Raw genomic sequence first — 61,834 nt, 5'->3', positions numbered from 1 at the left:
CCTGGCTGTCCGGAACTGGCTCTGTAGCCACATTCAGAGATCCTCCTGCCTCTGCCTCCTGAGTGCTGGGATTAAAGGCAGGGGACACTACTGCCTGGCTAAGACAGTCTTTCAGCCATGTCCTGACTTCTTTCAGGCCTCTGTTCAAAGGGCATCACATCAGAGGACACTTTCTTAGCTGCCTTCCATGAAACAGCCCCCACTGGACTGCGCTAGTCTCAGTGCAATCACAGTTGGATATCTCTTATCATTCCTTCCTCCTCAGTACTAGTTTGAAGTTGCATATTCCTGTCTTTCAATAGTTATCTGAGTTACAGCATGCATTGAAAACTCTTATTAGGTTACTTACACACAAACACGCACACATATACACACACAAATATTGATGAGCCTTCAAAATTTTTTTTATACTTCCCAGGTATCTGCCAAAGTAATCCAAGTTATGTTTTATTTCTTTAAATTAAGGAAACATTGGTTTCTGGTGCCCCTCCTGGGACCTGGGAGGTTGAATTAAGAGCCTCAGGCAGGCTGAGTGAGTGACCTAATACCACATGGAACTACACCCACAGCTCGGTTATCTGTAAGTCTGCATTTGGCACTGTAACTGAAAACTTACGTTTAGGAAGCCAAGCACTTACAATTACAATGCTGGTATTTATTTTTTCTTGTAACATGACCATAGAGACAAAAAAAAAAAAAGGACCCAAAAATGGAATAAAGTGTTCACAATTTAACAATCAGACTCTGTGGGGAACCAAGAATGACTTGTGATGTCCTCTACAAGCATTTGGAGGCTACCTCTGAATGACACGTGGTGTCAGACCAGGAGGTAACTAGTGCTGTGAGGCAGACGACAGGACAGAAGCCAGCTGGTCCCTTGAGTATGGACATCACCCACACAAACTGGCCCAGGAGATAAAACTAAAACTAGTTTTACCGGCTTTTCAAAGGCCTCCCACCCGCTCTCAGCCATGCTATCCCTTCTCCAGGAGCGCCGTGTGCGGTTGTACAGCAGTGTGTTTAATAAACTCTCAACTGCCGGTTTCTCTTTTTTTGCAAATTCATTAACAGCCCAAGTGGCACTGTCGTCAACTCAATGGACAGTCAGAGATAACCTTGAACCTAGATCACAGCCCGAGATAGGCAAAGTTTTGCAGCTTGGAAATTACACCCACGTTGTTCCACTTCAAGCCCCCCTCCCCGCAAACATCCACCACCTCCTTAAGGGAAGAGCCAGCCCTTTGAGGTCCTAGACAGGGAAAGAGGACCTCCTAATGTCCATCCCAACTCGTTATCCTTTTCCTCCCTCTTCCCTGAGCGCAAAACCAAAGTTCTGTTTTCCAGCTAGCTGGGCAAAAGCCGCTTCCAACTTGGACTAACTTTCTGGATGCCGCCTTTCCAGTTTTTGCCCTGGTCAGTCTCTCCCATCTCACCATCTCTCAGGTTATCTTCGAATGGGTTCAGTTTTGTTTTCTATGTTGACTAACCTTACACAGATAAGTCAAAATGAGGCACTGAGGAAGGCTAATCCTGTCGGACTGGCGACTTTTAAGAGGAACGTGGGTCCTAGAGACACCAGGCGCTTCCCCCAGCGGCAGGCACACAGGAGACACCCCGTGAGAATATGGGAAGAAAGGGGCCCTAGCCTCCAAGACCGTGAGAAAACACATTCTATTGTTTAAGTCACCCGGTGTGCGGTGTTTTTTTAAGGCAGCCTTAGCAACCTGATGCATGCCTTTAGGGACATTAAAAATACATACCCCGGATTTTTTTTTTTTTAAGTTTATTGTTTTCTAGGCCCCTGTTGCCATTTGAGTTGTCGTCTATTTACTTTTCTACTTATCGATTTGACCAGAATGAGGTTAGGAGAAGGCAGGAACTGCTTGCTATTTAAGGCTGCATCCTGAAGCCCGAAGAAGAATGAAAGAATGACGGAGAAGCGGCTTCCCCAGGAAGACCAGCCGGGCTACCCGGGCCCCGGAGACCCTGAGCAGGCGCCGGTGGCTCCGCTGGGCACCGCCCCTGGCTCTAACAGTCACCGGCGGCTTCCGGCTTCCGGGATCTGCGTCGCGAGGCAGCCGGGAGGGCGGAGCCACGGGCAGGGCGCCGGCGCGGGCGGCGTGGGGTGGGCGGGTCCCGGGTGGAGGCGCCGGGCCCGCGCAGGGGCCTTAGGGGCGGGGTGAGACGGCTGCACTCCGGCATCTGGACCGCAGCGGCGCCGGGCGTCCCCGGCTGGAGCAGGAGATGCTCGGGTAGGACGGCCCTCCGCGCCGAGCCTCGCTCCCGGGTGCAGCGGGGGAGAAGCGGGAGAAGCCGGTGTCCAGTCCCGAGGCCGACGGTACCCTGCGTCCCCACGGATGCCTCGGTGCGCGCTGGGCGCCGCGGTGTGAGCGTGGAAGGCTGGCGGGAACGGATCCGCGCCGCCCGGGGCTGCTCCAGATCTCCTCCCGTGAGTAGGCAGCCCTGCTGCGGGACTGAGGGCTGGTCGGGGTGACTGGCTAGCTGCGAGGTTCCGAGGATGGGTTCCAGCAAGCTTCTGTGACTGTCAGCTGCTTCGGAAGGAACAGCTGAAAGTTTCTGCACTTAGTAACGAGACTTTTTACGCATTGGGGCTGTTTCTACCAGCTCCGGTCTCTTTGGACACTCAGTCATTCACCTTTCCCTCCCCTCCCCCAGACTTCAAAGAGCTGCCCAACCCCCGGGCGATGAGGAGAGCTGCTTTTGGGCTCTCAGATCCCCTGGACCGGGTCCCCAGTATCAGCAACTATTCGTCGCTGAATGGGCGATGCAGATGATGGGTTTGGGTTGTTTCCAAATTTGCTGCTACGGTCAGTTCTGCAGTGGTTCTGGTTGTACTTGACATACCGTATTTTTTTCCATTTGAGTTCCATGGGAGCACGTACCCCTCTGTCAGTTTTAATTATTTCTGAAAGGAGGATTCATTTCTCCGGCTGCTGGGCATCTTGGGTGCGTGATGATGTCGGTTGCTGTTTGCTCGTGCCAAAATGCAGCTGTGTGGGTTGTTTTATCAACTGAGATACTCAAGCTGAACTTTTTTTTTTTTTTTTTTTGGTTTTTCGAGACAGGGTTTCTCTGCGTAGTTTTAGTGCCTGTCCTGGATCTCGCTCTGTAGACCAAGCTAGCCTCGAACTCATAGAGATCCACCTGGCTCTACCTCCGGAGTGCTGGAATTAAAGGCGTGCGCCACCACTGCCCAGCCGAGATACTCAAGCTGAACTTTAAGTTCAGATTTCTAATTGTTTATTAAAAAATAACTTTAAAAGATGATGCCATGGGGCTGGCGAAGATGGCTCAGCCAGTAAGGGCTTTTGCAGCCAAGTCTAATGCCCTGAGTTCAATCCTGGTGGAAACAGAGAATCGACTCAAAAGTTGTTGTGTGGCCTCCCCACGCCCCCCCCCCATAAATAAGCACATGTAAATTTTTAAAAATTAAGATAATGCTATTGTACAGCTTTAAAATGAAAAGATTTTAATTATTAACAGCGTTTGCTGAAGACGTAACATTGTCTCAGCACTGCATTCCTGTGCAGTACAGTTACCATCCTCATTTTAGAGACCGGGAAACAGAAGCCCAGACTTGAAATGTTTAGAGCTTTATGTACAGGTCTCAGGGTTCTGACATCAAAGATTCTTTCTTGACTCCAAATATGTAAGCAGGCAGAAGGAGCATGCAACTTACCAGGTAGGAAGTCAGGTCAGAGTGTGTGGACATTTGTACATTTTGGGGTGCTTGTCTCTGTATCTGTGTGTTTGGAGTTGACGGGTACTTCTATATCCAGGACACTGTTATTTCAATATCGATGCCAAATCTTATAGGCCTTTTTGCAGTTATAAATACATTTCTGGACTTCTGGCTGTGTGATGGATGCTCTGGATCATGTCTTTCTTTTCTTTTTTTTTCTCTTTTTTTTTTTTGGTTTTTCGAGTCAGGATCCTGGAACTCACTCTGTAGACCAGGCTATCCTCGAACTCACAGAGTTCTGGGTTTAAAGACATGTGCCACCACCACCCGGCTGGATTGCTCCTTTCTTGTCTTTTGTTCCTCAAGTGTGGATTAGTGGGATGGCTCAGTAGGGAAGGGCGCCCTCCACACCTTACAACCTGAGTCCAAACCCTGTGCCCCACGTGGTGGAAGGAGAAAATGGACTCCCATAAGTTGTCCTGTGACCTCCACTGGGCACCACGGCACAAACACACAGACAGATAAATGAATAAATAAAGTTTTTAGCCGGGCAGTGATGGCGCACACCTTTAGTCCCAGCACTCAGGAGGGAGAGGCAGGTGGATCTCTGTGAGTTCGAGGACAGCCTGGCCTATAAAATGAGTTCTAGGACAGCCAGGGCCACACAAAGAAACCTTGTCTCCAAAAAAAGAAAAGAAGGGAGGGAGGGAGAGAGGGAGAGAGGGAGAGGGAGAGAGGGAGAGAGGGAGAGAGGGAGGGAGGGAGAGAGAGAGAGAGAGAGAGAGAGAGAGAGAGCAAAGGTCTCAAACCAGCTCACAGGACTGTCTCCCAAAGAAACATCGTCTGCTTCCAGAGTTCTTCGGGTCACACTGGTCTCTGATGTTTCAGGGTCTCAACAAACTTTGGTGGGTAGAAGCTTACGATCTGAGGAGGACCCTACACCTGGGAAGCCTGTCATCAAAAGTTCCAGCAGTTTCCCCACCAGAAGCTGCCACCCCCAGTTAGGTGGGCACCATCATGCCTCAGCAGCTCCTAATCACCCTATCCACTGAGGCCAGCACCTGGGTGAAGTTGAACCATCCTGGGAAGACCAAGGAGGGGCTGCCCCTGTGGGAAGATGTGACAAAAATGTTTGAAGGAGAAGGTGAGAACAGCCTGAAAGTGGGAGAAGCGGTGGTCTTTTGGGGATAAGTTAGGGATAAGAAGGTCTATGTGGGGTGCATGTTTGATTTGGGGGTCGGGATATTTGTGAAGGAAGTGCTGGGCTCCTGGTGACTTTTACTATGCACCACTTACATTTCCCATCCCCAGATGCGATATACAACAGGAAGATGGGCTGGCCACAGAATACCACCCCACTCCCACCACACCCCCTGCCTACCCCCCGCCACCAGGTTCCTGAGTATGGGAATCTGACTCAGAACCGGAGAATCAAAAACTCTGTCCCCTGAATCTCAGGTTTTCTGCAAAGCTCCTGGGCATCTAGACTCTAGTCACTGTCTTTGACAAGTATTAATTTTTTTGTCATTGTCTTCCTCTGAGTGGCAGAATCGAAATGTCTGAGTGTTTTCATTTCTCCTAAGTTGTCAATTCCTTTTTGTTGTTATTGTTTTTAAGATTTATTTATTATAGTGTTCTGTCTGCATATATACCTGTTGCCAGAAGAGGGCACCAGATCTCATTATAGATGGTTGTGAGCCACCATGTAGTTGCTGGGAATTGAACTCAGGACCTCTGGCAAAGCAGCCAGTGCTCTTTTAACTGCTGAGCCATCTCTCCAGCCCGACTGTCAATTCCTTTAAGACCTGCCCAAGTCTTAGTCTGTTCGAAAGTAGATAGCTGGGGAGAGGAGTAAGTGTTTCATGTGATCTCTTCATTCACATCCATAATGCTTTGTATTCAGCCAAGTGTTTTGTTTTGTTGTTGTTTTTTATGTTCTAGCTGAGGGGCTTTGACTAAGCATCTTAACAGATGGAAGAAAAAAGAATAATTACCTCTCTTTGTTGTTGGTAATGGTGTTTTGTCTGTGTCTCATGTGTAGCCCAGCCTGACCTCCAACTTGCTATGTAGCAGAGGCTGGCCTTGAACTCTTTACCCTCCTGCTTCCACCTCCTGATTGCAGGGATTAGAGGTGGGTGCCACCATGCCTGGCATGAATAATTATCTTGAATGCTTATTATTCATTGATGAGGTAGACACATAGAGATAAAAACAGTAGCAGATAGCCTTAAAAGAGTTCTTTGGCATACAATGGGCAGAAAGCCATCCTATGATTGCATGTACTAAGGCATTTCCCCAAGGCAAATACCACTGAATCAGGTCTAGAAGAGTGTCTTAGTTTTTTGTGTGCGTGCGTGTTTTTTTTTTTTAATTGGAGAAAGGATAGAAAAATTTGTACCTTAAGGAGTGGGTCACAGAGTGAACCGTAGAGTGGGGAATGCTCAGCCTAATCAAAGGTTAAGAATGTGGTGCCAAGCTGAGTGGGTGGCTGAGGCCAGCCTGAGTGACAGAGTGAGACCCTGTCTAAAAAGAAGAGCAAGCCCGGAGTGGTGTGGAAAGCTTAAGTCCCAGTGCTGAGGCTGAGGCAGGCAGGTCTCACAAGTTCCAGGCCAGCCAAGGCTCCATGTGCTTTGTGAGTGTATGGGGAAGGAGCCCCTGCCAGTGGGGCTGGGGGCAGTTTTTCTGTTTGGTGATCTGGGAAGGCACACACCTCGTGGTTTTTCTCCTTCTGCAGCTCCGATATCCCATGGTACTGATGATGGGAGCCAACGAGAATGTTTATCGGATGGCGTGAGCCCCAGCGTCCCTGCGGCGGAATCCCAGGTGTGGTGGAGTTTCCTGTCATTTTCCTCACATTCCTTCTTAGACTTTAGGGGTGTAAACTGTCTTTCTGAGAAGTGGAAGTAGGGTAAGACCAATAACTCAATCTGGGGAGTTCCATACAAGTTCCTTACATATAAATAATTAGAGTTCTGTGGTGGCAGCGTCCATTTTTATAGTGACTTCGTCAGAAATGAACATTGTCCTAATTTCAGGGTAGAAAGCAAAGAGAGCGATACTGTTCCACCCCAGCTCCAAACCGACAGAAACCGTCTAAGATAAACATCAGTGAAAGAACCAAAGTGCTGGAGAGAGGGCTCCATGGCTGGGAGTGCTTGCTGCACACTGGTGAAGACCTGAGTTCCGATCCCAGCCTCGGCATAACAGTCTGGGTGTGCTTGTAACCCCAGTGCTGAGGGCGATAGATAAGATAGAGATAAGAGGATCTCTGGGGCTTGCTGTTTGCCAGACTCACTGAAGAAACCAAGCCTCAGATTCAGAGAGAAACTCTGCCTCAGCGGAATAAGGCGGAGAGTGACATGATAGAGGATATGCAGTGCCCTCCTCATGTTCCACCTCTGCAGACACAGGTGTCTTGTATAATATTAGAGGGACCAGCCTTAATATTATACATCCCAGGGGCTCAGGAGAGAGAACTACTAATGGCGAGGACTATTTTCAGGAAATAGAATCTCAGCACACCGAGCTCTATAGTCCACTTGCTTTAATTCCTCTGGCATAACATCCTATATACACAGCTTCAGTTCTCTTCTCATGTCTAGCTCCTTTCTTGCCTGATTTCTCTCTATACTTATCTATTGCTCCCTCTAAGTTCTATCTTAATTCTCTCGTCTTAATTCTGCCTCAACTAGGTCCTTTTCAGCTTGTTCTTACCCAGCTAGTTCTTCCCCATCTGACTCTTCCTCATCTTCCATCTCGTTCCTCTAGTCCTCTCTTCTAGCCCTTCAATCTAGTTCTTCCCCATCTCAGTTTGTTCCTCTCAAGTTCTTACCCATCTAGTTCTTCCATTCTCTTTTCTCCGTCCTCGGGCCCTGGAAGTCCTGGTATATAAAGCCAGGCTTCCAGGGTCAAATGGAGGAGTGATAAGAATCACATTGAGGGGCAATAACCGTTAATTATCATTTGCAACCCCAAAGGGAAGTGACGAATGGGGAAATGAATTAACTAAGGGCAAAATTCGGGTAATATCTAAGAAGAGGGAATCTTATGTGCTCAACTATAGTCTTAAACGTGATTAGTAGAAAATGTTAAGAATCTATAACTTGCTAGGTCAATGGGAGAAAATAAAACTGTCTTCTTTTTTCCTGTGGCTCCTATCTTTCCAAGCTATCTGCCGTTTTTTCTGCAGGGTGGGGGAAAGTGTGCTCAGTTGCTAGGCAACCTGTGTACGGCTAGATGCCTCTGGTGATAGTTAAAGGGAGATCTGGAACTAGAGGTAAGGTTTGGGAAAGGAGGAAGTAAAGCTTAATTGGCACATCTGCCAAGCCTTCTCAAACAGGTAGCCTGGATGCTTAAGTCTGTTCTTAGAGAGTACAGAGGATTCTCTGATAAGGTACTTTCCTCTATCTGGGGATGGACGCGGCCGGATGCTGCCAATGATGATAATTACCAGGAGGCTTGAACTGGGGTTCTGGCTGAGCATAGCTGTCAGTGCAGAAGGTTATCCAAATATTCCTAGAAGTGGTTAGGTAAGGAGTTAGAGGTCTATAAAGTTAGTAAGGCTGTAAGAAAGGAGGGTCCGAACTAAATTGTGTAAAACTATTACTTAACGTCCACCTGACCTAAGCGTCCACCTGACCTAAGCGGTGTCTCTTTGTGGAATTTACCTTAAATCAGGAAACTTTCATGTAGACTGTTATTACTGCTAGTCCTTGAAAGTGGCCAAGGGAGATATCAGATTCCAGAGGAAGCCTTTCCTGAGGCTGTTCTCCAAATACCTGGAATGTGTATATCCAGAGAGTGATCAGTCCACACTGTTAGTCCTTCTTAGGGAAAAGTCAATTGGGAAAACTATGAAGGCACACATGATTTTCATAACAGAAGACAGCTGATGTATAACAAGACAAGTAACACCAAAAGCTCCTTGGAATTTGGCTTCCTCTGGAGGAAATCCTTGATCCCTCCAGGTAGTGACTTTGCCATAACCAGCTGAGTTCTTATGGTACATTCCTGCAGCCCACAGCACAGGTACACACACCTGCACATGTGTACATATGCTACACACACATACATGCACAACAGATTGGAAAAGCAGTTTCTAACATAAATCATAACCATCAAATGTGTAAGCGAGAAGTACATTACAAGGTTCCTAGTGATCTGTGTGCATGACTGTGACCATTGGTATAGTATTAAAAACAGCCACATGAGAGGTGAATAGAGAAAAAAGTGGCCAGGCCACATAGACCACACCTTTCTCAGGTGAATAGGAAACAAAAGAATCCAGAACCATTTGGGGAATTGTGTCAGAAGTAGGTCATCACTGCCTGATAGAAGTTTTGTTGGGACAGAAGGAAATTCTGGAATAGTCATAAAGAAATACTTACAGGGCCTGGAGAGGTGGCTCAGTGGTGAAGAGCACTTGCTGCTCTTACAGAGGACTCAGGTTGATTCCCAGCTCCAGTTGGATCCAACACCTCTGGCCTCATGGGCATCTGCATGTACATGGTGTACATACATACACTCAGGTACACACATACACATGCAGTAGAGAAATAAATCTTTAAAAAAAACAAACAAATATTTACTAGGAGATTTTTGGAGGCCTGGAGAGATGGCTCAGTGATTAAAAACATGCACTGCTCTTGCAGAGGACCTGAGTTTGATCCTAACATCCATGTTGGGTGCCTCAAAATTGCCTATAAGCTGGGCATGGTGGTACATGCCTTTAAGAGGCAGATGGATCTTTGACTTCAAGGCCAGCCTGGTCTACAGAGCAAGTTCCAGGACAGCCAGGGCTATACAGAGAAACCCTGTCTCAAACAACAACAACAAAAAAAATTTTTTAAAGAGATTTTTTTGGAAACAGAAGCATTTTCAGTGAAAATAATATGAGATGCAAAATTCAGTGGCTTGGGGCTTGTTTTTGTCTTGTGTGTGTGTTTTTTTCTTTTTGTCTGTCTTTAGTTCTGACAGTTTTATTATTAATTAGTAGTATTATTTAGAAGAAAATAGGTTCTATTGAAATTTGGGCTTGAGGAAAACCACTTATGCTTCCTTTGAAGTTTCTCCCGTCTGAAACAAACACTTTGGACTGTCTTTATCGTTGTTGTATTTTGAGACAGGGTCTGTCTATGTAGCACTGGCTGTCCTGGAACTCACTCTGTAGGCCAGGCTGGCCTCAAACTCACAGAAATCGCCTGCCTCTGCCTCCTGAGTGCTGGCATTAAAGGTGTGCACAACCCTGCCTGGCCTTGGGCTCTCTCCTTAAACAGACCTTCTTAGCATTACGCAATAGCCATCCAATTACAGCCATCCCACCCTGAACCTACTCAGTCTTATCTGAAGTGTGCTTCTTTTTAAAGCAGGGTTCTCAACCTTCCTAATGCTGTGACCCTTTAATATATTTCCTTATGTTGTGATGATCCCCAGCCATAAAATAATTTTTTGTTGCTACTTCACAACTGTGGTTTTGCTACTGTTATGAATCGTAATGTGAGTATCTGGTATGCGACCCACAGGTTGAGAGGCCCCTATTTTAAAGTCTAGCAGGGCGCCTTTGCCTGCAGCCCACTTTAACTTGGCTCTCAGTTTTTCCACTTTGTTTGCACAGAGCCCTTTCCTGCCTTCCCTTTGAGCCTGTCTCCAGTCTGACCTTACGTAGCCGGTGTGTGCTGGTTTAGTCCGCTCACACATGGGTGTTGATGTGGTGGCTTCTTTCTCTTCCTGTTTGTATTTGTTCCTTTGTTCATCGTCTACACCTTCTTTGGGATTGAATACTTTTCAGGGTTCCATTTTGGTTTTACAATGAGTTTTGGCTACTTTTTAAAAGTCCTGTGGTGGTGCAGTCCTGTGAATCCAGCTCCCCGACCTTGTCTCTGTCAGTTCAGTCTACCTTAAGTGACAGTGACATTTGCTGCTCTGGCAAAAGACCTGGGTTCAGTTCCCAGCACCCACACGTGGCTCCTAACCATCTGTATGTAACTCCAGTTCCTGGGATCCAGTGCCCTCTTCTAACCTAGTGCACCAGGCACACATGTGGTCCACATGCATGCATGTAGGAAAGACTCATACACATATATAAACCTTAAACAAAAACAAACCAACAGGCGACTTTGAGATTCCATCTCACTGAAGTCAGAATGGCTCTCATCAAGAAAAGAGGCAACAAATGCTGGTGAGGATGTAGGGAGAAGGAACCCTTATTCACTGCTTGTGAACACAGCCATTATGGAAGTCATTATGGAGTTTTCTCAAAAAAATTCAAATAAGTCTTCCATATGATTGCATTATACCACTCCTGGGCACATACCAGATGGCTCTGTATTCTACCACCAAGACACTCTGCACATCCATACTTACTGCTGTACTATTCACAGTAGCAAGAAAATGGAACCAGCCTCGCTGCCCATCAGCCTGTAGATTGCTGTGGGATGTCTCTCTGTACACTGTGAATATATGTTGCTCTGATTGGTCGATAAATAAAGCTGCATTGGCCTATGGCAGGGCAGGATGGAAGGTGGGAAAATCCTAGAGAGATAATGAAAGGAGAAAGGAGAGAAAGGAGACACCAAACCACCATCCAAGAAGCAACATGGAATGGGACGCAGGTAAAGCCACGGAACACGTGGTGATACATAGATGATACATAGAAGCGGGTTAATTTAAGATGAAAGAGCTAGCTAGCAAGATGCCTGCCTTAACCCACACAGTTGGTAATTAATTTAAGCCTCTGAGTAATTATTTTATAAGTGGCTGCAGGACCTCGCGGCCAGGTGGGACCGGAGAAACTTAATGCTGCATTTCATGGCAAATGCAGATGTGGTGTGCACACAATAGAACTTTATCAAGCTGTAAAGAAAAATGAAGTCGTGACATTTTCAGGACAGTGGATGGATCTGGGAATTGTATAAAGTCAGGGGAGCAGGCTCAGAAAGACAAATACCACATGGTCTCTCCTGGGTGGATCCTAACGAAGAATGTCTGCGTGTCTGTGTGTGGGTGGGGAAGTGTGGGAAGCCGTAGGAGATGAGAGGGACAAAGGTGTTGAAGTGGGAGGGGGCAGCGACGCTGGGTGGGAAGGAGGCTGTGGGTGGGCATGGAAGGGAGCAGGCGGGCTTCAGGGGCACCAGGCCGAAGAAGGTTGGGGAGCCAAGGAAAACAAATTTTGTTTTAAAATGCCACAAGGAAACCTAACACTGTGTATGCTAATTTAAACTTTTTTCAAGAAAAACGAACAAATGCGTAGGTGTTAGGGACACTGAGTGTGAAGGCACCTCCTTCCCCGCCCGCCCGCCCGCCCGCCCGCCTCCTGTTCTCCCCTGTCCCAAAGCTGCCTCCATCCATGCTGTTCTTGGTCCTCAGACAGATGTTCAGTCTGAGGCCTTTGGGACCATTCTAGAATCTTCTTCCCTCAGATTCTCACATGACCCTCCCCCACTGAATCTGCCTCCGGCCAAACAGTACCTTCACTACTTTCACAGCGCCCCAAAGAGACAGTCACCTCGACTCTCACTGGCTTTCTCACTTTTTCATGTTTTTTTTTTTTCTGTCCTGTATCCTTAGTCATTTATAGCAGTGGTCTCTAGACAGACCCAGCAGCTACTCTTGGCGAAACTGGTGTGGAACCCCTCTGAACTTAGAATACTGCCAGAGCTCCTGAGGCTGTCTGGGGTGGACTGGCTCACACTGACTGTTTGACATTCTAGGAAGCGTTGACTTTCAAGGACATAGCTGTGGACTTCTCCCAGGAGGAGTGGGGACAACTGGCTCCTGCCTGCCGGGATTTGTATCGGGAGGTGATGCTGGAGAACTACAGAAACCTGGTGTCAGTGGGTGAGGACCAACCAGCCGTTCTGATTTCGTCTCTGCTGCTGTGATTAAAAAAAGCAACTCCGGGAAGAGAAGGTTTATTCGTCTCATGATTTTAGTTCCAGTCCATTACTTTGGAGAAGTTGAGGCAAGAACTTAAGCATCACATCTACCGTAAAGAGCAAAGGCTGGAATACGTCTTTGCTTGCTTGCTGTCAGCCAGCTTTCTCTACTCTCGCGTAGTCCAAAGCCCCAGACTGGGGAATGGTGCCACCCACGGTGGACTGAGGTCTTCTCTCATTAATTATGACAGCTTTCCACACCAACTTGATCTAGACAGTTCTTCAATTAAGAATCTTCTCAGAAAATCCACAAAGAATCAATAAAAAAAGCTAAAAAATTATACATAATAAAAGAATCTTCTTAGGTGATTAAAGGTTGTGTCAAGTTGAAAATTAAAAATTAACCATCATGCCAGCTTTCCTCCACAAACCTGCCCGTTATGAGAGCCATTGTTGGTAAAACTGTTGATCTCAGGGGTTCACTGGGTTTTGACTGTGGGTTCTGTGTTAGAGATGTCTTGTTCCTTTGAAGACCACGTCAGGGCGTATCTGATGACTTCTTTAAGGGACAACTTTATTTGGTAGAGCTAGGAAAGAAAGATGTAGCCCTGTTGGTTATCAGAACCCTGAATAGCCAAAAGCTGGACCAAAACTCTGGGGCCAAAACTCTGGGGCGGTTCCTAAACAGCAGCATCAACATTCATAGTTCTTCTTTAACTCTCTGAGCAGGATATCGACTCTCCAAGCCTCGTGTGATTTCCCAGTTGGAGAAAGGAGAAGGACCATGGATGGCAGAGAGTCAAGGCCCAGAGGATCCCATTTTCGGTGAGACCAGGGTAGATGAGCCCTGTGGGGTAGGGATGCTAGAGTGCTGGGGTCGTCCTAAGCTGTGGGGAAGGCTCAGGGCGCTGGCAGGGCCTGCACTAGGTCTCACTCCATCCCTCTCCCATTGCTCCTTTCCTTCCCAAGCCTTGGCGAGTCTCCGCAATTAGAACGGAGAGAAGTCTTGTCCTCATTAGAGTTAAGTCGGATCCCCTCACAGGACCGGAAGGTTGGCTGACATGAAACATCTTATAGACGTTTGCTCTCTCTCTGAAACGGGTCTTTTTTCAGTGCCAATCACATTGCACAGATCCTTTTCTCTTTTGCTTTTATTTCTCCTTTTCCCACTATAATTTTATAGTTTTCATTCTCCTTTTAACTCGTATATAATTTTCCTCATAACAACTTCATAAAAAAGTCCTACAAGAGGGTTGGCAAGACAGCTCGACACATGGAGGTCCTTGCTGCCATGACTAAAGCCCTGAGTGTGACCCCTGGAGCCCACAATGTGACAGGAGAGAACTGACTTCCTCAAAGTTATCCTCTGACCTCTGTCCACGTGTGCTGGGATATGTGTGCACACACAGACATGTAATTTAAATAATTAAAAGCTTTTCTCTCACAAATAATCAGGAAAGTTAAAAGAAATGAGGCAGTAATGTTAAAGTGTTGGCAAAAATGCTGAGTTCTGAGAACGCTCAAGCTAACTGGACTGCAAACAGGGAAACTGACTGAAAGGAGGTTTGGTGTGCCTAGTCAGATGAAGGGGCGTCTGGCCCATGACCCAGCCACGCTGCGTCAACCTGCTGTTTTAGAGGTATCCCTTGCCTGTGTGCACAAACAGATATGGATATGTGCATGTCGATCACAGCGTTTGTGTAACCTCTAGTGTGGCATTTAGGAGGTAGTAAGTAGCAGAAGGGTCAGGAATTCAAAGCCAGCCTGGTTTACATGAGACTCTGCCTCAAAAAAGAAAAAGGCTCAGGATTTTCTCCATGAAGGTCTTACACGTATTACATATCCTGTGTCAGATTTGTCATGAAATCCTGCACTCGCTACTATAGAGGATAGATTTTTTAGAATTATATTTTGTTTATTGCCGCTAAGTAGTAACACTTTACTTTGAACATTTCTATTTTGACATATTTTTAAACTTTTATTCATTGTTTTCAGGCATTTTGATACAGTATATTATTACTATGTAGCCCAGGCTGGCCTCAAACTCAAGGTGATCCTCCTGCCTCAGCTTGCTGAACATTGAGATTACAGGCTAGAGCCATCACACCCTGCTTGTTTTACCCTGTTATAAATCATAATGGCTTGTACATCCTCCTGGGTTTTATCATCCATAACTGATCATGCTGAGACTAACACAGGCTATGGGGGCAGGAGACTGCCTGCCCACGCCAGGACCACTAAGCAAGCAACAAGAAGAAAAAGAGGAAGGCTGCTGTGGTTTTGGTTTTCAGCCTGTTTCTTGATGGACTCTTAAAAGTGACCTTGTAGAGCTCTGGCTTTGAAATGGGGAGCATTAGCCAGTAACTGTGGTACAGGAGGGCAGGCCCTAAAGTCACACTCCTCTGTGTAGGAGGAGTGAGGCCAGCCTGGGATACTTGAGACCCTGTCTTAAAAAAGCAAAACCTCAAATAAACAAGTATTTATTTAATTTTTAATTCAGTGCAATAGCAAAATTCCAAATCCAAAGTTCAGTCTTCCTTTCTCTCCCTCAGCTTTGGATGGGGTGCACAGATGGCTTCTTCCCATCATCCCCCTCCTATCCAGGACCAGAACCAAGGGCCTGCTAAACTCAAACTTCGTTATTGCCTCTGTGGTGGTGCACACCTTTAATCCCAGCATTTGGGGAGGCAGAGGCAGGTGGAACTCTGAGTTCGAGGCCAGCCTGGTCTACAGAGTGAGTTCCAGGATGTCCAGAGCTACACTGAGAAACTCTGTCTCGTAAAATCAAAAACCAAAACCAAAATAAAAATAAAAAAGAACTTACAGGAAATTATACCTTCCATGAATACAAACATGTCACCTGAAATATTAGTTAGTAATAGTGTAATGATTGCTAAGTAAGAAAACTAGCCAGAATTTAAAACTTTTTTATTGAGTTTGTTTTTTGACACTTTCATACATGTATTGTGTGCATTCTAATTATTATAATTAATCTCCCCATTGAGTCTCAAAAAATTAAATATAAAATTTAAAAACTAAAACAACTAGTCAGATTTTAAAGGTCATTTACCTCAGACATAGTAGCAGCAGCCATTCTGGGTTTCTTATAAGTTTCCTTTACATAAATGATATTTCACAGGTACATTAATAGCTGTAGGGGACAGAATATAGTCACTGCAGCTTTTAGTTAATGGTAGTGTAATGCTCTTGTGAGTGCCCTTATTTAAGATCCTAGGCTCTGAACTGGTGTCTGTGCTGCTGCTGGGGGTGTGTGGGACATCTTACTAATCCTTCTGAGACTGCTTGTGAAAAGCAGCTGTCAGTTTAAAGCCATCTCTATCCTAGAGGGCATAGTCCTTCGGTGTCATTCCTCAGTGTTACTAGAACACAGCTAAGCCACCCGTGTGATTTAGAGCTAGCAGTTGACAGGTAGAGGCAGGAGGAGCAGGCGTTCAGGGGCATCGTTGGCTGTGTGAGGCCCTGTCTCCAAAAAAAAAAAAAACCCTAAAAAAAAGAGACACTCAGAATTGAATGTTGCAAATTTTACAACATATAAAAACAGATGCAAACAACCTACTTACTGGTTTTTTGTTTTTGTTTTGTTTTGTTTGTTTGTTTGTTTGTTTGTAATTTACTGTTTATTTTTGAGATTGGGTCTCATGTAGCTCAAGCTGCTCTTGAACTTCTGATCTTCCTGCCTCCACTACTGGAGTGATGTGATTGCAGGCATATGCCATCTCATCTAGTTTATTCAGTGACCCAGGGTTTCATGTAAGCTAGGCAAGCGCTGCCAACGGAACAGCCCCATTTTCTATTTCTTAATTTCATTTCTTATTGTCTGGCCAGGCTGCATAACTATATCTTGTAAATGGACATTTCTTGTCCCCGACTGCCTGGTCCCAAATAAACACACAGAGGCTTATATGAATTGTAAATACTCAACTGTTAGCGTTGGCTTGTTGCTAGCTAACTCATACATTTAAATTAACCCACATTTCTATTTATGTTTTGCCATGTGGCAGTACCTTTATTAGCATGGCACATTCGTCTCCTGCTCCCTCTGCATCTGGCTGGTGACTCCTAACTCCGACCTTCTCCTTCCCATCATCCTTAGTTTGGTCGCCCTGCCTATACTTCCTGCCTGGCTACTGCCCAATCAGCGTTTTATTAAACCAGTTCCAGTGACAAATCTTTACAGTGTACAAGAGGATTATTCTACACCAATATCTAAATACAGTAAAAAACAAAAAACAAACAAACAAAAAAAAAAAACCTCATGCTTCTTTCTGTACTGTTATCTAAATCTCTATTCTGTAACACTTACAGGGGTTGGTTTTTTTGTTTGTTTGTTTGTTTTTTTAGCCTTTAATTTTTCGAGACAGTGTTTCTCTTTGTAACAGTCCCAGCTGTTCTGGAACTTGCTCTGTAGACCAGGCTGGCCTTGAACTCACAGAGATCGACTGCCTCTATTTCCCATGTGCTGGGATTAAAGGCGTGGGCCATCACTACCCAGCTAGTGGTTGCTTTTTAAAAGGATTTATTTATTTTATTTTTCTAGATTTATTTATTTATTATGTATACAGTGCTGTGTCTGCATGGCCAGAAGAGGGCATCAGATCTCATTACAGATGGTTGTGAGCTACCATGTGGTTGCTGGGAATTGAACTCAGAACCTCTGGAAGAGCAGCCAGTGCTCTTAACCTCTGAGCCATCTCTCCAGCCCTAGTGGTTGAGTTTTTTTCAAAGCATAATGAATGAGTTATCTGAATTCCTTTTTTTTTTTTTTCTTATCTTTCAGATGAGAAAAGTAAACCAGAAACCAAGGAGTCAGCTGCAGAGAATAACACTTCCCTCAAGTTCTCTCAAAGCACCGTGATGGAAAGGCTCATGGAGGAGGACACTGTTTGTTCTACATTGAGAAAAGCCTCCAGCTACGATGAGACATTAGAAAGGCACCAGGAAACCCATAGGAAAGGTGGGAGGCGAGTTGTTTTGACCCACAAAAAGGGACACGAAGAAGCGAACAAATTCGGGGAAAACCGTGAGGGTTCCAATGTTATTTTAGAGCAGAAGCACCATAAATACAACCCCGCTAGGAGGAGGAACAAATGTAAATTAGATTCAACTAACAGTCCAGTGAGCTGCATAGGAGCCAGGCTGTATGGGTGTAATATATGTGGAAAAATGTTCAAACAACCTATTCACCTTACAGAGCACATGCGAATTCACACTGGTGAGAAACCCTTCAGATGTAAGGAATGTGGACGGGCCTTTAGTCAGAGCGCATCTCTTACTACACACCAGAGAATCCACACTGGAGAGAAGCCCTTTGGATGTGAGGAGTGCGGCAAAGCCTTCAGGCATCGCTCATCGCTCAACCAGCATCATAGAATTCACACTGGAGAGAAACCGTTCGTCTGTGATAAATGTCAGAAAGCCTTCAGCCAGAACATCAGCTTGGTCCAACACTTGAGGACTCATTCTGGAGAGAAACCCTTTAGCTGCAATGAGTGTGGGAAAACTTTCCGACAGATTAGACACCTCAGTGAACACGTGAGAATTCACACTGGGGAGAAGCCCTATGCGTGCACTTCCTGCTGTAAAACGTTTAGTCATAGAGCATATCTCACACATCACCAGCGAATCCACACTGGTGAGAGACCCTACAAATGTAAGGAATGTGGGAAAGCCTTTAGGCAAAGGATACACCTTAGCAACCATAAAACTGTTCACACAGGAGTGAAAGCCTATGAATGCAACCGTTGTGGGAAAGCCTACAGGCACGATTCATCCTTTAAGAAACACCAGAGACATCACACCGGAGAAAAACCTTATGAATGTAATGAATGTGGAAAATCCTTCAGCTATAATTCCTCACTGAGCCGACACCATAAAATACACAGGAGGAACTCTTGTCAAGATAATGTATAAAAAATGATACAGGACATGAGAACAAAAGCAACTCTAAATTGGTGATTCTAAGCTTTAAAATTTCAGGACTCAGATAAATTTGAGAAGTTGATAATTATTAATAATGGCAACTTTTATTTTACCAATAGCGTAAATAAATGCTACTATTGTTTACTACTGTCTGACACGTTTGCAAAATGATAAATTCAGCATTATGAAAAATTCACAATTTTTTTTTCTCATTTCTGGTAGATTAATAAATTATTTCTTTATGGATTCAGTTTGGGAACTACTGTTTCAAACCTGGGCTGGGGAAATGGCTCAGCAGGTAAAGGCACTTGCCCCTAAGCATGGTAACCTACCTGATTTTGACCTTGGGCTCCACAACCATGCTCCGATCTCCATGTGTGCTAGGCACACACACTAATTTTAAAACATTACCCCTGTCCTTTTACTAGAGTCACAGTTTTGACTGTCTTTTCTCCAAGCTTCTTATACCAGCTGCTTAAACACCTGTGCTCTTTTGAAAAATTTATTGATTTACAATACTGAATTAAATCTAGGACATCATGCATGATTGGCAAGTGCTACCACTAAGCAGCAGCATCAACTTTTTCCCCCATTTTTTGAGACAGTCTTTCTTCCCCAAGGCTGACCTCAAACTTATTATGTAGTCAAGAATGGTCTTGAACTTATGACCCCTCTTGTCTCTCATGGTCAGGAATTACAAACGTGGGCTACCACACTTTGTTTATGCAGTCCTGGGGACTGATCTCAGAGCTTTGTATGCCTGACAATCACCCTACCAACTAAGGTACATCTCAGTACTTTAGCTTTTTTTTTTTTTCTTGTTTTAAAGTTTTGGGACTAGACTCACTGAGTTGCCCAGGCTGGCCCCAAACTCATGGTGCTTCTACCTTAGCATTCTGCATAGCTGAGATTATAGGTTTATGCCATGAGGTTCAACTCAAACCCTGCTGAGTATAGCCAGTTTTCCCCCAGAGGTCTTAAGTTTGCAGAGATGTCCAAACTTGACATTGCAACATGAAATTCACACTCAAAGAACTCTGCAGTTGGGGGCTGGAGAGATGGTTCAGCCATTCAGAGTTTATGCTGCTACTGCGAGGACCCACATTTGGCTTCCAGCATTCACCTTGGGCCTCTCACAACTCCATGTAACTCCAATTCCAGGGTTCTCTAACACCTCTAGCCTTTGTCAGTAACCCATTTAAATTTACAAACCCAGACTCAGATATGCACACACACACACAGGTAATTTTAAAAAGTTTTAACCTTGAAATTGAGCTTAGAAGATCTCAAAGTAACTACAGTTTTGTGTTGAGCTTAAATCTTAACTCTCCTGGAGTGAGTGTAGCCCCTAAGCTGCCCCTTGCCTTGGTCTGTGGCCAGTACCTGCTTGATTACGGTTTACCACATAGAGTCACTCCTGCTGATACAGGTATGTTTTCCCTATGACTCTTAGCATTCTCTTCTGTGGCCATACACTTGGTCTAATTGGTCTTATTGCCATTTTACACTTCAATTACATCTCCATCCTAGAAGTCTCCTGAGCTCCAAAATATGTTCAGTGTGGATATTGATTATTCCACAATTGCTTCAAACTCAACATGTTGGAACCTTTTACTATCTTTTCAGTAAAGTCTGTATTCCTTAACTCAGAAAGTTGTACCACCATTGATCCAACTCTTCAGCTGAAACTTGTTCTCAGCCATAGAACTATGGTACTATTGGTACTATTTCCACCCAAACACATTTTGACTTTGCCATAAAGATTTTGTGGTCCCCAAATACCCAGTCAGTCATATTACTGGATTTTCTTGGGGACCTTATGCTGAGCTCTGGTAGCATTATCAGGCTAAGCTTGGCCACTAACCTTCCGTATCCCCTTAAAGAAAGAAGCAGAGAAGCCAGGTGGTGGTGGCGCATGCCTTTTAATCCCAGCACTTGGGAGGCAGAGGCAGGTGGATCTCTGTGAGTTCGAGGCCAGCCTGGTCTACAGAGTGAGTTCCAGGACAGCCAGGGCTGTTACACAGAAAAAAACCAAAGAGGGAGGGGGCATGCATTGAGACCACTTTGGAAAGAGGAACAGAGGTCTAATGATTCCCAAGACCATCTCTGGGGGTCCTAACATGCGGTTTATGTTTATTTATTTTTGGTTTTTGGAGACAGGGTTTCTTGTGTGGCCCTGGCTGTAATCCGGTGCTGGGATTAAAGGTGTGGGACACCATGCCCGGCCGGCTAAGTTTAGGTTGAAAGAGGCCAAGAGAGATGCACAACTAAGCTGTTGCGGTCCTGCCCATGCGGTCCTGTCTCCGCTTGTGTTTCCTGCAGAGTGGTCCGACAAGTTGTAAGGACCATGTGAAGTCTCCTCCGGGGAGGCAAGTCCTCCTCTGGATAGCCCGATGCTCCAGCGGTTCCCTTCCTCCAGCACGGGATTCTGGGAAATTAATTTCTCTGGATCCACTCTTCAACAGTGCCAAAGGGAGACGCTTCCCTCTTTGCCCCTGCCACCCTGAGTCAAGTATCTCGTTGGCTTTCGTCCCCACCTGTGCGATTTCCTTTTTTTCTGCCCAAGTTCTTTGGCATCCATTGGTCCTTCCACAGATCAGAGAATGATACAATACACTTTATATATATATATATAAAACAACTCTGAATTTCTGAACCCTTAAATTCTTGACTGAATTTATGAACCAAAAGGCCAGACCTTATCTTTTTGAAGTTTACACTCAAGTCTAACAGCCCAGTGCTGAGGTTTTAGGTGTGGGTCCCCAATGGGCTGGAAAGTATTTCTCAAAAATAGAAACAACTGGGCCTGGAGGGATGGCTCAGAGGATAAGAGCACTAGCTGCTCTTGCAGAGGACCTGTGTTAGTTTCCCTGTGCCCACGTGGCTCTCAAACCTTCTCTAACTCTAGTAGTTCCAGGAGATCCGACCCCCCTCTTCTGGCTTCTAAGGGCACCAGGCAGGCACGTAATGCACATACCTGCAGGCAAAACATCCATACACATAAAATAAGAACAAACAAACAAACAAAAATCTTAAAGAAAGAATCTGGGCATAGGGGCACAGTGCCTGTACTCCCAGCACCGATAAAACAGAGGCAGGAGTATCCCCACTGGAGGATGAAAAACCCAAGGGCCCTGACAACAGGAGCGCCAGCGTCTTTGAAGCTTGAGTTCGTTTTCTTCAGCTGGGAAAGCTGGTGCCAGATGCTACCAGCCGGATTCGGGGTCCAAGGGTGTCAGAATCCAGCTGCACTGGGAACAGCGAGGTGACCGCCAAGACCTTCCTCTCATCCGGCTGGCGGGCGCAAGAGACCGGACAGTGACAGCTAGATCCTTCTGGGCTAAGACTCTAGACACGGCGGCAGATGCAGGGGTAGCAGGTTTTAAATACCCGCTCATCTCTAGTCTCCAGAGACCGGAAAGGGAGTGGGGGGTGGCGGCTCTGAAAAGGGGCGGTCCTCGAACCGCTGCCAGGAATTCTGGGACTGTGGTGGTGGTGAGTGGCAGTCCCTTTCGGGCCCGCCCCCGGTGCAAGCTTCCTGATAGGTATTTTGAGCCCGGCCGGATCGAGTCCTGGCGCGTGGGCTCAGTACATTAGAGGGTGCGTGGGGCACACCAGGGGGGACGGGGGCTGGGTGGAAAGCACACGCGTGGAAGGCCTGGAACGAGTCCGGACGCAGTGTCCAAAGGCAGTGGCGGGAAGCTGGAACCCATCGGCCAGGCAGGGCCTCCGACCTCGGGCTGCAGCTGGGAACCTGGGGTCAGAAGTGAGCGCCAAGTGCAGGGGTTGCATTAAGTAGCCCCTTCTGGGGAATGGGAAGAAGTTATGGAGACCTTGCCTGGAGAAGCCAGGGCTAGGAGGACTTATGGTAGGCAGCTGTCCCTGCAGTGTGTCTCAAGTAGAAACACCGTAATATGAGGGAATCGTCAGGTCCATCTTCCCTCGCTTTGCCATTTTAATATGCGCCTTTCCCTGTGAGGAGGGAAATCAGCTAAGGCCCAGGTGAGTACGAGCTCCTGCTCTCCCAAAGTTGCCATTTTTTCAGAGCGAGTAGATACATAGATTCATCACTTCCTTTGAAAGAGGAAGGAAAGCTACATTTGTGTGTACTGTGTTTCAGCCGAGTAGGCATAGAAGGATCAGTTTACCAATTCTACATTTTAAAGATGGGCCGATGTGCCAGTGGCATCGGAATTTTTATTTTGGCGGGGGTAGGGGGCATGGGGGTGGTTTTTCGAGACAGAGTTTCTCTGTGTAACAGCCCTAGCTGTCCTGGAACTCATTCTGTAGACCAGGCTGGCTTCAAACTCAAAGAGATCCGCCTGCCTCTGCCTTCCGAGTGCTGGGGTTAAAGGGGTGCGCCACCACCTCACGAGCATCAGAAATTTTTTTTTTAAAGATATTCTTTTCTCAGTCTTTTCTCATCCCTCATACCCCTACCTGTTTTTATTTTATGTGTACGAATGTTTTGCCTGCATGTATGTAAGTGTACTTACTACCTGTGTGCCCAGGGAAACCAGAAGAGGGTGTTGGATCCTCTGGAACTGGAGTTACAGACAGTTGTGAACTGTCATGTGGGTTCTGGGAATTGAACTCCTGTCCTCTGGAAGAGCAGCCAGTGCTCTTAACCAGAGTCATCTCTCCAGCCCCCAGAAAAAATTTTTAATGTGCCCAGGATTATTCAAGAAACAAGTAGCACCCTAGCAAATTCTACTGGATTTTTCAGGATTAGATTCAAAATCTGTGGACTCTTGATACTGACCTGGTATTTTCTGATCATCTCATTCTTTTTCACCTAATAATTTTTAGCTATACCTATGCACTTTTTAAACATATATGTTCACATATATTTAATATTGATATTAATAGATATTTATGTATCTTTTAAAGAAGTATGCCAGGAGGGTGCATGATGTTAATATCAGCAAAGGTAGAGGCAGTGGATCTCTGAGTTTGAGTCCAATCTGGTCTACAGAGTGAGTTCTAGGACAGCCAGGAATATGAATCCTGTCTCAAGCCCTCCCTCCCCCTCAAAAAGAAGTCAGAAGTCTTTTTAAAAAGTGTATAAAATGAGGCATTTTATGGATGCTCTAGTAGCTTTATAATTCATCTATGGTCTGTCTGAAAATGCCGGTCCAGGCACTAAGATGATGTTGACAAGTCATCACATGTCAACAGTACATTTTGTCATCTTCCTTTCTGAAATTTTTTTTTTTTCAACATGAGAATCTCTAGGCTAGCCGGGTGGTGTTGTCGCATACCTTTAATCCCAGCACTTGGGAGGCAGAGGCAGGTGGATCTCTGTGAGTTCGAGGCCAGCCTAAAATAGTGGCAAGCACCAGTGTAGGGCTAACACAAGTTTGTATAAAGAAGATCATTTATAAGGTCATCGGGTAATTTTTTCACTTTTGCTATTGTTTTGAGATACGGGCTAATGTAGCCCAAGCAGGACAGCTCGGGCTGTGTAGCTTGTCTGTGTAGCTGCGAGACCTTGAACTCTGATGCCTCCTACTTCCGCCTCCTGCGTGCAGGGAATACAGGCAGGCCCTGCCACTCATGGCTAGTAAGTGTACTTTACAATTCACTAAGAGCTTTTTATCACCATTAATAAATCTCAAGACCCATAGTCATTAAAGATGGTGAAATAATATTCTAAATCTGTAGAGTTTTGAAGTAAAATAGGCCAACCTCAATGAAACCAAGGCCAGGAAAAGTAAGATTTGCCTAAAGTCATCCACAATATGTTAGTGGCTGATGCATGAATAAAACAAAAGTAGTTCTATTCTCAAAATAATTCTGCCGCGCTATGGTTATAACTTAGTGGCATGACTTACTTACCCTGTGGAATGACCAGGATTCTCTCTAGAAGTGAAAACAAAAAGTAGACATGGATGGATGGATGATAAATACAAAGACTCATTTTATAAAGTGTACCTGTGTGTAACTCTTTGGAACTATTAATTAGTCATAAGTAAATTGGCTTCTTAGTGCTGGCGTTGTAGTTTAGCAGTAGAGCACTTGTCTACCACGCATTAAGGCCCCGGATTCACTTCCCAGTACTGCAACCAGTGGATGAATCAGTCAGCCAATACCATGATTCTTTTAGTCTCACGGGAATTTTCAAGTTTTTGACGATGTTTGGTACATTATATAGGTCCCTCCTTGTTCAGTCTAGAATTGTACCATGGCTGAAACAGGGGAAGAGGAGACTACATCAGCAGAAGCCTCGGGGTTCTCGGACTTGAGTGACTCGGAGTTGGTAGAGTTTCTGGACCTGGAAGAAGCCAAAGAATCAACTGTTTCACTTAGCGAGCCCGGCCCTTCTTGTGAACTCCCTGGGAAGGATGACAAACCTGTAAGCTTGCAGAACTGGAAACATGGGTTGGATGTCTTGTCGCCCATGGAGAGATTCCACTTGAAATATTTATATGTCACTGACCTGTGTTCTCAGAACTGGTGCGAACTGCAAATGGTGTATGGAAAGGAACTCCCTGGTGTTCTGACACCCGAGAAGGCAGCGGCTTTGGACAGTGGTGCTAGCATCCACCTAGCAAAAGAACTAGAACTTCATGATCTTGTGACTGTCCCCATCACCACTAAAGAAGATGCCTGGGCCATTAAGTTCCTGAACATCCTATCAATGATTCCTACCCTCCAGTCAGAAGGGCGCATCAGAGAGTTTCCTGTGTTTGGGGAAGTGGAGGGAGTATTTCTTGTTGGCGTGATCGATGAGCTGCACTACACACCCAAGGGGGAACTGGAGCTGGCCGAACTCAAGACGCGAAGGCGCCCAGTGCTCCCTCTGTCGGCTCAGAAAAGGAAAGATTGTTTTCAAGTTAGCCTATACAAGTACATCTTTGATGCCATGGTACGAGGGAAGGTGACTCCTGCAAGCCTAATCCACCATACAAAATTGTGTCTGGACAAGCCACTGGGGCCTTCAGTGCTGAGGCATGCCCGGCAAGGAGGCTTCTCTGTGAAGTCTTTGGGTGACCTCATGGAACTGGTTTTCTTGTCTCTTACACTGTCTGATCTCCCCGCTATTGATACCCTAAAACTCGAGTATATCCATCAAGAGACTGCCACTGTGTTGGGCACAGAGATTGTAGCCTTTGAAGAGAAAGAAGTGAAGAGCAAGGTGCAGCATTATGTGGCCTACTGGACGGGCCGCCGAGATCCTCAAGGCGTTGATGTGGAAGAGGCATGGAAGTGTCGGACCTGTGACTATGTAGACATCTGTGAGTGGAGGAGGAGCCGTGGAGCGCTGAGCTCTTCATTGAAGCCCAAAGCCAAGGAGTTGAAATGACCAGAAGGCATGCTTTCAGAAATGTTGATCATTTCTGATTTAATATACACGTGTAAAAGGACCAGTCTCTCAGCTCGGCTTTCATGGATAAGGTTTTTATTTTTATGCCTGTGACCTTCAATAACATTCCAACCCAGGGCCAAGGATCGGGAAAGAATGGAGAGATTTGGGGTTATAGTGACCTTGGAGCTTTGAGAAGAATTGCAAAGAAGACAGATGTACATTGTGTCTGCAGCAAGGTATCCCTCACTAAGCACTGTTTTCTCAAAATTTATTTGAGTTCTGATATTTTTTATTTTTTTATTTTTTTTTTTACATTTTTCATAATAAAAATGAAATGCTCTCTAGAACTGTTGAATTGATGTTTGTGTGTTTGCTGATCTCAGTCCTTTAAAGACTAGTATATATAATTGTATAGTAGCACAATCCATTAAGTTCATGCATAAACATTTTAGAAATAGAGCTAATAGAATAAGCAGACCAAAAATTTAAAATAAGCATAATAAATATTCTCAAAGAGATGATGCAAGAAGTCATAGAAGTGAAAATATTAGATGAAAAATATATATGAAGTAACAGTATTCACACATTATATAATCCAGCACGACCACTCCTGGGCATATGTCAAGGGAAATTCATATATATGCAATAGGAAATATGAAAAAAAATACTTTCACAAATACAAAAACCTAGACATTATCCTGATGCCCATCATCAGGTGATTAGAGTTATATAATAACCAAAACATGATCCACAATGACATGTAACAATATCCATGAATCTTAGCAACACATTAGGTGAAAGGGTAAATCCAAAATAATTACATGCAGTAGGACTTCCTTTTTCATAAAGTAGAAAACAAACATTTAAAGGAAAATGTAATGGGAGGGTTAGATTATAGCTTGTCTCTTTAAGATACTAGTCACTGTAGGAGACCAGATCTCACAGCCTGAAGACTTGAGGCCTCACCCCCTCCTAGAGTTGACAGGCCACTGCTGGAAGGATTAAAACACAGATTGGAGTGGGGAGAGCAAACCCCACCTAGCTAGACAAAGGAGAACTAGCTATGCTTTCCCTAATGTTAAATTACGGTCTAGCTCCAGATGAATTCAAACTACATAGTCTCCATAGCAAAGACATATTACTTTATAGCCCTCACCCACTAGGAAAATAGTATAAACATAAGTTCTGTCTTTGTTCCCCGGAAATGCACACCCTCCTTCCTGTCTGCTGACAATCCAAGTCCCCAAGTGGCTGGAATAAAGAACCTGCTTTCACCTGGAATGTGCTTATCACCTGTCTATAAAACCAGCTCTTTCTCCATTGTCCATCTAACAGACACATTTTCAGGGTACCAGAAAGCAGAGGAACCATTAGACATCACCAAAGAAGCAGGAGAACCAAACTGAATGGCTACCACCTGGAAATCAAGGACGAGACAATGTTGGAGAATTTGTAAAAGTTGGTGGATGATACACGTGCGTGTGTTCAATTCCTCGTACCTACATAGTGGAAAGAGAATCAAATGTCCTCTGATCTCCACACACATTGTATTAATGTAATTAAAGAAAAGATTAACCATTACAGTAGGAGATAAAATAGGTAAGCTTGGGTTTGGGGAGATGGTTCGTTTGGTCAGGTGCCAGCTATGAAGCATGAGAACCTGAGTGCAATCCTAGTATGCATTTAAAAGTGGATGCAGTGGGTCGGAGACTGACTAGTACCGAGTGGGTAGAGACAGGCAGATCCCTGAAACTTATTGGTCAATCAGTCTACCTAATTGGCAAGCAAATTGACAGTACATGTCTCGGCCAGAGAGACGGGTCAGTGAATAATAGCGGTGAAAAGTGTTTTCTACTCTTGGGAAACACCTAGGTTTGGTTCCCAAAACCACGTGGTGCTCACAGCTTGTAACACCACTTCCAGGGAATCCCATGCGTTCTTTTTACCTCCAACAGCTTCTGCACACACGTGATGTACATATATATCCTCAAGGACACACAAAATAAAGTTTGTCTCCAACACAAAGCAATCCACAGCACCTGAAACTGTCAATTGTAAAATACTTTCAGTAAAAATTTTCCACGTGTGGTGGTACAAGTTTGAGGCCAGCCTGGGCTACATAACAAGCACCAGGTTAGCCAGGGCTATAGTGTGAGACCTTGTCATCAAACAAACAAAAAGTAAAGTAAAACATGAAGAGGGCTAGTGAGATGGCTCAGCAGGTAAAGGTCATTGCCTCACAAAACTGATGACCTGAGTTCAATCCCTGGGACCCACAGAAAGGTAGAAGGAGCCCACTCCATAAAGTTGCCCTCTGGAGCTGGGCGGTGGTGCCGCATGCCTTTAATCCCAGCACTGAGGAGGCAGAGCCAGGCAGATCTCTGTGAGTTCAAGGCCAGCCTGGGCTACAGAGTGAGTTCCAGGAAAGGCGCAAAGCTACACAGAGAAACCCTGTCTCAAAAACCAAAAAAAAAAAGTTGCCCTCTGGCCTCCTACACACATCATGGCATGTGCTTACGTACCCCCCCCCCACATACACCAATAATAATTTTTTTTTTATTTTTTTAAAAGATTTATGATAATTGAACTCAGGACCTCTGAAAGACCTGCCAGTGCTCTTAACCTCTGAGCCATCTCTCCAGTCCAATTTTTTTTTAAATGTGCATTGGTGTTTGCCCACATGTATGTTTTTGTGAGGGTACCAGAACCCCTGGAACTGGAACTGGAGTTGTAAGTCATAGTTTCGTTATCTATCCTGGACTGAATGCTTTGAACCCAAGATTTTCTTGCCTCAGCCTCCTGAGGTCTTCTGTCCCACCAGGCCTGACTTTTAAAATCAGTTTCTCCATTACTCTTTGTCTTAGCTAGGGTTTCTATTGCTGTGATAAAACTCCACCATCAAAAGCAACTTGGGGAGGAAAGGGTTTATTTAATTCTATACTTTGTAGTTCATCATCCAAGGAAGTAAGAACAGGAACTCAAGGCCCAAGCCTGGAAGCAGGAACGGAAGCAGAGGCCATGGAGAAGTGCTGTTTACCAGCTTGTTTCCCATAGCTTGCTCAGCCTGCTTTCTTATAACCCAAGAACACCTCTCCAGGGGTGACACAGCCCACAGTGAGCTGGGCCCCCCCACATCATTGTCAGTTAAGAAAATGCACACAGGCTTGTCTATAGGCAAGTATACCAACATATTCTCAATAGAAAGTCCTTTTTTCCCAAATGACTCTAACTTGTGTCAAGTTGATATTAAACTGGCCAGCATAGTCTTGTATTATAGCATGCCTCAGTTATAGAATTCTAAATCCACATTTATTTTTCCTCAGCAATTCCTTAGCCTCTGGTGCTGATATTATACCTGGGAGTTGTGAGTATAACTCAGTTGTGCTAGAAGTCTTGAGTTCAATCCCTGACACACACACACACATACACACACACACACACACACACACACACACACACACACAGAGAGAGAGAGAGAGAGAGAGAGAGAGAGAGAGAGGCTGTTACTAGCCTTGTATTTTTTTTTCTTAAGACTTTTTTTTTTCTTAAGACCCAGGGCCTTGCACTTGCTAGGCAAGCACTCTACCACTGAGCTAAATCCCCAACCCGCCTTGTATTTTCTTTTTTTAACTTTACTTAATGTGTGTTTGTGAGTGTATGTCATGTGTGTACCTGCAGAGACCAAAAGAAGGCAATGGATCCTGAAGCTGGAGTTACAGGCAGTTGTGAGCTGCCAGAGGTGTGTGCTGGAAACCAAACTCAGGTCCTCTGTAAGAGCACTAGGTTCTCTTAACTACTACAGCCATTCCTGCAGGCCCTTACTGTTATTTTTATACACCCTGTCTTTTCTGTAGGACTGCCATCTTTAAAGAGATTTTGCAAAATTTTCAAAAGCAGAAGTTTCCTGCCATTTCACAAATGTCATCTATGATGATTTGATTTATATTTTTCTTTTTCTTTTTTTTTTTTGAGACAGAGTTTCTCTATATAGTTCTGGCTGTCCTAGAACTTGCTATGTAGCCCAGGGTGGCCTTGAGTTCACAAAGATCCACCTGCCTCTGCCTCCTGAGTGTGGAGATTAAAGTTGTGCACCACCACTGCCCAGCTATTTATATTTTTCTTTTTCTTTCTTTCTTTCGTTTTTGTTTTTGTTTTGTTTTGGTTTTCGAGACAGGGTTTCTCTGTGTAGCTTTGGAGCCTGTCCTGGAACTCCCTCTGTAGACCAGGCTGGCCTCGAACTCACAGAGATTGGCCTGCCTCTGCCTCCTGAGTGCTGGGATCAAAGGCGTGTGCCACCACCACCTGGCCTACTTATATTTTTCTTGATCAAGATACATTATACTTTTTCCTATATACTACTTTAAATTTTTTTATTATATCTTACGACATGTATCATTTGTTCTTAGCTTCTGGAATCACATGGTTAAGGATTATTTATTTTAGTTTCTCTTATTTTCTCTTTCTTTCTGGGGGAGGAAAGGGGTTGAGACAGTCTTACACATAGCTAAGGCTTCAAACGAGCTGTGTAGTCCAAGCTGGCCTTGTGATCTTTCTGCTTCAGACTCCTAAGTGCTGGGCTCCTGGTGAGTGTCACCACACCAGCTCCTTCATCTCTCTTCTCTCTCTCCTCCCCTTCCCCATTCTCTGACACAGGGTCTCACTGTACAGCTCAGGTTAGCCTGAGACTCTCTATGTAGACCAAGCTGGCCTCGATCTCACAGAGATCGGCCTCCCTAGTGCTGAGATTAAACGTGAGCGTCACCATGCCTGGCTTCTCTGAATTGCATTTCCCTTGAAGGCTTTGGCAGCATTCTTCCCAGAATACTCTTGTATAATATTAGAGGGACCAGCCTTAATATTATACATCCCAGGGGCTCAGGAGAGAGAACTACTAACGGCGAGGACTGTTTTTGGGAAATAGAATCTCAGCACACTAAGCTCTATAGTCCACTTGCTTTAATTCCTCTGGCATAACATCCTATATACACAGCTTCAGTTCTGTTCTCATGCCTAGCTCCTTTCTTGCCTGATTTCTCTCTGTATTCATCTACTGCCCCCTCTAAGTTCTATCTTAATTCTCTCATCTTAATTCTGCCTCATCTAGGTCCTTTTCACCTTGTTCTTACCCAGCTAGTACTTCCCCATCTGACTCTTCCTCATCTTCCATCTTGTCCACATGTACTCTCTGGTCAAAATCCTCCTCATCCCTCTCCATTCTCCATCTCTCTGTTCTCCTGTGCCCTGGGAGTCCCGGTATATTTGCACTTACAAGCAGTATTGCCTTGGCAGTGCAAAGCCAGGCTTCCAGGGTCAAATGGAGGGGTGATAAGAATCACATAGAGGGGCAGTAATTGTTAATTATCATTTGCAACCCAAAAGGGAAGTGACTAACGGGGAAATGAATTAACTAAAGGCTAAATTTGGGTAATATCTAAGAAGAGGGATCTTAGGTGCTCCACTATAGTCTTAAATGTGATTGGTAGAAAATGTTAAAAATCTCTAAGTTGCTAGGTCAATGGGAGAAAATAAAACTGCCTTCTTTTTTCCTGTGGCTCCTATCTGTCCAAGCTATCTGCCATTTTTCTGCAGGGTGGGGGTAGGTGTGCTCGGTCTCTAGGCAACCTGTGCACAGCTAGATGCCTCTGGTGATAGTTAAAAGAAGATCTGGAACTAGAGGTAAGATTTGGGAAAGGAGAAAGTTAAGCTTAATTGGCACATCTGCCAGACCTTCTCAAATAGGTAACCTGGACGCTTAAGTCTGTTCTTAAAGAGTACAGAGGTATCTCTGATCAGGTACTTTCCTCTGTCTTGATGGACCTGGCAGGATGCTGCCAATGATGATAATTACAGGGAGGCTTGAACTGGGGTTCTGGTTGTGCATAGCTGTCAGTGCACAAGGATATCTAAATATTCCTTTAGTAGAGGGGAAATGGTGCTCAATAAATGATGGAAAAGCTACAATAGCACACAAGAAATTCATAGCATGAAACAGCTGATAATCAAAAGCCAAATATCACCATGGCTCCTTGAGCCTCATCTTGACCTCTGGAAGGGCCTTGGCTTCTTCCAGGTATCAGCTTTGTTATAATCAGCTGAAATCCTACTTTGTATATTTTTGTGGCTTGCAGCAGAATACAGTTTGGTCATTGTGATGGTTTGAAGCCCCCACCATCCCCCAGAAAGGCTCATAGATTTGGATGCCTGATCACCTGGGAGTAGCACTATTTAAAAGGATTAGGAGATGTGGCCTTCTTGGAGTGGGTGTGGCCTTGTTGGAGGGCATGTGTCACGGGGGTGGGGGGGGTGGGAGGTGTAGGTGGAGGGGAGCTTTGAAGTTTCAAGAGCCCAATCCAGACCCAGTGGCTCTCAACTACTTCTCCAGCACCATGTCTGCCTATATGTTGCCATGCTTCCCGCCATGATAATGGATTAAACCTCTGAAACTCTAAGCCAGCCCCAATTAAATGCTTTCCCTTATAAGAGTTGCCGTGATCATGGTGTCTCTTCACAGCAATAGAATACTGACTAAGATAATCATATATATCAAAAGCCTTTATTCCAAACAAAGTTTGGGTGGAGCCTTTAAGCCAAGTGTGGTGCATGCTTATAATCCCAGCAATTGGGAGGTAGAGGCAGGAGGATCAGAAGTTCAATGCCTGCCCTGACTACATGGAGAGTTTGAGGCCAGCCTGAGCTTCAAGAGACAGACAAAAAATATGACACAAAAATCTATAAAATAGTTATGCCATTTAACTCAGAAAATTTGTGTCAAATAGTCTACATTAAACAAACAATTAGATTAATTACAGATAAAAAAGTACACATTAACATGTAATTTGTATTATTTTTAAAGTATCCAGGTGGTAGTGGCACACTCCTTTAATCCCAGCACTCATGAGGCAGAAGCAAGGGGATCTCTGTGAGTTCAAAGTCAGCCTGGTCTACAGAGTGAGTTCCAGGACAGCCAGGGCTACACGAAGAAATCCTGTCTCAAAGAAAAAAAAGAAAATTATTGTTGGGGAATATTATTTTAAGATGTGTTACCTTTGTTTATGTTGCATTTGTTTAACTCTGTGAAGTTGTGTTACTGTGCCTAAAACTGTGTCTAAAACACCTGATGGTCTAATAAAGAACTGAACGGCCAATAACAAGGCAGGAGAAAGGATAGGAGGGGCTGGCAGGCAGAGAGAATTAATAGAAGGAGAAATCTGGGAGGAGAAAAGGAAGAAGTAGCCAGAGAAGGAGGAGAGACCAGGAGCCAGGGGCCAGCCGCCAGCTGCCAGTCACCCAACCACCCAGCCACCTAGCCACCCAGCTATCCAGCTACACAACAAGCATGGAATAAGAAACAAGAAGGTATACAGGAATAGAGAAAGATAAAAGCCCAGAGGTATTAAGATCAATCCACGTGAGTCTACTTAATGGGTAATAGGGATTTATTAAGATATAAATTGAGAGCTGGGCAGAGGTGGCACATGCCTTTAATCCCAGCACTCGGGAGGCAGATGCAAGCCAATCTCTGTGAGTTCGAGGCCAGCCTGGTCTACAAAGTGAGTTCCAGGACAGGCTCCAAAGCTACACAGAGAAACCCTGTCTTGAAAAACATATATATATATATATATATATATATATATATATATATATAGAGAGAGAGAGAGAGAGAGAGAGAGAGAGAGAGAGAGAGAGAGGAAATACACTCACAAATACAGAACCATGTAAACACGGGAGCAAATCCACCTGGCAGTCAATCACACCAGGAAGCAGGCAGCAGGGACAAGGGGCTCATGATCTTTTAAGAGGTCAAGTACAATGGCAAGAAGCACCGCCTCCTTCGGGTCCTACAGCCCAAGGTCATGGGCAGAGCAAACACCACTACACAGAGGCAAAAGAAAAACAGAATAATTTAAGTTAAGGAAACCTGACTAGAGATAAGTTAAGCTAAGGCCAGGCATTTATAAATAAGAATAAGCCTCCGTGCATGATTTATTTGGGAACTGGGTGGCAGGCCCCCCAAAGAGTAAAGAGCCAAAAAGACAACAACAACAAATTATTATTTTACAAGAACAGAAATATTTTTTCTAAATCACATGATGCAGTATAAGAATACTCCAGCAAGAATAAGCATGCTTTTGGAATACTTTTTTTTTTTTTTTTTTTTTTTTTTGGTTTTTCGAGACAGGGTTTCTCTGTGTAGCTTTGCGCCTTTCCTGGAACTCACTTGGTAGCCCAGGCTGGCCTCGAACTCACAGAGATCCGCCTGCCTCTGCCTCCCGAGTGCTGGGATTAAAGGCGTGCGCCACCACCGCCCGGACTTTTGGAATACTTTTAACAACTTTGGTAATGTGAATAATATAATAGCAATAAAGTCACATTTAGAAAAAACTGGAAGAAATGCAGTCAGGTCAGTAGTGTTCGTGGGTGATTTTCTGGTTTATGCTTTTCAGGATTTTGTAATTCCTAGTGATTTCCCTTCCCCATTAACAATGGTACTGGCAGCTCGTGAGATGGCTCAGTGGGTAAAGGCACTTGCCACCAAGTCTAATGGTCTGAGCTCAATTTCTGGGAACTCTCGTGGTAGAAGGAGAAGACAGACTCAAGAAACTTATCCTCCAATGTCCACATGCACACTCTGTACCTAGGCGTGCAAGTACACACAAATAAATGTAATTGTAAAACAACAGCATTGGTTCTTCCAAACACAAAATGTATGTCCACTTAAAAATATCAAAATACTGAGCTGGGTATGGTGGCACTTGACTGTAATCCCAGACCTCACAAGGCTAAGGCAGGAAGATTGTCATAAGTTCAAGACCAGCCTATCTACAGTGTGAGACCCAGTCTCAAAAAAGAATAAAAGTATTACAAAGCTGAGCTAGCTGAAACTGGTCTACTACAGAGTGTCAGCTCAGTGGAGTAGGAGTGTCTAAGATCTTGACATGGAAGCTGGAAGTGGTGGCACATGGCTGTCACCCCAGATCTCAGAAGGTTAGGATGAATGGATTGCCTGAGCCCAGCAATTGGAGAACAGCCCAGGGAACAGAGTAAGACTCCACCTTTTTTTTTTTTGGTTTTTTGAGACAGGGTTTCTCTGTGTAGCTTTGCGCCTTTTCCTGGAACTCACTTGGTAGCCCAGGCTGGCCTCGAACTCACAGAGATCCGCCTGGCTCTGCCTCCCGAGTGCTGGGATTAAAGGCGTGCGCCACCACTGCCCGGCTGAATAATTTTTTGTCTTATCTACTTTTTCGTGTATTTGTGTGTAAGGTTTTTGTGAGTGACTGTTCTCCGAGCCAAACAACAGCAATCTTGGGGAATTGGGCTGTTTCCACTTCCAAAAGCATTACCGGCTGGGCTCCTTGACTGTTCACATCCCCTCATGGAGGAATAGGGAGGGCCACAAGGCCCTCACCTGAGTAGCCTGCCAGCTCCCTACCACCTGTTGTATGCAACTGTGCCTTAATCACACCTGGCCTTGGGGAGGGACTAGAGTGCATATAGCCTGGGAGGACCAGGGCAAAGGGCTCCATCTATGCATCTGCAGGGAGGTCCTTGTCCCTGCTGGGTAAAAGCTTTCCAGTGCAGCCTTTTGGGGGAAAAGCACCCACATTTCTGTAAGTATCCCCCAAACATAGAGAAACATAGACCATGTTTACATCTCCCCATGGGAAGAGATTTTAGCTACAGGGTTATATATGTGTGTGTAGGTTCGTGATTATGCACATAGAAGACAATCGCAGACAATGTGGAGCAATTTCACAGATAAACATGAATGACTTTTAAATGTATGGACTTGTAAATGTATGTGTTCAACCTGTCTCATAACAAGAAATGTCAATGAAAAGAAAACCGAGGCCAGGTGTGGTGGTGTGTGCTCTTAATTGCAGCAAAGCTGGCGTGATCTCTGAGTTTGAGGCCTGAGGGGGTCCCTGCAAACCCCGAGAAGAGATAAGAATGAAAACCCTGTGCAGATTGACCTAGTCAATCTGGATCAGACTTCAGGGAGTCTAATAACAGGTAATTTATTCCCCATGTATTTAAGCCCAGGACAATTTGAGAAAAGTTTCCTGGTGTAATGCAATCCTCCTTGCACAAGAAATCATAATTACATTGAAACTCGACTCAGGGTACCTGTCATTCCCTCTAAGAAGATGGGTTCCGGAGACAGGCTACCTGTACTAGCTTAAGGGCCTAAGGGTCTGTCCTGGCTGTAGTCCTACAGATAGCATAGAGCCCATCTGGGCTGTTAGCCATCTCGCTCCTGGTTGGGGGAGCTTGGGGGAGCCTCCGGCTATCAGGGTCATTCAGACTGCTAGCCATCTCTGGTCCTGTGATAAGAGCTTGATATGGCCTGAGATAACACAGACTACCAGGCTGTTAATCACATCCAATCCTCAGCCTTCTGGATGGAAGAACAGGTTTTTCCTCTTTCCCATTGGAAAGACAATTCTCTGTGCTCAACATTCCTGGTTTCTCTGGAGATCTTTTTTTTTTTTTTTTTTTTTTTAAAGATTTATTTATTTATTACATATACAGTGTTCTGTCTGCACGAATCCCTGCAGGCCAGAAGAGGGCACCAGATCTCATTACAGATGGTTGTGAGCCACCATGTGGTTGCTGGGAATTGAACTCAGGACCTTTGGAAGAACAAGCAGTGTTCTTAACCTCTGAGCCATCTCTCCAGCCCTCTCTGGAGATCTTAACCTTCCTGGTTCTCTGGAGATCTGTGGGCACAGGACCTTCATGCTGTGCTCCCAACAGAGGCCAGTCTGGTCTACATAGCCAAATTCCAGGCCAGTCAGGGCTGCACAGTGAGAGTTGGTCTCAAAAAATGAAGGAAACGAAAGGATGTCTTTCCTACCTGTCAGGGAAGCAAAACCTTGAACAGTTTAAAATCCACTGTTAGCAAGGCTCTGTAGAGACAGGTATTCTTACGTGTTGCTGGGATGGGAGAAGAACAAAATAGAGCAACTGCTGTGGAGGAGAACCCCATACTGTCCACCAAGACTGTAGATGCATTTGCCTTTTGAGCTAGATTCTGTTCCCGAGACTCTCTCTTGTGGGTAGATTTGCACATTTCAATTGAACATGAAAATATTTTGGCATTGCCTTCAGTGGTGAAAAATACAAAACATACCCATCAGTAGAAGTCGGTTTAATAAACTTTATGCCCAACAATGGAATAGACTGCAGCTGTAACTAACAGTCAAGACTTGGTTGCTTTTATGTTTTTGCTTTTTAACACACTTTTTAGATTTATTTGTTTTATATGTATGGGTGTTTTGCCTGCATGTATGTCTGTGCATCCTGCACATGCCTGATGCCTATAGTGGTCAGAAAAGGGCAAGGTCATCTGATTCCCTGAAACTAGAGCTACTTACTGATGGTTGTGAGCTGCCACCACATGCTGGGAACTAAACCCGTGTCCTCTGCAAGAGCAACAAGTGCTCTTTCCGCTGAACTGTCTCTCCAGCCCCCAGCTTCTGTTCTCTGAGTATCCCAGCCTGGCCTCAAACTTTCTCTATAGCCCAGGATGACCTTGAACGTCTGATCCTACTGCAACTATCTTGGGTGCTAGGATTCCAGGTGTGCACCACCACATCTGTATAGTGGTGGTGGAGATGAAACCCGGGATGGAATGCTAGGCAAGCATCCTACCAACTGAGTCTGAGTTACAGCCCTGCTCCAACCCTCAGTGTTTCTTAAAGGCAGCAAACGGAAACACTGACAGCTAGTCTCCATCCCACACTCTCCCCCTTCTTCCTGCTCTTTTCATGTTCAGAGAGGCACTGGAGATGAAAATCGGCTTTAGTTCTTTCCCACACACACGACAGACACTATTCTACCACAGGTGCTGATGACAGTGCCCAGGCAGGGTGTCACACTTGGGAGGAGCAATTTGGGAGGGTCTAGAGTTCAGGGCCAGCCTGAGCTACACAGTAAGACCCTATCTCAAAATGAGAGAAGCTAAGGAAATGGCTCAGTTGGTAAAGTGCTTGCCTTGAAAACACAAGGATCTGAGTTCAATCCCCAAGCCTGTGTTTACAACAAAACAAAGCAGGAATGGTGGGGTCGCTTGGAATTCTGACCTTAGACAGGCAGAAACAGGCTCAATGGCTGCCTAGTCTGGCCTGCTTGGTGAGTTCTAAGCAACTGAGACACCCCGGGGTTGTCCTCCGGCCTCCACAGGTTATAGATGCCTACGGGTGCCATCTCGGGCTGCATGTGTGGCGGTTTTCTCGTCCCCTTCCACTCCTTCCTGGATTTGTTTCTCCCCTTCCACCTTTTGTAGGCTCCAGGGACGGAACTCAGGTCATCAGGCCTGCACAGTGACTGCTTTTACCCTCTGAGCATCTTGTATAGCCAAGAGGTTTTAATCGGTATGTTTGCTGTGGATAAATGGAGTATTTGGAATGATTCCCAATGCAGGAGAAATGGGCTGGGGTAGGGGTGGGTGGGTTTCTGGGTCTGACCAGGTCCGCCTGGTTCACCACTCTGCCTGGTACTTGAGTACCACACCCTGGTGCTCAGATACCCAGCCCAGTCCTCTCGGCCCTGTTAACCAGGGGAAAATGTGCTTAATACAAAAGAAGAGGCTAGAGAGCCTCAGGTCAGGCCCGTCTTCCGCAAGGTTGGCCAGCTGACTTCCCTGCTACTTGGGCTCCCCTTCCCAGTAATGTCTTGCCTGCAACATAAGAGGCAATAACGTCTTGCCTCTACCTAGGCAGAGAAACATGCAGCTATCATAATGCAGGCCAGGCGCATACTTAGATGATCTCTCAAGGTGCTCTCACCTGCCTAAGGCAAAGAAGACACCACTCATGTGGTGAGTGCTGGTCCTCACTGGAACAGGGTGCCAACTGTGCCTGCAGAGAAGGGGAGTCACCATAGGCAAGGACTCACTGGCTTCCTAAACCTGTCTCCACTTCAAAGTCAGAGCAGGCTGTGCTCAGGTCTGTACAGCCTTCAGAGAATTCCTTAAATGGGTCAGGATAGCGCTGTCCTAAGAACTCAGACACTTGATTCCCCAACGCGTGTTTTCCAACAAGCATCAGTCTCCTAAAACATACCCCCCAAGGATCCCGGCACTGGTGGCACACGCCTTTAATCCCAGCACTTGGGAGGCAGGCAGATCTCTGTGAGTTCGAAGGCCAGCCTGGGTTACAGAGTGAGTTCCAGGAAGGTCGCAAAGCTACATAGAGAGAAACCCTGTCTCAAAAAACAAACAACAACAACAACAAAATAAAACATACCCACAAAGGGGTATGTGTGCACATTTACGAGCTGGATCTTAAATTTTTCCCAAAGGCTCTTATGTGAAAAGCTTGGTTGCCAGCCTGTGACATTACTGGGAAGTGGCGAGACCCATTGGTGGTGTAACGGGGCGGTGTGTGTGTGTGTGTGTGTGTGTGTGTGTGTGTGTATGTGTGTGTGTGTCCACAAGAGCGGGCGGGGGGGGGGGGGGGGCGCACTGTCCACAGCCCAGCTGAGCTAGGAGTTAGGAGTGTAGGACAGGATGGACTAGATTGCCGAGAGACTAAAGAAAACATCCAAAGGCTTCATGCCAGACGTGAGGCTGACTGAAACTTATGAGGAGAGGCAGGAGGGAAGGAGAAGGGGGAGAGACAAAGTCTGTGGCATGCAGACCAATAGCCCTCTGCTCCTCAGCATTCCTTTTTGATTGTACTGCTCGCCACAGGAAGAAAAGCATTATGTTAGACTGCATGAGCAGTGGCATCATTAACTCGCCAGCCAGCTTTGTCCTTGGATGACCAGCATTCCAAGGAAGTGCTGACTTAGCCTATTCGGGAAGTCAGCCCCTCTTCTGATGACGCTGCTCACCTGGTTCCTACGGGGGGGGGGGGGGGGGGTAAGAGAAGCTCACTTTGAGGGGAAATGAGGGACACCAGCCCTTTCCTCTCTGATTGCTTACTGACTGCCACAGCTCTCTGCCAGTTATGCCGCCTAAGCTGAGGTTCCAAGGCAGCAGGGCCAAGAGCTCTGGGACTGAGACCTCTGATGCAGAGGGCCAAAACAAACCATTCCTTCTTTAAAACTGAAGATCCCAGTGTTTCATCACAGTGTCAGAAAGCCAGCTAACGCAGACACTTGAGCTCAATGTAATTCACTGGTATAGGATAGAAAACAACTTATTTCTGTTCTCTTAGAGAGGCCACAGGAGGGACTGGAGATGGGGCTCAGTTGGTAGATACATGGTTAGCCATGCGTGAAGCCCTGGGTTCAGTTCCCAGCATCACGGAAAAATCAAGCACTGTGGTGTCAGTACTGGGGAGGCAGAGGCAGGAGAACCAGAAATTCAAGGCCCTTGTTCGCTTCACAATGAGTTGGAGCCAGCCTGGACTACATAAGACCCTGTCTCAAAAAAAAAAACAAAATAAAACAAGTCACAGAATGCAAGAGTTTAGACTGTCCAAAGAATTATTTGATATGTAAATCCCAGTTCCAGATTAACCACGTCACCCACTGAAACTGCTTTCACGACCATGTGGCTATAAATGCAAAGAATTGCTTATTTTACTTGCATTCTTCATTTTAAAAATATTTCTCTTATGGTTGAAATTCGTATATTGTAAAATCTGCCATCTTTTCTTTTTCCCCCCGTCTCTGCCTTCCAAGGACAAGGATTAAAGACATGCAACACCATCGCCTGGCAAAATCTGCCATCTTAATCATTTTCAGTGTCCAGTCCACCGGTGCTGGTGTGCAACTCTCTCTGCAACCTCTTCATCTCACAAAGTCTGAAGCTCCCCCTGTGGCATCACTCCCTGGTCCCTCTCCTCACAGCTCCTAGCAACCGCTTACTCTAAAATATCTCACTTAGTGGAGTCACACTGTGCTTGTCTTTTTGTTACTGCTTATTTTGCTTTACAGAATATCTTTAAATCTCATTTGCACAATCAAATGTGTCAGAACTCCCTGTTTCACAACTGAACAGTATTCTAGTCTGTGGACATCCCCACATCTGGCTTATTCATTCACCTATCAATGGACACTTTGATTTTGTCCATGTTTTATATATTGTGAATGACTCTACTGTAGGACTTGAGTATGCAAATATCTCCTTGAGACCTCATTTTCAATTCATTTGAGTATATGCCCAGAAAAAAAGAATTGCTGGACCCTCTAGTAATAGCATTCTTAATATTCTGGGAACCTGTCTGCCATATTCTTTTCCTTTTAAAAATTCCTGCCGGGCGGTGGTGGCACACGCCTTTAATCCCAGCACTCGGGAGGCAGAGCCAGGTGGATCTCTGTGAGTTCGAGGCCAGCTTGGGCTACCAAGTGAGTTCCAGGAAAGGCGCAAAGCTACACAGAGAAACCCTGTCTCAAAAAAACAAAAAAATAAAAAAATAAAAATTCCTACCCTGAAGGCACCAGAGTTCCAATTTCCTTCAGACCTTAGAATGCTTATTATCTTCTGTGCATTCATAGTGGCCATCTTAATAGGTATGAGGTAGTGTCTCACTGTAGTTTTGATTTACATTGCCCTGATAATTAGTGATGTTGGGCACCTTTGCATTAGTGAAAGTATTACCCTATTTGTATACCACTGTTTTTTGTTTGTTTCTTTGAGATAAGATCTTGCTATTTATTTTGAGATAGAGTTTCACTATGTAGCCCTGGCTGACAAGGAACTTATTCTGTAGACCAGGCTGGCCTCAAACTCACAGAGATCCACTAGACTCTGCCTCCTGAGTGCTGGGATTAAAGGCGTGCACAACCACACCCAGCTCCATTTTCTTCTCTTGAGACACGGTCTCTTACTGAACCTGGAACTCACTGGCTTACCAGAAAGCTCCAGCCTCCACACACACACTACGGCACATGTGCTGCCCCCCAAACCTACACATACAAATTAACACATAACTGTAAAAAGAAGTTTTTAAAAGATCTCTAAGGGGGCTGGAGAGCTGGCTCAGCAGTTAAGAGACTGGCTGCTCTTCTAGAGAACCCGGGTTTGATTCCCCACACCCACATGGCAGCTCACAACTGCCCTAAACTCCAATTCTCCAGGGTCCATTACCCTCTTCTGACTCCAAAGCCACCAGTAAAGCATGTGGTACACAGGTATAGATGCAGCCAAAATACTCACACATAATTTTAAAAAAATCTTTAAGATAGTACCTATGAGATTGTGGGCTGTCAGTTTAATCTTCCATCATACAAAATAAAAGCATTCTCACTAGGATGAAAAACCATTCAATGCATATTCACCCTAAGATCAGTTCAGAGAGAGGTCCCTCTGGATCGTTGACATGTCTTAGACCCAGGAAAGGAAGGGACTTTTTTTCTACAGTATTTGTGTATTAATGTCATTCATTCATGCACTCATTTTGCATGGCTGGGGATCGAACCCAGGACCTTGCATATGCTGGGCAAGCATTCTACCATTAAGTACATCCCTAACCACAAGAGATAATTTTATAAAACCCATAAGAGAGATGAAGGTTTTTTGAGGGGATGATTACTTTTTGAAAAAACAGGGTCTCACATAGCCCAGGCTAAGTCGAACCTTCTATGCCGCTGAATATAGCAATGATCTTCCAGCCTCTACCTCCAGAGTGCTGGGATTACAGGTGTGCACTACCATACTCAATCAGAGGGGGATGATATTATTGTTATTACTATTACTATTACCTATTATTTTTGATACAGGATCTCACTAGGTAGTCCTGACTGGCCTTGAACTCACAGAGACTCTGCCTCTCTCTCCAGAGTGGTGGGATTAAAGGCATATCCCACCACACCTGGCTGATACTTTTAGAACTAGGCTACATTTTCATTCCTGGATCCTGGAAGATATTCTTTACCAATCTATGAAGTTTGGAGGCAAATATATAAAGACATTAAAAAAAAATCAAGACTGTAGACCTCAATTCTACCACCCATACAAGAGGCATTAGCTAGTGAGCCATTGTTAGGCTTTATTTATAAAGGAGCTGCTCGACACACTTCTGCAGCCTCTTTACAACTCGCTCACATAGTTATTATTGGCACGGGCCTTGTTCTTCTGTGCCAGTCCTCAGTGACTCACTTTTGGAAGCCAGTGGAATCTTCAGTGATGCCTTTTCTTGGGCAGGCTGCTCCTCCCTACCCACTGAGCTTTCCCTGCGTGCTCCATCAGCCAGTTTGCTTTGAAACAGAGTTTCACTATGTAGCCCAGGCTGACTTCAAACTCACAGAGATTCACCTGCCTCTGCCTCCCAGTGCTGGGATTAAAGACGTGAGTCACAACATCTAGCCTTGATCAGCCAGTCTTTTGTCACTGTCCCCTCCTCACACCACTCGGGTCTGTGGCCAACCATGGAAACTGTTAACTAGTAACGGCTAAATGTGCTGGTAAGGGGTTTTTTTTGTTTTGTTTTGTTTTGTTTTGTTTGTCAGCTTGACACAGCTAGAGTCATCTGGGAAGAGGGGACCTCAACTGAGGAGATGCCTCTATCAGATTAGCCTGTAGTTCATTTTTTTGATTGATGGTTGATGTGGGAAGGCCTCACCCACTTTGGCAGTGGCTCCCCGGGCAGGTGGTCCTGGGGTGTATAAGAGAGCAGGCCAGTAGGCAGTGTTCTTACCTGGCCTCTGCTTCAGCTCCTGTCTCCAAGTTCCTGCCTTGACTTCTTGCTTACAGACTGTAAGTGGAACTAAGCCCTCTCCTCCCCAGGCTGCTTTTGGCCATAGTGTTTATCTCAGCTGTGGAAAGCACCCTAATGCACTCGATGAGAAGAATGCAGCTCCCATGTCCTATGGCCAACCATGGCTTCAGTTTCTTGAGCAGCGATACCATCTCAGCTGCATCCTGGGAATAATCTAGAATCATCAGTCATTCTAGTCATGAAGACATTCCCACTTTTACATTCTACTTCCTGGGTGAAGATAAGTTTCCAATGTTATCACCAAAGCTCCAGTCCTTTCAAATGGCTCCTGACCAGGAATTCCCTGGGAGCAAGGTTTGTAAAAGATGACAGTCTCCATCCTACCCCATAGACTCCTATTTTCAGATGCCATTTTGAAAATAGGCATTATGGAGGTATAACTACAGAAGACACAATGCATTCTTTCTTGTTTTGTTTGGGGGATAGGGTGTGGCTTCGTAACCCAGATGATCCTTGAATACTTGGTCCTCCTGCTTCGGCTCCCCAAGGACTGGATTTACAAGCCTAAGACACTACGTGTAGTTTACTAACTGATATCTCCCCCTGCAGATTAGCCCGAAATGTTCTAGAATTTAATGTAGTGGTATTTACCCTTTGTGTCTTTTCTTTCCTGCGGGTTTTCTGTTGTTTCGTTTTAGCAGTTCATCTTTGGCTGTTGCTTGTAAACAGTCGTGTTAAACAGTTGCCTGAATCAATAAGCCACAGGTGGCTGTTCCCGTTGCACCTGTGGGTAGACATGGCCATTACACATCTGTTGCTTCTTCCAATCTTCCCTCTGTTACCTGTTCCTCCATGGTGGCATAGTTCCTTTAAGGCAGTGGTTCTCAACCTTCCTAATGCCGTGACCCCTTAACAAATAGTTCCTCATGTGGTGGTCACCCCAACCATAAAATTGTTGCTACTTCATAACTTTAATGTTGCTACTCTTATGAATTGTGATGTAAACAGCTGTGTTTTCCGATGGTCTTAGATGATTTCTGTGAAAGGACTGGTTAACCCCCACAGGGGTCGCGACCCACAGGTTTAAGGGTTTCTTTCTGCTTTAAGGGTTTCTTTCAGGGAGAGCGCGAGGTTTTGTCAGTAGATGGTGCTGCAGAGCCATCGCAGCAGGCAGGAACTTGACTTCCTGGTTCTGCTGAGTTTGACTCTCCTTCCTCTACGGCCAGAGGCACACGCAGGCACGGGAGCTATCTGTTAGTGTCTTGCCCTGGCTGTGTGTCCTCGTCACATTAATGCCTACAAAAATATAGCCCTAGCCCAGGGCCACCTCGAACGGTGCTCCCACTGAGGACACTGCCCACCTCAGGTCTTGCTCAGCCCAACTGGCTCTGACACTCTTGACTCCTGGGTGCCAGCTCCCAGCTTCTGCTAACCAGCTCCCTGGAGGGTGTTTCCAGCATCTCTCCCCATGTGGACATCAGGCCTTGCGCCATTCCATCTGAAGGTAGGTTCATGACTCTTCTGGGTACTTCTGCTAGCTGTCACCTGCCTGTACTTGGGTGTTTCTGCTACCAAGTCTAGCCTGGGTGGCCCAGCACATTAGTGCTGCTTCTTCTTCTTCTTCTTCTTCTTCTTCTTCTTCTTCTTCTTCTTCTTCTTGGTTTTTTTGAGACAGGGTTTCCCTGTGTAGCCTTGGCTGTCCTGGAACTCACTCCATGCCTCTGTCTCCTAAGTACTGGGATTAAAGGCGTGTGCCACCACTGCCCGGCTTCCAGCATACTTCTTATATTATCATACATGTTTTCCAACAGGTTTACATCCTAGCTTCCAGAAAAGGGTCCCCTCTTCCAGTTTGTTTCTTTGGGTGCCTTCCCTCAGCTTTAGGATCATCTTAGGATTGAACTCAGGGCCTTGTGTATACTAGGCAAGCACTCTACCACTGAACTCTATCAGGCTTTTCCAGTTCTAGGAAAGGTTTATATTTTTCCACTCTGGATATCTTTGAGTGGTTGCTTCCAGGATACCTCACAGACACCCAAATCTGAAGATTCAGAAGTCTTTTTTTGTTTTGTTTTGTTTTGTTTTGTTTTTCAAGACAGGGTTTCTCTGTGTAGTTTTTAGTGCCTGTCCTGGATCTTGCTCTGTAGACCAGTCTGGCCTCAGACTCACAGAGATCCACCTGACTCTGCCTCATGAGTGCTGGGATTAAAGGCGTGCGCCACCACTGCCTGGCTCAGAAGTCTTTCTTTCTTTTTTTTTTAAAGATTTATTTATTTATGTATACACTGTTCTGCCTGCATGTCTGCCTACAGGCCAGAAGAGGGCACCAGATCTCATTACAGATGGTTGTGAGCCACCATGTGGTTGCTGGGAATTGAACTCAGGACCTTTGGGAGTGCAGCCAGTGCTCTTAACCTCTGAGCCATCTCCCCAGCCCCTCAGAAGTCTTTTATATAAAATGACATAGTATTTGCTTGTACCTTACATACATCCTCCTGTTTATCTTTGTAATATCTAGTACAATGTAGACGCTAGATGAGGAGTAGCTATACTGTACTGTTTACAGGATAATTGCTGGGGGTAAAAGTCTTTCTATGGACAGTGGAGATAGAAGTGTTTTTGTTTTGTTTTGCTTTTGTTTTTGGTTTTTTTGAGACAGGGTTTCTCTGTGTAACAGCCCTAGCTGTCCTGAAACTCACAGAGATCTGCCTGCCTCTGCTTCCTGAGTGCTTAGATTAAAGGTGTGCACCACCACCGCCCTGTGGAGATTTTTTTTTAAAACACTTTTCCCCCATGATTGACTAACTCTGTGGATGAGTTAGAATCACAGATCCAGTCGGCCAACTTCTCACATTTGTAGCAACAAACAAAACCCTGACTTACATGGTAACTTTGTCAAAAATGAATCTTGTATATATTTCTTCTATAAATTTCAAAAATTGATCTTGTATACATTTCTTCACTCTTCCACAGACCCTGTATCTAGACTTAGAACACAGTCTCTGCCTTGAAGCACAAGTACCCTGCTAGTTACCATTCTTCCACTGGGATAAGACCCTGCAAGAGGGCTGGAGGGCTGGCTCAGAGCTTATGAACTGTGGTTGGTCTTGCAGAGGACAGACATGGCTTTGATGGACAGCACCCACACGGTCACGACCTTCTGTCACTTCAGTCCTGCAGATCTGGTGCCCTCTTCTGGCCTCCCTTGGTATTGTAAGCACATGGTGCACAGAAATACACCCAGGTAAAACACTCACACACACTTAAAAAGAAAACAATCTGTAAGAAGCAACTTCAATCAGGAAAGGTTTACTTTGGTTTCTGGTTGAGGACCTATATTGTCCGTCACAGCAACTGGGATGGCAGGGGACAGGCACATGGTGATGGGGGTGTGGGAAAGTAGGTTGGCAACTGCTTGTTATATAGTTCTGATCAGGAAGCAGAGTTCAACAGAAACTGGGTGGGCTTTGACCATAAGTCCATCACCTTCCTTCAGCAAGGCTCCACCTCCTACACAACCTCCAAAACTTGACCACCAGCTGAGGGCCAAGTATCCCATCCAGCTTTTCATTCTGGAAGCGTTACACTTCTCCTTGGCCTGGGCAATGCCTCAGATGCCACCCAGGCCTGGCAACCCAATGAGATCCCCACATAAAGGCAGGAGAGGATTGACTCTACAAGGCCGTCCTCTTCCCTCCATATGTGCAGTGGTATAGGTGCCCACCCATCATACACACACATTATACATTGAATTTAAAAAAGAATTTCTCCTAACTGCATTCTTTTTCAAAATTGCTTCAACTACCCAAGATCCTTTGCACTTTCTAATTCTACAAAATCCTCCTGATATTTCTATCCAGAGTACACCAAATCTAGAGATTAATTTGAGGATAACTGACATCTTTTTTTTTTTTTTAAAGAGTCATTCATTTTTATTTTATGTATGGGTGTTTTACCTGCATGTATGTCTATGTGCCATGTGTGTACAATGCCCAGAAGAGGTCATTTGACCCACTCAGATTGGAGTTACAGATGGTTATGAGCCACCACATGGGTGCTAGGAATCAAACCTAGGACCTCTGGTAGAGCAGTAAGTGCTCTTAAGTGCTGAGCCATCTCCCAGGCACAAGAATTGACTTATTGGTAGTACTGTGTCTTTCAGTCCATGTTTAATTTCTCAGCAGCATCATGTTTCAGTGTGTAGTTCCTATAAATATTTTATGATTATTGTATATGTGTGTGCACCCATGGGCACACAAATGTGCCATGGTGCATGGAGGGAGGCCAGAGGACAGCTTTATGAATTGGTTCTCTCCTTCCACTTATCATAGAGCGCTGATTCGGTTTTTGTTAGCTTGACACAAACTAGTCACCTTGGAGGAGGGAACTGAGGAACTGCCTCGATTAGAGTAGCCTGTGGGAGTGTCTGGAGGGGGCGTTCTTTGTTAACTAATGGGGGAGGGGCCAGACCACTGGTGCTGGTGACATCCCTAGGCAGGTGATCCTGGCCTACAGAAGAAAAGTAGCTAAACAGAAGCCAGTAAGCAAGCCACAGTTCTCTGTGGTTCCATCCTCTCTATTCCTGCCCTGACTTCCTTCAGTGATGGACTGATCAGGAAGTTAAGCCATGTACAAATATCACCCCTCTCCTCCTCGTGTTTCTGGTCCTGGTGTTTATCACAACAGCAGGAAGCAAACCAGGACACACAGGTCTGGGGATCTCACGCCGGTCATCAGGCTTGCACAGCAAGTGCTTTACCCCCCGAGCCATCCCACCACCCTTACATCTTCTAAGATGTATTAGATGCTATTATAAATAGCATTGTCTCACTTGGGAGGAGAGGCGGGAGGATCATCACAAAATTGAGGATAGCCTGATCTATATAGTTAGTTCTAGACCAGCCTAAGCTACATTGGAAGACCCTGTCTCAAAAAGACAATGATTTTAAATTTCATTCTCTAAAATTATTTTTGATAGGGTGTAATAGTAAAGTGGATATTTGTATGTTGAACTTGTGCCCTGGATCCTTGACAAATTTATTACTATGAGTTATTTTTTTTCTGTAGAATGTTCTGTCTATACACTCATCCTACCTGTAAATAAGGCAATTTTATTTCTTTTACTCTAATCTGTGACCTTTCGTTTGTCTATTGTCTTAATTGACTAAGACTGCTGGTACAATGTTGACTAGAAGTTGTTAAGGACAGACATCTTTTTTTGTTTCTATTCCTGATCTCTGGGAGAGGCATCCAGTTTTCATCACTACGTACCATGTTGCCTCTAATGTGGCAGGTTTGTTTGGCTTTGGTATTTGGCTTCATTACTGTTCTGTGGCTATGAGGAGACACCATGACCGAAGCAACCCAGAGAGCAGGTGTGTCTGGAGCAGTAGCTGAGAGCTCACATCAGATCCACCACAAACTGCAGAGAGACAGAGAGAGAGAGAAGGGGAGAGAGAAAGAAAGGGAGAGAAAGAGAGATGGGGAGAGAAAAGGGGAAAGACACAGAGACAGGGGAGAGAGAGATGATGGGGGAGAGACAGAGAGACAGGGAGAGAGACAGAGAGACACACAGACATAGAAAGAGATGTTGAGAGACAGAGAAAGAATAGGCACACAGACAGACACAGAGAGACACACAGACATACACACAGAGAGACACACAGAGACCCTATACATAAATAAACACACAGAGAGACAGAGACAGGGACTGGTGTAGGCTTTTGAAAATCCAAAACCCACCCCCCAGTGACACACCTCCTCCAACAAGGCCACACCTCCTCCAACAAGGCCACACCTCCTAATCTTTCCTAAATAGTTCACTAAAGCATTCAAATATATGAGCCTATGGGTCTCCTTCTTATTCAAACCACCACAGTGCTTATTTATTTATTGGGGAGAGGGCATGTGGAAGTCAGGATATGGTTTGTTTTATCCTTGGATCCTGGGGATCGAACTTGAGTCATCAGGCTTAGCAGCAAGCACCCTAACCCACTGAGCCATCTTGTTGGCCCTAGTTTGGTGCTTTTAGACAGGTTCTCACTGTATAGCTTGGGCTGGCCTAGAACTACTATATAGCCCAGGATGTCCCTGAACTTCCAATACTCCTGCCAAAGTCTCCCTAGTGCTGGATCAGCTATCATGCTTTATTTATTTTAGTTTCAAGATCAGGTATTGCTATATTTATGTAGCCCAGGCTGCTTGGAACTCCTGACCCTCCTGACTCTGTTTCCCAAATGCAGAGATTACAGGCATTTGTCAACCATACATGGCTTTGGCTTTAACACTAGTTTTTCATAAATTCATTTCATAAGGTTAACGACATTCCTTTGTGGGCTGGAGAGATGGCTCAGAGGCTAAGAGCACTGGCTTCTTGCTGCAAGCTGCAAAAATATACAAAGCAGGATTTCAGCTGATTATGACAAGGCTAATACCTGGAAGAAGCCAAGGCCCTTCCAGAGGTCAAGATGAGGCTCAAGGAGCCATGGTGATATTTGGCTTTTGATTCTGCTATGAGTTTCTTGCTATTGTAGCTTTTCCATCATTTATTGGGCACCATTTCCCCTCTACTAAAGAAATATTTAGATATCCTTGTGCGCTGACAGCTATGCACAGCCAGAACCCCAGTTCAAGCCTCCCTGTAATTATCATCATTGGCAGCATCCGGCCAGGTCCATCAAGACAGAGGAAAGTACCTGATCAGAGATACCTCTGTACTCTTTAAGAACAGACTTAAGCGTCCAGGTTACCTATTTGAGAAGGTCTGGCAGATGTGCCAATTAAGCTTAACTTTCTCCTTTCCCAAATCTTACCTCTAGTTCCAGATCTCCCTTTAACTATCACCAGAGGCATCTAGCTGTGCACAGGTTGCCTAGAGACCGAGCACACTTTCCCCCACCCTGCAGAAAAAAAAAAATGGCAGATAGCTTGGACAGATAGGAGCCACAGGAAAAAAGAAGATAGTTTTATTTTCTCCCATTGACCTAGCAACTTAGAGATTCTTAACATTTTCTACCAATCACATTTAAGACTATAGTGGAGCACCTAAGATCCCTCTTCTTAGATATTACCCGAATTTAGCCTTGAGTTAATTCATTAGTCACTTCCCTTTTGGGTTGCAAGTGATAATTAACAATTACTGCCCCTCTATGTGATTCTTATCACCCCTCCATTTGACCCTGGAAGCCTGGTGGTCACTGCCTGAGGAAAATTCTTACCTGCCTTTATGACCCTGTAGAATTCAAGCCTGCCTGGTGACCTTGCTTGACCAGGGGCTTGCTATTGCTTGGGTTTATAACTGGATTCCTGGGAGACTTAGGAGGAAGGTGAAGAACTTAGAGACGGAGAACAGAGAGGGATAAGGAGGATTTTGACCAGAGAGTACATGTGGACAAGATGGAAGATGAGGAAGAGTCAGATGGGGAAGTCCTAGCTGGGTAAGAACAAGGTGAAAAGGACCTAGATGAGACAGAATTAAGATAGAACTTATGTGGAGCAGTGGCTAAATATAGAGAGAAATCAGGCAAGAAAGGAGCTAGGCACGAGAACAGAACTGAAGCTGTGTATATAGGATGTTATGCCAGAGGAATTAAAGCAAGTAGACTATAGAGCTTGTGTGCTGAGAGTCTATTTCCCAAAAATAGTCCTTGCCGTTAGTAGTTCTCTCTCCTGAGCCCCTGGGATGTATAATATTAAGGTTGGTCCCTCAAATATTATACAAGAGCTGCTCTTCTACAAGTCTTGAGTTCAATTTCCAGCAACCACATGGTGGCTCACAGCCATCTACAATGAGAGATCTGGCGCCCTCTTCTGGCCTGCAGGCATTCATGCAGACAGAACACTGTACATGACAAACAAATCTTTAAAAGGACATTTCTAGCCTAGCAGTGGTGGTGCACACCTTTAATCCCAGCACTTGGGAGGCAGAGCCAGGTGGATCTTTGTGAGTTCAAGGCCAGCCTGGTCTACAGAGTGAGATCCAGGAAAGGTGCAAAGCTATACAGAGAAACCCTGTCTTGAAAAACAAACCAAAAAAAAAAAAAAAAAAAAGGACATTTCTTTGTATTCCTCATTTTGAGATTTTTTAAAAAAAATCATGAGTTTTGAATTGTCAAATTCTTTGTGTGTTCACACGGATATGTGGGTACACTTGTGCATGTGTCTGAGCATGCACATGGAATCTAGAGGTGCATACCAGGTGTCTTCCTTTAATTTTTTTTTTGAAATTTACTTATTTGTATTTTATAGGTATGGGTGTTTTGCCTTGTGCACTACATGCATTCAGTGCCTGCAGAGACCAGAAGAGAGTGTTGGGTTGGATTCCCTGGAACTGGAGTTACAGATGGTTGTGAGCTGCCATGTGGGTGCCAGGAAGTCGAACCCAAGGTCCTCTGGAAGAGCAGTCAGTGCTCTTAACCTCTGAGCCGTCTCTCCAGCCCCGCCTACCATATATTTTGAGATGGGTCTCTCACTGAATTTAGAGCTCACCAATTTGACTAAGCTGATGGGCCAGAGAGCCCCAGGGTTCTGTTTTCCTGCCCCAGCCCTGAGGTTACAGATGCACACACACCACCACACAGGGCTTTGCACATGGGTGCTCAGGCGTGCACCTGAGACAGCCCTGCAGCTCCAGATTCTTTCCATGTGTCTATTGAGATGAAACATGGTTTTCTCTTTATTTGCCCAGCCATCCTTTGTTCCTCTTCTCTTTCTTTTCCCCTTCTTTTGTGTACTGTTAGTAATTGTCTTAGAGTTTCCATCGCTGGGAAGAAACACCATGATCAAAAAGCAAGTTGGGGAGAGGAGGGTTTATTTGGCTCACACTTCAACATTGCTGTTCATCAGTGAAGGAAGTCAGGCTAAGAACTCAAACAGGGCAGGAATCTGTAGGCAGGAGCTGATGCAGAGGCCAAGGAGGGGAGCTGCTTAATGGCTTGCTTCCCATGGCTTGCTCAGCCTGCTTTCTTATAGAACCCAGGACCACCAGCCCAGGGTTGGCTCCACCCACCATGGGCTGGACCCTCCCTCATTGATCTCTTACTGAGAAAATGCCTTACAGCTGGATCTCGTGGAGGCATTTCCTCAACTGAGGCTCCTTGCTCTCTGATGACTCTAGCTTGTGCCAAGTTGACACACAAAACCAGCCAGTACAATAATGGATCCTATCTCCACTATATATTAATCTGGTTGTTTAATGTTTCACTATCTTCTTTTTTAAACTAGTGTCTATGCATCTTTAATCAGTCTACCTTCCAATGATAACCTACATCAAGTATACTGTGCAAAGCTTACACAGTACCACCATTTCCCCATCCTACTCTTTATTCTGGGATTTTCCTCTATTTTGTTTCTACGTAAGTTTTCTGCTCCACAGTAAGTGGTTATCAGCGCTGCTTTTTTTAATGCTGAGGATCAAACCCAGGGACTGGAATTCGCAGGACACAGCCCTTCCAAACACATCTGTAGTCCCCCCCCCCTTTAAATTAAAGTTATATTTCCTTCTTGAAGGAGTCTGGATGACCTAGAATTTCCTATATAAAAAAGGCTGGTCTCAGACTCAGAGAGACCCACGTGCTTCTGCCTCTCCAGTGCTGGGATTAAAGGCACATGCCACATCACCCAGCAAATGTAGTTTTAAAATTTAAGTGTATATGCATATGCCCACTTGTTTATATGTATACTGTGTGTGAGGGTGCTGGTGGAAGCCAGAAGAGGGCATCAGAACCCCAGGAACTGGAGTTAGAGGCAGTTGTGAGTTGCCTGGCATGAGAGCTGGGAACTAAACCTTGGTCCTCTGGGAGAGTACTAGGTACTCTGAACCAGTGTCCTGTTTTTTTTGTTTTTTAAAAGATTTATTTATTTTAGTATACAGCATGTATGACTGCAGGTCAAAAGAGGGCACCAGATCTCATTATAGATGGTTGTGAGCCACCATGTGGTTGCTGGGAATTGAATCCAGGACCTCTGGAAGAGCAGCCAGTGCTCTTAACCTCCGAGCCATCTCTCCAGCCCCCTTTTTTTTTTTGATATGATGATTATCAAATTAAGAAAGTTACCTTGTTTGCTAGGAATTTTTCATTATTCTAAGTAGGCTAAAAACCTTATAAAATGCCTTTTCTGCATTAGGATAAACACTTTTCTCCTTTAATCTATTAATGTAGTAAATAACAGAGATGAATTTTTCTAATAATAATGAAACATCTTGCATGCCCATGATAAACACTGCTTAATTATGTCGTACTACGTTTTAGGAATTGTTGGAATTCACAGCTTATATTTAGGATTTTCACATCCTTTAGAGGCGGGGGTGGGGGTGGGACAAGGGGTGCTGGAGAAGCCAGTGATTACTGAAAGCCCAGTCTAGAGCCTGACTACTGGTCGTTGCTTCTGTCAGGTGTGGCCGAGTCAGCCTTATATGAGCAGCCTTTGCCCTCTCCCTCCTGTCCACTCTATTTGGGTGTGCCCTGGAGAGTCCGCAGAGACAGAAAGCTTCGAGGGCCAGTAAGCAAGGGTCCCTGGGAGACCACACTGGGAAGCCAACTGACCAGTCTGATCCCTCCCGTGGCTCAGGAGTATCACTGTGGCAACTAAGCTTCCAGGCAGAGGTCACAGACCCAGGTTCATGCCTTTTTCTGAGCTGTACCTCTCTTCTGCCTCTCGGCCAAGGCAGCATCCTCCTCCTCTTTAGTTACTCAGAACCATTTTCTTTCCCAAAATAAAGACCAGCCTCAGAAAGCCACACATGAAACCAATTTCAAATGAACTTTAATTTTTTTTTTTTTTTTTTTTTTTTTTTTTTTTTTTTGCTGCCCAAATACTGTACATGCAGAAGCCATGTGAAGAATTTTCTCCTCAAGGGGACTGGCAAGGTCGTCACATGAGACAGCCGGCATTCCCTCCCAGCTGCCCACCTGCCATCCAGGAGCCGCAGTTTGGAAAGACGCTGCACACAGAAACTGCAGAGGGCTCAGGTATAAAAGGCTAATTACTTCTTATCTAAACAGTGTGCTTGTCAGTCCCTAACAGCTCTCGCTCGCTCTCTCCACAGGATGCATTTGGAAATTCTAAAAAAGGGGTTCCTGCCTTCTGTGAGTTTCCACGCTACAGGAGTTGCTAGAAGTCTTGGGTCTGCTTTCCCTGAGGAAGCAGCCACTCTGCCTTCTGAGATAACGTTGGGGAGAAGACGTTTGGGGAGAAGCGGTTTTAAAAAGCCAAATACTTGGAAGTTCCTTCTCTCGTCCCATCAGAGAGAATTCCTTTAAGAGGCTCTGAGTGTCCACTCTTCCTGGGCAGAATGAGAACTGGCCCTACACAGGAGTCAGCCGAGGTGGTGACATTACGGCACCTTGGAAACAGTCATTTCTCACCAAGACCAGAGAGTGGCAGAAGGGGCGGGGGGGGGGGGGGGGGGAGACGACAAATCACAAAGAGGTGAAGCCACATTTGTCGGGCTCTGGGGTTCTCTTGTCAGGAGTAGTATCTGAGCATGGACCAAATGAGGACCTGCTCCCAGCAGGAGAACCAAGGGAGATGAACCTGGCCTCTCACCACCCTCATCAACTCCGAGCATGGGGGAAGCCATGGAGCAACTAGCTAATGCTCTGATTTACAGATGAGGACACCAAGGCCCGGTGAGGAGTCTCATACAAGGTCACAGTTTCTGGCAAAAAGAGGGGGGGGAAAAAAAGGTAAAGAACAGCCATCCCTGTCCAGGTCATTGGCTAATGGGGCAGATGCTCAGTTGTCCCTGGTATTCTCAGGCCCAGGGACCCTTCCTGGCATCAGTATGGACTTCCCAGCAGGCCCTGTCCCTGTTGGCTAGTGTCCAGCCAGAGCCAGTTTCTCCAAAGCAACACTCATGCTTTTCAAGGAGCACCTGCTGAGACAGACTAGGCCGCAGGGAGGAGACAAGGTCTCTCACTCACAGGGCTTTTCTTACAGGCACAGCCAGGCTGGGCCCACAGAAGCCCATACTCAGGGTTGGGGGAGGGGAGTTGCTTTGCTACATTAAAGATTAAGCCCTTTGTCAGAGAACAAGGACCTTCCCTTGGGCATGCCAACGTCTGATCTGTGTGTGTCCAGCCCCACCAACAGAGTTGGTGCCCAAGGAGGCCAAGTTGCTCTCTTTGGCATCACTGACATTGCTCTGAGATGCTCAGGCACTCTCAAAACGACCCTTTCCCAGCCAGGCCAGGCTGATCTGGCCACCATCGAGCCACACCTGATTGGATGGGGCTCCCCTGCTCTCTGATGGTGGTTAATCTCCCCAGCCTCTTTGGACCTGGGCTAGAAGCAGAGCAGACTGGAGGGAGAAGGCAGGGAAAGAGTCTACATTTCCATCTCCTCCTCTCTGATCATCCAGCGGAAGATGATGCAGGAGAGGGGGCACATTCAAAAGAATGTCTATGTGTCAGGACATTGGAGACAACTGAGGAGCAGGAGAGAAGAGGAGGTGGTAGGGAAGCAGGCCTCTTCTGGTCCACCTCCCCGTGGCCACTACAGAAATGCCGCTGGACAAGATTTCAGGCCCCACCTGAAGTACCACATCTCCCCACACTGTGGAGAGCAACCTCGGTCAAAGGCAGCGACTTCTTAAAAGAGTTTGCACAGTGCTGGATGCAATCGGAGAAACACAGAAGAGCAGCCTTGCTGGGGCGCCACTGCTTCCTAGGGCAAGGGTGATGGAGAACATGAGGTATTAGGAGCTCTGGGTCCCCGGGGAAGCAGAACCTGCAGTGTGAGGCCCCTGGGTATGACAGGGCTCCTGGGAACACAGTTGAGGATTGTGCTACATTTCATTTCCAAAGAAATGCCCTGGGAGGGCTCAATTGTCTTTAAAAAACAAAACAAAACAAAACAGAGGCTGCTGGTCTCCCCCAGGCTGGCAGTAAAGGAAGAGCTGGCATGCTTCCTTGGTGGGGGGGTCGAGCCCCTGGGAGAGTTAGCTTGACCCCAGTGCAGGACCACCAGGCACCACCTCCCCTGCCTCTCCAGAGCTTTCCTTGGTCTTCCCTCTACCCAATGGCATGCTGGCACTGCCCAGGACCTGCTGAACAGGTGATCCTCAGTAGAGCTGGGTTGGAGGAGAGACTGGATGAGAGCCTTTGGAACGGATTCTTCCCCAAAGGACCAAATATCCCCTTGTCAAACCAAGCCTTGGCCCATTTCCTAGACAATGTTTCCCATCACAGAGTCCCATCTTTGCCTTCCTTGTAGGGAAGGAATCTGTTAAAAAGTGGGACAGGCTGAGCAGGGCAGAAATACAGAGACACATGCTCTGAGTCATTCATCACTGCCCACAGCCCAGCATTGCTCGCTGCAGGGTTACTCCTGTCTCAGCCATAGTGCCGATGAATCTGGCCTGCCTAGAGGAGATGGGACAACTGAGTTCCACTCCTGTGACCACTGCCGCCTGGGGCAAGGGGTTATGTGAGGTGGCCCGCTAGTAAGGGAACTCACAAGGACCCAGTTACTACTTGACCCATTGTCCTTTCCTCAGAGGGCAGATGGCTCCCAGCCCAGACAAGTCACACTCCTTCTGAGACAGGGTATCTCTAGAATGGCATCCCAGTGGAGCCCTGCAGCCAGGGTGCTGAGAAACAGACCTTTAAATCCAGCCCCTCTATCACATGGACATACTAGCCTTACACACCCCACATGTGTCGTCAAGAACCTAGGTGGGATTACTTCTTCAGTGTTATAAGGAGTGAATTCCTCAAGATCAACTGGGGGGGGGGTTACCTTCCATGAGAGGGGTGGGACAGCCAAGTCATCTCCTAGGCAGTTTACAGCCACCGACTGTAGGCAGGCAGGTCATCATCATGCCCTGTGCTAAGTCTCCTAAATGAGAAACTCAAAGGCCGGAAGCCCCTTGCTGGCAGCTCCCACTTCTGGAGGTGACTCAGTGCTACCTCAGCAAAGGTCTATGCTGTCAGTGGGTTACTGAGCCTCCTCCACTCCAGATGGCTTTCCCACCATCCAGAGATAACTGCTTTACAGGTGCCCATGCCACAAGCAAGAGGAAAACAGCCTTTGCAAGCCAGTTTCCTCCTTGCCCCCTACCCGTTAAGGCTCGGAGGCCAGGGCACTTCGCCTCGTGTCTAGTGACATGGGAGATACATATACTCCCAGCCAGCAAGGCTGGCAAGGGAACGTCACTGGCCACTACCTCACTCACCTGCCTGCGCAGACATCCTCAGTCCTGTTCACTATCTTCCGCCTCAACCCCAGTTTGTGTGGGGGCTTCTTCACTACCTTTCTTTGCAAGGAGGGTGCAGGACTCTGACTACAGGGAGGTCTTTTGGGCTGGGCTGGCTTTATGTACCCCAGCTTTGGTACAAATGGAATTCACACACAGGCCAAGGATTTTTCACAGTTACCCTGGTAGCTCTCCCTGCCTAGGGACTTGGGCTAGAGGCATGGCCACACTTGGAGATGGGCTAGAAGAGAGGCAGAAAGAGAGCCTTCCCCTACCCTACCCCCACCACCCCTCCTCCTTCCTATTGGACACGGACCAGGGCTGCTTTGCCATCTCCCAGGCAGCCTCCAATTCCACCCCATAGCTAAAGAGGAGAGGAACGGGTACGGCGTTCCAGAGCTAGCCTTTAGTATTAACAGCCATCTCAGGCTCAAGCCCAGGCACTAGTCCCTCCAACAGGGTTCTCAGTGGTTGGGAGGAGCCCCAACCAGACAAGGGAACGGGGTAGTAAAGCAGAGGCAGCTGGGGTGCCTAGTGCAGGCCACTGCCCAGAGGAGCAGAGGGCCACTCAAGAAAGGCAGGGAGGTGAGGGGTAAGTATTGCTGGTACAGAGCTGGTGACAGAGGCACCCTCGGGTGCAGAGCCAGGCTGCTCATGGAGCTGGGAGGCTGGAGCCCCAGTGTGTCAGAACCCCAGCTGGGGACTGGTGTCTAGAGATGAGCAAAGAAAGCAGAACTCTGGAAGAACGCTTCATGCGGCTAATTCCCAGGCCAGACAGGGTTCTTGACAGTGGCTCAAAACAATTCAGCCTTAGCCCTCCTGACTTCAGCAAGCAGCCCTACCCATGACACCTCTTACCAAGCCATGCTCCCTCAAGGATAAGTCCAAAAGGGGTCAGGTCCATCCTTGATGCCTGAGAAGGCCATCTGATTTGACAGAAACCCCCCTGGGCCCACCGGGGGAGCTCCTTTGGCATGCTGGAGCGCACTCCAGCAGAGGGGAGGCCAGGCCATAGCACGTCCTTCAGTGTGTCTGGCCAGCACCCTGGAACTCAGTTCTCCTGTACTTGGCCTGTAAGAAGGTGCCAGCCCCAGGGAGAAACATTCTCAAGGCCCCTCCTCCCCAGACATCCTGTCTTCCTGGGGGCTGGGCCAGGGCGATGAGTGAGCATGCCACATGCTTGTGGAGTGCATTCAATGGGATGATGGCCAGCACGGCTGGGGTCGGGAGAAGAGACTGGATTCCTAGAGGGCACCAGGTATGGTCAGCTGCAATGGATGCTACATTCCTCAAAAAAGAGCAGCAATGCTGGGAGAGGAGGAAACAAAAGACAGGACAGGAAACCAAGTGGAGACCAGAGACAAGAACTAGGCCGGGACTAAGCAAGGCCCACCAGTGGCCACATCCCCTACTTCCACCCCTGGAGACTCCAGGGACGAGATGTGTCCACATGATGTTCCTTTGGATTCTTTCCAGCAAGATACAGAGGTGTGGACTGCAGTCCATGTGGTCACCAGGACGGACTGTACCCAGACAAATGGACAGATATAATGTGGTCACACACACACACACACACACACACACACACACACACACAGACACACACACACACACAGACACACAAACACACACTAGTCTCCACTACCAGCTGGGACAAGCCCAGCGGCCAACAGGCATGCAGCAGGGCGAGGGATCCAGAAAGCCATGGAGACTATGTACAGGGGGCGGTGTGGCCAGCAGGCTCCCTCCCCCCTCCAGCCCCTGGCCTCTGGTCCTCAGTGAGGTCCTTAGGAGCACGAGGGAGAGGGGCTGGTGGCACTCTCCAAAGAGGACTGGGACAGGCGCCTGGTAAGGGATCCGAGTGTGGAGTCAGCCACAGAGGATGTGGGGAAGAGTTTGTACCAGCCCGTGACAGCAGCACTTAGGTCCAACTCGTCCAGCATGATCTGGGCCATACCCATGAAGCACTTGTGGTCCATACGGCCGTAGTCTCCCCAGACGATCACCTGGCAGAAGGAGGGGGAAGGGGGAGGCACTGAACCTCCAGGACTGGGCAGCGGGCCCAGGACCTACCAGCTTCCCGAGGGCACAGATGGGAGAGTCAGAATTAAAAACAATACGGGCATGTACTTTCTGAGCACCTGGGACATGGCAGACTGTGTCCTATGGGGGCCATGCATCATCTCAACTGTTGTAATAAGTATTTTTTTCCCCCTATGGCTCAGAGGTTTAACTAACCAACACAATGCCCCACAGTGATCTGGGATTAGATCCTGGGTGGATCTGGTTCCAGACCTCCCAGCACCCCAGGCAGCAGCTCTCTCCACAAAGGAACAGACGTGTTCAGGGCCTGGGTCATAGCTGCAGCCCTGCTGCTGGCTGCTGTGGGCCTCAATAAGCCCTTGCCCTGACTGTCTCCATCTGGAATTTGAGGAGGAAGAGACTGGCTCAATGAGTTTTCAAACATTTTTAAAAACAGACATCTGATATTGGGCCTCTGCCCCAGAACCCCAGAGTTCTGCAGCCCTTCCGTTTGTAACCCCGTGGGCCCTTAGGACAGAAGCCCAGAGTTCTGCAGCCCTTCCGTTTGTAGCCCCGTGGGCCCTTAGGACAGAAGCCCAGAGTTCTGCAGCCCTTCGGTTTGTAACCCCGTGGGCCCTTAGGACAGAAGCCCAGAGTTCTGCAGCCCTTTCGTTTGTAACCCCGTGAGCCCTTAGGACAGAAGCCCATCACAGCTCGGAGGAACAGCCTGCTACGTGCTGGGCAAGCTGGAGGATCAAAAACATCAGAGGTGGATTCCTGAAAGGGGATTATGGGATTCCAGGCTCTTCCTCGGCTTTCCAAGTGCCCCGAGGTGAGCAGCTGTCTCCACAGCCCCAACCCGCAGTGGACTTGAGTCTCCAAACCTCACCCGGAATAATCTTTTCTCCTTTAGAATGAATCTTGGGTGTTTGTTACAAATAAGTAAGCCAGGCTTCAGGCAAGGCAAGGCACCACCACTTTTAACTTGGTGGGTGTCTGCCTATGTGCAAACTCTTAAACGTTTTTAAAAATATGTATGTGCATGCATAAACATGAGTGAAGGTTCCCACAGGGGCCAGAGGCACTGGGACCTCCTGGAGCTGGAGCTAGAGGCAGTTGTGAGTCACCCTGACATCTGTGACAGGAACTGTCTTCTACAACAGTGGTGCATGCTCTTAACCTCTGGGCCATCTCTTCTCCGCACATCCTAACCACAACCAACGAGTGTCAAGCAGTTGAGCCAAGAAAGTCAGGTAGGCCCATGTGAACTCAGGTTCATCTACTGAAGAGGCGCAATGAGGCAACACCCGTCCCTCATGCTCATCAGGAAAAGCCACCGATACATTGTTTTGTTCTCAAGGAGCTGGCTGGCCCGAGAGTCACCCCGACTTGGGCTCAGTTCTGCTCATCACTCAACTGAGCAGGCCCTTCATCTTTCTGAGACCCCGCCTCCTCATTTGCCACACCTCCTTCCCAGGATCACCTCTGAGGAAGACATAAATCATTCTAGAAAGTGCCTAGCAACACCCAGCACCCAGTGAGGGACAAGGCACAGGTAGGAAAGGTAGGAAAATGGAGACGGCCAGCGAATAAAGCCTGGTTCTCCTGCCCAGCTGGGAGAATGGGGAGCTATTTCACTATTGCTCAAAACCCTATGAATTGTTGGGGAACAAAAGCATGGGCTGTGAAATTAAAACACAGAGGGGAACAGGAAGAGGGAGGGAAGGAAGTGGGGAGAGAAAGAAAAAGGGGGCTGGGGAGATGGCCCAGCAGGTGAAGTGCTTTCCACAGAAGCTGAAGGACCTCAGTTCAATCCCCGGAAGCCACGTCAAGGTGAAGGAGAACTGACTCCACTCTACGTGTGTGCCTCCCAAATGCACGTGCACCCACCCCCCACGATGATAAAGAAGAGGCGAAGTAAATGAATGCACCTGGTTCAATGCTTGACCTGAACTTGAGCGTCCACCCTGTAAACACTGACCTGCAGAACCTTGCCTTGGGGCCCCTCATCAAAGAGCAGAGCCTGCTGGTACAAGGGATCACAAGTCTTCTTGGCCACCTTCGTTTTTTTCTTGGCTACACATGCCCCGTTCTCCAGCAGGTAAGCCTTGATATAGGTGGCTGAAAATGAAGGAGCATGGTTGGGAGAGATGCCATAGCCTGCCCCCACCCTCCAGGTGG

At 46.3% G+C, this 61,834-nt stretch overlaps 3 protein-coding genes across 3 annotated transcripts in view; 2 read left to right on the top strand and 1 right to left on the bottom strand.

The window, feature by feature from the left end:
* The first annotated feature begins 2,210 nt into the window (after positions 1 to 2,210).
* Positions 2,211 to 18,660, top strand: LOC131903990 (zinc finger protein 69 homolog). Its single transcript, XM_059254890.1, has 6 exons — positions 2,211 to 2,449; positions 4,592 to 4,847; positions 6,438 to 6,526; positions 12,412 to 12,538; positions 13,306 to 13,401; positions 17,375 to 18,660. Exons 2-6 carry the CDS (start codon positions 4,721 to 4,723, stop codon positions 18,505 to 18,507), a joined length of 1,572 nt encoding a protein of 523 aa, XP_059110873.1. The 5' UTR covers positions 2,211 to 2,449; positions 4,592 to 4,720; the 3' UTR covers positions 18,508 to 18,660.
* Positions 18,661 to 22,048: 3,388 nt separating this feature from the next.
* Exo5 (exonuclease 5) lies at positions 22,049 to 26,096 on the top strand. The gene is made up of 2 exons (XM_059256095.1): positions 22,049 to 22,518; positions 24,671 to 26,096. Exon 2 carries the CDS (start codon positions 24,701 to 24,703, stop codon positions 25,820 to 25,822), a length of 1,122 nt encoding a protein of 373 aa, XP_059112078.1. The 5' UTR covers positions 22,049 to 22,518; positions 24,671 to 24,700; the 3' UTR covers positions 25,823 to 26,096.
* A 33,182-nt stretch (positions 26,097 to 59,278) lies between these two features.
* Rims3 (regulating synaptic membrane exocytosis 3) overlaps positions 59,279 to 61,834 on the bottom strand; it is a 13,660-nt gene continuing 11,104 nt past the window's right edge. The window contains exons 5-6 of the mRNA XM_059256094.1: positions 61,635 to 61,774; positions 59,279 to 59,637 (exon numbers count right to left, since the gene is read on the bottom strand). Coding sequence (XP_059112077.1) covers positions 59,419 to 59,637; positions 61,635 to 61,774 — 359 coding nt within the window. The 3' untranslated portion in view covers positions 59,279 to 59,418. The remainder of the gene's footprint in view (positions 59,638 to 61,634; positions 61,775 to 61,834) is intronic.

The sequence above is a fragment of the Peromyscus eremicus genome, chromosome 2 (assembly GCF_949786415.1).
Source record: "Peromyscus eremicus chromosome 2, PerEre_H2_v1, whole genome shotgun sequence".
In the NCBI taxonomy this organism is placed as follows: domain Eukaryota; kingdom Metazoa; phylum Chordata; class Mammalia; order Rodentia; family Cricetidae; genus Peromyscus; species Peromyscus eremicus.
Note: the sequence above shows the minus strand (reverse complement) of the source record. Positions and strands in the feature narration are given on the sequence as shown.

Coding starts and splice junctions, on each gene's coding strand:
- LOC131903990 (XM_059254890.1), top strand. CDS start 4,721: ATGCCTCAGCAGCTCCTAATCACCCTATCCACTGAGGCCAGCACCTGG. Junction 6,527..12,411: donor TCCCTGCGGCGGAATCCCAG/GTGTGGTGGAGT, acceptor TTGACATTCTAG/GAAGCGTTGACTTTCAAGGA. Junction 12,539..13,305: donor CAGAAACCTGGTGTCAGTGG/GTGAGGACCAAC, acceptor CTCTCTGAGCAG/GATATCGACTCTCCAAGCCT.
- Exo5 (XM_059256095.1), top strand. CDS start 24,701: ATGGCTGAAACAGGGGAAGAGGAGACTACATCAGCAGAAGCCTCGGGG.